Genomic DNA, 60,948 nt, shown 5'->3' on the forward strand with positions numbered 1-60,948 from the left:
CACTTTGTAGCCTGGTGCCAGCTTTGATGTAGGAGCAAGTTCTGGAGGTATCCACCCCCAGAGGTGTTTGGAATTTCCTGCCTCCTTGCCCTAACCCAATGTTATCATATGGGAGAGACCTTGCAGTAATGAAAAACAAATGTAAGAGTTGTTTACTACCAGGACATGTAAAAGTTAAAAGTATAAGTCCAACTTTTTATTACAGTGAACCCGCCCTATGGGCTGTTCAGGGTCTACTCTAGGGGTGACTTGAATGTATTAAGAAGGAAGGTTTAGGCCTGGCAAAAGGTTTACATTGCCAGGTCAAAATGGCAGTTTAAAACTGCACACATAGGCTGCAGTGGCAGGCCTGAGACATGTCTAAAAAGGCTAAGTGGGTCGCACAATCAGTGCTGCAGGCCCATAAGTACCATGTAATTTACAGGCCCTTGGAACATATAGCACCTCTTTACTAGAGCTTTATAAGTAAATTAAACATGCAAATTGAGTCTAAAGCACTGTCACCATGTTTAAAGGAGAGAGCACACGTATTTTTGCACTGTTTAGCAGTGGTATAGTGTACAGAGTCCTAAGGCCAACAAAAACAAGTTCAGCAAAAGGTTAGGAGCAAGGAGAACTGTTTGAGGGGAAGACTCAAAGATCTAACAAGACCCAAGAGGCTACCAGCCTCCTTGTTGATCACTGTTGCATACCCTGTGGAAGAAGAACGTTAGGTACTGTTATATTTCATATTGGTACCCTAATATACGTCCAGGGAACATCGTTCACTTTCCCTACATCATCTTCCCGTCAATTCATACAAATGAGTCTTATACGGACATAACTCCAAGTAAGGACAGAATACCTTATAGGGACATAACAACTTATAAGGACTGCAGCACTTTACGGACTAAACCTTTTATCTAGTTCCATGCCGAGGGTGGGGTTTTCCCAATCGATATTGCTAAGACATCATCCTTAGCACGTATGAATAATTTATGAGTACACTCTCCAGGAGGTATAATTCACCTCTCCCATCGACGCACAATGTTTAATCCCCAACGTAATCCTCATACTGAACAATGGGTAACACACGCGCATGGACTGTATAAATATAGCACCTCTTGCTATCATTAGTCATGAGGGAACCGAGACTTCAAGGCCAACACACTGACCAGGGATGCTGCGGCTCCGACATGCAATCGCTCCAGCTGACAGTGGTCTGACTATCCCTTGCCGGTGTCCAACTCAAGTCCAGGACGAAGTCCCACACTCTCACTATTCAGGTAATGGGGTTCGACTAAATCCTAGCAGGATTCTTGGCTCTTAGGCTTAGGCTCTTTCTCACCTACTCACATGTTAGGTAGACTTAGGTACGTCTAGACAGGCATCTTAGGAGTATGCACTATATTTTATAAATGCATTTTATATTCATGTATCTGTTCACGACTATTGCAATATGGTAGAACAATAATATTCCTTTTTAATCACTGTACTGCTGATTCTATATCTCTGCTACTGTGTCACAGTTGTAGCAACACATTTGTTTTACATGAGAAGAATAACGATACAATAAATTCTTATTGTAAACACGCCAGACTGTTTCTTCTTCGTTTCTCTCTGAGAGCAAAACAAGCAAGCACGAGTGACAAGGTGAAAAGTAGTATATTGTTTCCACGAGTCTGAGGAATCAGGGTTTGTTGTGTTCTGAGGTTGCAAAAAACTAATCTCTCTGATAATAGGAGAGTCTTTTGGCACTGTGAGCTAGCTAATGCAAAACATAGACTAACATATTGGGGGGTGTAAAGAGTCAGTCTGCTACCAGACCCACAGTATATGTTATCCGTAAACAGTGCAGGTCCTGCATGAAGGGTACTATAGGAACTACACTACAGTACAGACTATGCTAAGGCAATCTTCGATCTGATTCAACAACTAATTCTCAGGGAAGAAGAAGCTTTCGTCCCTTGGCCTGCCTTCCCAAAACCCATATAAAGATTGTCACAATAACAAAAACCTTGCGTTCTTCCTAAATATATGGAAGGAGCTCTGACCACATAAAGAAATGAAAGATTCCTTCTGGAGAAGAAGAATGTTCAGAATACCATGGTACCATAATCTCCTGAGCCCTGTGGAGCACAAAAGAAACATAAGGCAAGAAATTAACATCAAGATAGAGTATCACCCCACCTCTGCAAAGGGAATAAAAGGTGTTCTAGAAAGAAGAGCTCCCAACCTTCTAGCTACAGTTATTTCCAACAAGAAAGCAGTTTTCATATTAAGGAACATTGGGCCTTAGGTACTGACATATAATTTTGCCATTCGTTATTTGGGAGAAATACCGAATTGTAAATATAGAATCGCAAAATCATATGTATTATTAGTAGGTTTTCTCTATTTCCAATTTTTTTAGGATTCACAATTATAAATAATGATTCTATAATGGAGATTTATTAATATTCGGAAATAGAGAATCACTAATTGGGAATGTCGCACAGACAGCATTTGATGACCTCATGACCAGGAAGTGAAGTTCCTAGACCTGATTGCTTTCAACACACATCTCAGTAGAGCAGAAGAAGATAGTTGGTAGTTTAAAATATCCGGCTTGTCCAACCAAAAGATGATTGAGGGCGTGAAAGACAGCACAAGTTTTGTGATGTGTACCTCAAGAATGCCGTGGAAGAATGTGTTTCAAGCAATGATTAACGTTTTGGAAAAAGTTTATAAATTGTACCTGGGTTGACCCAAAAAAATGGTTTGACACAGAGGAGCGAATCAATGCTGACTGAATGCTCATGAGATCCATTAGCCCCAGTATAACTTACAGTCTCGTACCAAATAAAAACTGGCACAAATTTTTGAGGCGGGTCATACTGGAGGTGACTCTTTATCTGTGCCCTCTGTGAAACAGATTAACAAAATGATCAAAAGCACCTTTGCACCAAAGGCTCTGTCTGGAGTTCTTGCCATCAATACTTCTGATGTCACTCCTTCGAAGACAGGTTAGTGCAAACCTTTTTATTATATTTAATGTCCATATAAATATGTATTACAATGATTTAATTATTATTATTTTTAAATATAAAACTTTTTAAAAATATTTAATGCAAATCATTTTCAAAATCAAACTATTTATAAAAACTAAAAATTCCATACTTCATTAAAAGTTACAATATTTTAAATAGAGTCATTTCTTAATTTGATTCATAAAAGACTGCTAAGTTTTTCTCTTTACATATTAAGTAAAAAGGAAGTTGAAAATAATGACTTAAATGTGGACTGGAATTTATAATGTAAACAGCAAAGCATTATGAGACATACAGTTTTAAAATACATTTGAAAAGAAATTGGGGGAAATAAATACATTCCTAAAAATTAATTTAATAATAAGTCAATTTAATATCAACATAACTGTGGACCAAGATTGCTGCCCACAGAAAGGTGATGTAGAGTGAATATTGCTGATTTTGAAATGGAAGAATCATCTCATGTTAAACCTTTACCATCAAGTTTAGAGTAATAAAACCTCCTGACTTCAGTATTGAAATTTGTTGATCTACCTATACTGTCAGACGCACAGTGCACACTACACACACTGCTCAAACTACTTTAAGCAGGTGCATTATGCAAGGTACATTAGTTCAAATACGTAGAGCTAACATAAGGCCTAAATTTAATATATCCAGAAATGCATAGGCTGAATAACAATCTCTTGACAAATTCAAAACATGTAAACTCTATGTTGCATTTACAGAAACAAAAGCTAAGGGCAATAATATTTGGTGCAAACAACTGAGTTTCAGATTTTCCACATATTTTTTGATTCCGCAATGTGTAATAGTTTAATAAAGACTGTAATCACACTAGGTGGATTAATACTTTAGGATAGAGTTTGCCTTCAATGTTGTCATAGACAATTAAGCAATAGATTGCAATGATTTGGGAGGTCTGTAGACCACTTTCGGACTGCAAGGAGTCTCCCTTCCCTCGCAGATCTGTAAACCTGCAAATTTAACTTGTCCGTTTTAGCTGGGACATTGCTAAAGGCTTAGACAAATTGACAAATATGTTGTAAGAAATGGAAACAACCCATTCTAAATGGGCTGAGGAAGTTTCTGTGGAAAGGGGTGAAAAGTTTTCAAGCCACAGCAATTGCTCTGTGCAAGATCTGAGTGGTTTAAAGCACAGGACATGGGAAATGTCCTACATCTCGAGAAAGAGTGTAATGAAAGAAAGAAAAAGAGGAAGATAGTAATAGTATGGTTTTTTCTGTGTCCTTGTTATGAAAGACATTTTCAAAAACAGGTTTACTTCTATTTTGCATGTTTATAGTTGATATACAAATATATTGTAGAAAATATTGCTTCACAATTTCTTGTATGGTCTGTGAATGAACAGAAAAATATTTTGTTATGTATACCACATTGCTTTTGATCACATGAAAGCATTAAGAATGAAAACACGTACTTCAAAAGTAGTTAGTGATTTGTGTTCAAAGTGTCCATCCTTCCGTTGCTTTTTTTGCATCTTGATCTGGGTTTGGTTGACGAGTGGGTGGTATATCTTCATAATCACTATTGTCATTCATCGGTTCTACTGGAAGACCCTTTCTGGTTGCTATATTATGCAACATAGCACAAATAATATTATATATAATGCTCCATCTCATTTATGCATGCATCAGAATAGTACGTTTAACCAGAGACCTTGTTTACCCGTGTGCTATAATGTAAAAATAAGTGTTTAAACTCCACACAGCTGTGATTATTTTCTTTATTTATCCAACTGCCTGAGCAAGCAGCAGTATGGCTGCCTGTGCTTGAACTTTCAGGGGCCCATTCTTGACATTGTAATGCTGTTAAAGAGTCTTAGAGAACTAGATAACTTACAGTGTTTGTTGTTCTCTGGCAGTCTTTAGAATATAGTTCTGTCTTTGAGAGCAGTATGGGATGCCCAGGGCTACACTAGTCAACATGTTTTTTGGGTCTGACTTGACATTTCAACTTTTGCCCTACCTTATGTGATCAATACAAAATCGCTTTCGGAGTACTACAGAGAGAGGGGCTTGGGTTCCACCCACACATTCGTTTCCCTTAGTATAAGATTCCATTGGGTTGAATTTTGTGCTTTGACTAAAAAGACTTCTTATATTGCACTTTTTGTCTTGTAGTAAAGCTTATATTCGATACAGCAGGAATGAGTTGGTTATAGGCATGATCTGTTTGTAAAGAAGATGCTACGATAAAGGCATTAGGCCTGGCGTATTTTTTGAGAAAAGCATTTGGCAACCCCTTCGCCGCGGGGGCCGCGGGGTTAATTCTCATCACAGCCCGCCCACTGATTAATTCTCCCACACAGGCGGGAAATTAATCGCGTGTGAGTGAGGCGCGGCAGTTATGAAGAGCCCAGCTCGTCATGAGCACAGCTCCACTGTGCCGTCATGAGCATGAAAGGGGCTAAAGTAAATAGGCATTTAAGCGTGGATTGTTATTACTCTATATTACATTCCCCAAATAGGTATTTTGTAACATAGAATCTCTCATATTACCCTACTAGGCAATGGCTTTGGTGTTGGTTACCCCTTGTGACAAACCTTGGGTACAGAAGGTTTGCTCTCTGTGAATCCTTATCCTGTTCAGAGGGGTTGTATATTGTTTAGCAAGCTGTATTTTTCTACATATTTTTAATTTTATAATTGTATGCTCCATAGTTGCCAGTTTATGTGCACTTGAATAGGCTGGTGTAAGGAAAGGTTTAAAGCCAGTGGTAAAGGGTATAGGCCTTATTGCCTCATTGGGAAAAGTCATGCCAAATTTCATATGCTTGATCTTTTTATTATAAATGTTATAACAAAGCCAGTAAGCCTGATCTACGTATTGTGAAAAGCATGTGTTAAAGATGATAGGTGTTTAAGGGTTGTTTGTTATTACACCGTGCTAAAGTCTGTAGGTAGTTATTTAGTTACATGGAATCTTGCAGATTATCGTAGTAGGTAATGCTTTTTGTTGGTGACCCACCAAACAAACTATGGGGATAGATGGTTTACACTATGGTAATCCTTATTAGGTTATATAAGTAGATATTTTATCCAGTTTTGACAACTTCATAATTTTATTTTGGTATACCTGATAGTTGCGTTGTGAGGAGGCCTTGACCAACACGATAGGTCTGAGTTGTTCACAGGGACAAGCCAATGATAAAGATTATTGTTGTGTACAATGGAAAGTTATGATTAAGGCAGTAGGCCTGACTTATTGATTGTGAAAAGCAAACATTAAAGTCAAAAGGCATTTAAGGATAGAGTGTTATTACTCAGTATTAAAACCTACAGAAAGGTATTTTGTTTCATGGAATCTCATAAACTACCATAGTAGGGAAGGGGTTTGGTGCTGGGTACCCTCTCTGCCAAACCATGGGTATAGAATCCGTGTTAGGCTTGCTTAGTAAGAGAGATAGTATTTTTGCTTTACCTTTTGGGAAAGCTTAAGATCAGTACAAGAGGCTTCAGCTGGTTATGGTGAAAAGCCACTGATTTCAACTAGAGACTTGACTGGTTTACTAACAACAAAACTTTCTGATGCCCTAATTCTAAAGTGTTTATTATGAAAAATGATTATAAAAAACAGGAGGTCTAACATATTGATTGTGAAAAGCACATAGCTATAGGCTTGATCTGTTTATTGTGAAAAAATATGATAAAGGTTCTTGGTGTATTTATTGTGAAAAGCATATATTAAACTAAATAGGCATTTAAGGGTGGATTGTTATTTCTCTGTCTTAAAGCCTACAGATAGGTATTTTGCTACATAAAATGCAACGGATTGGATACCTTTGTAAGAAAGGATTTGGTTTCAATTACCACCTTTGACAACCATAGAGGGAGAAGATGAACACTGCAATAAGTCATGTTAGATTCTCTTTTTAGCTGTCTGCCAGGCTCTTGCAATACAAAATAAGTAAATAATCCATCCATCCACCCATCCATATATATATATAAATATATATACATACATCTACATAGAGCGCCTTTGGGTCAGTTCTGTTCTGCAGTTGGTCTGTCTGAGTGCCATTTACACTCTGCTTTCATCCATGACATTATAGTGCTAGGCTAATGGTTCACTCTACGTCAGACATTGGCTCTCTTGCCTGTGAATGACAGCATTTTCTGTTTACCTGTGTATATGCCCATTAAACTGAGTGCACTTCAATGTTAGAGCTGGCTGGCCAGTCCTTTATTTTTTATTTTTATTTTTTTCTAGTTTGTTTCTTTGTTTCTCTTCTTTTTATTTTAATGTCTCAATGTTTCTTAAGAGGATACTACAGCTCTCCAGGCAGTACAAGTGGGTTGCTTGTTTGCCATTCATTTCAGCTGCAGTGCTCAGCATCGCTCATGGTCAATTCCTATTAACTATGAGCCCAATATGGAATGCAGATGTCCATAGCGCATTAATGTTTTACAATTTCAAGATGGTCAAAATTTGGGTCTAAATGTGGCAGCCGTGAGAGACTTTTATAGGAACTCTAGATATTTACAATACCTCTACAAGACGGACACCCATTGCTAAATTAATACAGTGAAAACACTACAAAAGGAGTCCACATCTGTGAATAGAACAAGATCAAAATGACAAAAATCCAACACACACAAATCAAAATATCACTTTTTAAAGATTAAGCAAGTTTACTCCTTAGGAATCAATGGATGCACTAATTTTAGCACAAAACGGCCCATTATGATTTCGGAAGGACCTCCACCTCTAGCCATGCGGAGGCGGTCCTTCCGCCTCGGGACCTCGATTTTCCCACCGCTGAATTAAGATGGCGGTGGGAATACAATTCAGTCCGCGGCGGATGCAAAGACAGTCCACCACTGAACCACCACAGGCACTCGTTGCGATTGCCTGGCGGACGGACAATAGGGGCCAAAATGGTGGTGGTGCCTTATCGTACACCAAATTAGGATGAAGGCTGACACCGGCATTTCCATGGCGGCAATGCCACCATGGAAAGGCTGGTGGAGAATGCCTCTGGGGGCCGGTTGCGGGCTCCCCTTGTGGTGGGGGTGGAGTCTGTGCACTCATTTCACCGCATCAAGTGCTGCTTGCCACGTTGTGCAGTGAAACGCACAACATGCCTTTTTAGCTTTGCGTCTGGTGCTGCTGTGAGCAGCATCCACCGCAATGTTAAAAACAAAAATGAGACCGCCATGGTGGCGGTTGCATCCTAATTCATGGTGCGGGACTGCCGCATGTATGGCGGATGGTCCCTGTTTACAACAGGATGGCAGAAAGACTCCAGTCCGTCCGCCATCCTAATGAGCCCCAAAATACCTTAGATTTGTCAAAAATTAAAGACGGTGCTATGTACAGGGGAGGTGAGACATCGGAAAAGCAGAGTAATGCGTCGGTTCCTAACTACACAGGGGAGTTGATGCATTGATTTCCTAATGGCAGGGGAGGTGATGCTAAGGTTCCTTACTACTAGGCAGGGGAGGTGATACGAGGGTTCCTTACTGACAGGGGAGGTAATGCAGCGGTCACCACTAGGTAGCTATAGCTAGGACCTAGTTTCCGTAGAAAAAGCATTTTTTGACTTGGCCATAACTTTGGTGTCTTTTGACCAATCTGCATGAAATGTAGCCAAAAAAGTGTCACAGTGGGTACTATTGATTGGGAAATTTTAGGCGTGATCCGTGCAGTGGAGACCGAAAATGTGGGGTGCGTAAATAAGGTTGTGTTTGTAATGTTAATTCCCATAGGATCCTTTAGCCACCTCTACAGCCCGAACCGCTGAACTGACTTACATCAAATTTGGTAAGGGGGTATATGTCGATTCAAGGAAATGCCTATTGATTGTTTGGTGTAAATATGTTGGTTAGTTTTTGAGAAATCTGGCCGTGGATATTTCACAGTGGTTTTGCGATAAATTGCGAATGCACGCACCAACGGGAATGCTCTGATTGGATGGACGCAACGTGAACAAAAAGTTGCGGCCACCATTTTATCTATCAGAAACTGTTCCCGGGGCTAAAAATCTATGTGAAAGGCCACATAAGGGGTAAGGGTGGAGATATTCTGAACCCATGGTTGATAAATGAAGGTATTAGTGACACATGTAATGTGTCCAAAATGTATTATTTTATTAGTGGTGATATTCACGTCAACAACGTGACCACTAATGCGACCCCCTGGGTTTACCATCGCAAGGACGTCATGACTACCGACTTTGTCACTGATATTGGTGGAAATATAGAACAAAAGTATCAGTGAATCATTATTACGTATTGTTATAGAGATGCTGAGATTTTGATAAATGTTTCTATTGAGGTATTTATATAATGAGATATCTACAGGGATGGTTAGAAGTAATTGCATAGGTATAATTTTAGAATGTGGTGTAGCTATTGAATTCCTGCTTTTGGATTTCGCTTTTGTGATGTAACCTCTGGGATCGCGATGAGCGATGTCATAGCAATCTCTGGCTTCACCGCAAAAATGGAAAATAGGTTTTAGAGAGGGTTGTCCTAGAAATACATTCTAAAAATGTGAGTTTGAAATGTACAGTAATAAACCTCTAGTGTGCAGAATACTGTAATGTATGTACATATATGCATTTTTACTTTACAGGAAAGGTGTGATATCGCGGTTAATAATGTCATTGCGACGTCCCAAATACCTGCGAAAACGGAAAGCAGGTCTCAAAGATGCTTTTTATAGAAACTTAGTACAAAAATATCAGGTTAAACTTGCATTGAAAGAAGTATATATATCGTAATGTGTGTAGGGCAATGTTCAAAATAGATTTTTTTACATATTTTTTTTAATGTGTTTCGGGCCACTGAATGTCTGCGTTTGGTTTGTGTTTTTGCAACGTGTCCGCAGAGATCGCGACACCATCGTGAAGATCCCGAAAAACTAAAAAAAAAGAAAACACTTAAGAAAAAAACTTCACAATATTTCGGGTACTAGGGTGGCTCTGACAAGATCAGTTGTGTCGGTCGTGTGCAAATGGCTGCAGCACATATGACCAGATACAGAGTTTCAGGTTACTTAGAAACACCCTGTTGCCTTCATCTGTAAAGTGTACTCCATCATTTCTATAAATTCCATGCATGTCAAAATGCAGATTGTTGTTATAGATACAGCCCATGCATATAGAATGCAGAACCAGTTTTATTAACAAGTTTCCTGGCTTTGTCAATCTGTGGACAGAATTGATTTGACCACTTTTATTTCTGTCTTTGGCATACATTAGAGTACACCAAGACAGTGTAAGGGAAAAGCGACATTAGTTTTGCAAGGGTTTCTTTCATTAGGATTTTCAGCCCTATCCCTGTCAATGTGCCTAGGTCATTGCCACCACAGTGCACAATCATGAGGTGAGGAGCTTGGGAATCCACAATGGATTTAACCAAAGCCAGCAACTGATGAAACTTTAGCTCTTTGAGGGCAAACCACATAATCTGTACATTTAGCAAACACAAGTCCCTTTCAATACCTCTCTTTGTTGCAGACTCTTTAGCTCAATAGATGCAGCTGTGTCCAACAATCCATACTGTTAGCATTTCGAAGTGCAGGAGCAATAGTAGTCAGGAGAAGTTTGGAGCTCAATGAGGTAGTTTTCCAAAGGAAAAGCAGTTAGAATTGAGTTTTTTTTTTAAAAACAATATATATATCTATCTATATATATATATATATATATATATATATATATATAGATAGATATATATATTAATCCTGGTTCCAGAAGGAAAATAAAAACGCACTCACTCGTTTTGAATTGAAATTATAGCGGCTTTAATGCAACCTTAGCCCCAACGCGTTTCGCCTCACATGAAGCTTGCTCACGGGATATTGAGTAATTTTCTAAGTCCTTCTTTTATCACCATAACACAGGTGGTTTCCTGTGTTACCTCCAAGTGCATGTTGGTTAATGTAGTTTTTACTACACTTTAGAAGAGGCCAAAGGGGACAATCCAGATCAAATGGGAGACACGTGGTCAAGGAATCGTCTGAGACAACCACGGAAATGAACCAAACGGATGAAACCCTACCAGAATTAAATATCATCAATCTTTCTAAAAACAACTATCATACAATGAAACAACGATTCTAACCAGAGGCCTGAATTTCTGCCCAACAACACACATAAACACCACGGAGGCAAGAATAGACATTTACAAGTATACTAGAAAACTTAAATTGGCCAAAATCCACGCGGAGAAAACACGAAGAGAAGCAAAACCAACATGTACTAACATCCAGGATCAACTACAAGTAGAAGATTTAGGAGGAATAAGCACCTTGATGACAATGGGTACAATGACTACAACACAAGAGACAGAAGCGTTATCTGCACTGGAAGAAACATAAACGAGTCAGTGAGCCAGTGAGAGTGGCTTGAGACAAAAATCAAGATTCAATCCACAACTCCCCCTGGCAATAAAATCGACCTCTTTCAAGAACAAGTTGTGGAAGAATTATACAAAATGAAACCAAATAAAAGTAAAAGGAACTTGACAAAACAACAAGAAGAGACCCTGAAGAAACTACAAGAGGACAAGACGATAGAAATTAAACCTGCCGATAAAGGCGGAAACATCGTCATCATGGATAAGCTGGACTATGTCATCGAGGCCAAACGCCAACTGATGGACAAGGAATGTTACACTGAACTGGAAAAAGACCCTACGAATGAACTACAATCAATCATCCAGAAAAAACTCCAAAAGTGGTATATGGAAAATCTTATAGATGACCAAGAACTCAAATACCTGGATAACAAAAATCCCATGCTACCAACTTTCTACCACCTGCCAAAGGTGCACAAAAACCAACAAAAGCCACCTGGCAGGCCCATAGTTTCTGTGAAAAATTCTCTACTGGAGCCTTTATCAAACTATATTGATAAATTTTTGGCCCCGCTAGTCAAGGAACTCCCGTCCTACTTAAAGGACACAACTGATCTGTTGAGAAAACTTGAAACAGTCACATGGTCGACGAATTACAAACTCATCACGATGGACGTCGTGTCACTGTATACAAGCATAGAACAACAAGTGGGCACACAAGCTTGTAAATACTATCTGGCCAAACGCAATATACAGTACAGAAACCACAATGTGATGTTAAATGACATGATTTCCCTATGCTTGAATCACAATATCTTCTTATTTGACAAAAAGATCTACAGGCAAATAAAGGGCTGTGCCATGGGCTTCTCTTTTTCGCCGAACTATGCGAATTTAACCATGGGCTGGTTCGAGCATCATTTGGCGTGGCACACCACCAACTACCAATGGCGAGAGAAAATTGTTCTATGGCTGAGATTCATAGATGACCTGCTACTGATCTGGAATGGCACGACTGAAGAATTCACCCAGTACTTTGAGAAACTCAACAACACCACCACAAATCTAAAATTCACGTGGGAAATAAGCTCAGAGAGAGTAACCTTTTTGGATACAGAGATCTACATTGCTAATGGAACCCTACAAACCACATTACATCAGAAAAAAACGGCTACAAATGCCATCCTTCATGGTGATAGCTCCCATAACAAAATCTCAAATGGAGCATCCCATATGGGGAATTTCTCCGCTTAAGACGAAATTGTTCGGCAAATGAAGATTTCCAAATCCACAGCAGAAATGCAAGTAGGAGGTTCCTGGCAAGAGGCTACCCACGCAAGGTGATTGAACAAAGTCTAAACAGAGTCACAGCACAGGATCGAAAGGATATCCTCCATAAACAAAAAGAACTTCAAGATGACAAAGATGCAATCAGATTGATTACGACTCACAGTGCGGAAAATAACAAACTCTCGAAAATTATTCAAAAGCACTGGTCTATCTTGAAATCAGATCCAACACTATCACAAATTATAGGTGACCATCCCTAGATAACATACAGGAGAGCAAGAAATCTAGGGGACCAATTGGTAAATAGCCACTACATAGAAACACCGAAAAATAACTGGCTACACCGAGAAGGATTCTTTCCATGCAGACACTGCAAAGTATGCAAAATTGCGGTAACAACAAAAGAAATTGAAATCAAAAAAGGTACAAAGTGGACAATACATGAGCACCTAACCTGCAAAAGTACACATGTGGTGTACTTAATTGAGTACCCATGCCACAAAAAATACATTGGCAGTACAACCTTTGAAGCAAAGAAGAGAATCCTTGAGCACACAAGAGCAGTAACCAACAAAGATCGCTCCTATGCAGTGGCCAAACATATGGAACAATTCCATGAGAGCAATTGGGAACTACTCAAATTCTGCGCTCTAGAACAGGTACCTCTCACAGAAAGGGGAGGAGATCGTCTCAAATGTCTCAGAAGAAAAGAATCGAAACACATTATCAACTTCAGGACCCTGGAACCAAGAGGGCTGAACTTGACGAAAGAACTTTATGTACATCTTTAAGAAGACAAATGAGCATACAACAGGAATGTTGGAAGAACTCGAATCTTTGCAAACCATTTGCCCACCAGAGGGGATTGCAAACAACAGTTAATTTGCGAACTGCGTCGACTCATACTTAGAGTCGGACTGAATGAACACCTCTCACCAGAGAGATTCTAACAATTGTACTCACCAAAGAGAATATGAAATGACTGCAATTCAAAACAGTGCACTCTCTTTCTTTTGTTTTTTTAATATTCACACACATTTCGAACAGGTTGGTGAATAAAGTGTAGTAAAAACTACATTAACCAACATGCACTTGGAGGTAACACAGGAAACCACCTGTGTTATGGTGACAAAAGAAGGACTTAGAAAATTACTCAACATCCCGTGAGCAAGCTTCGTGTGAGGCGAAACGCGTTGGGGCTAAGGTTGCATTAAAGCCGCTATAATTTAAATTCAAAACGAGTGAGTGCGTTTTTATTTTCCTTCTGGAACCAGGATTAATACAAAAACGGAAGACCCAGCCGTAAAAAATGCACCACGCTACAACTAGAGCACCGGTACCACAACAGGGTCACAACTGCCAAGGAGATATATATATATATATATATATATATATATATATATATATATATATATATATATATATATATATATATATATATATATATATTTAAACACAATCTGACTTTCCTTCGTCAGAAAAACGGCAAGCACGCTGGAAATCCGGTATTAAGAGAATTTTATTCTGCAAACCCCCCTCACCCCAGACAGACGCGTTTCGCTACGAAAAGCTTCGTCAGTTAAATATATATATATATATATATATATATATATATATATATATATATATATATATATATATATAAATGTAGCTCCTCCTCGACTTTCTCAGCGTCTCAAGCCGCAGCCGCGCACGCCAGCAAACGAGGGAGACGGACCACCAAGAATCAGCATAAGTTGTTTTTATTTCAACCTTACAGAGACCAGCTCCGCGTTTCAGGCAAGTTTGCCCTTGATCACGCTTCATATTTCATTAGCTGCTGTCAACATAAGAGTGAACAAAATTAGGTAGTGTATTGGATGGCTCCGACAGAAGTCTTATTATTGGCTGTTGTTTAAAAAAAGAAATGTAATAAAAACATGGAAATGCTTTTGAATCTGTGGAGTAAATCACACCTGCTGTATCTTATTTATCTTATTTGAAAGCAGAATGTTTCACTGGAATGTGCTGTGAACGTTTGACCTACTGGTTCCATTGTGCTGCTACACTCAGCTAAGACTGCATTGGGGGGAAGGGTGTTAAAGAGACAGAACTTTTTTTTAAGTTGAGGAGTGATAACACAATGTAAGTAATGGCAAGTTTTAATTCTCAACTCAGGGCAATGTAATAAACTGTTATGTAGTATTTAAATTTCAGAAAAATTAAGCTAGATATTGGTTTGAACTCCCGTTTTGTTTGCAATTACCCCACAATGATCACAAATACATAGCAAAAATGCAGCAACAGGAACCTCATTTCGAAAGAAGGGCAAAGGGTTAACAGATGTTAACCATTCATAAGTGGAGATGCAGTAGTCTAAAATGAAGACATGATTTCATTTGCTGCCTTTCTCATGATGACAGAGTGGAAAGTTGAAGAGGCTGCCATTTTAGGCTTACTTTGTATGAGAGTGGTGTACCATTCTTGTGTTTAGTTTTTAAAAATCTTAACAGTGTCCAAATTATGCAGAAAGAGCTAAAACACTTGATAATTTAAAAAAAGAGATTACAAAATGTAACACAGTGTTCTGTAAAAAAACAGAGTATATTTGTATATGCTGTTGATGCATTTACTAGAAGACTTAAACACAGACTGTTGACTTACATTTAAAAATTGAAAAAGTAAATTATAGCAGGCAAAAGTTACCTATGTATATTTTTGTAGAGGGGTGGTTTGACTTGTCTATACAGCAAGATATATGTAAGTAGTGTTACAAAAAATTGTTAGATAATAAGATAAACAACACATAGATATTAGATATCCATTTTGTAAGATAATAAAATGTCTGCTAATGCAGAAAAACTATGAAGGGCAAAAAATAAAAAATCTACATTTATTATTCTTTCCAGCATTGCGAAGGGCCATTATGGACTACTCTCCATCACAAACTACAACTCCACAATCCATGCAGTATGATGCCATCGGAGAAAACTGTGGAGTCGAATCTTGTAGTTGAGATTGGAGTTTTGAATGGACTCTCTGCTTTGGTGTTGTTGTGCTGCTATTGAAGTTGAGGGTCCTTCAGCTTTACATTGCCTTCTTGCTGCTCACTATGAACTCCTCTTATGAAATGTGCAAAAAATATAAAAGGGAGAAAATACCATGTATGATTTTTGGCAGCATTGTGAATAGCTGTAACACACTGCACACTAACTTTTATAACAACACTACAGTCCATGCTATACGTGGCCATTCTTGAAAACTGTGGAGCTATATCTGTTCTAGTAGTCTGTACCTCTCAAGGGACTTTCTGGCCGGATATTGTTGCTGCTGCCACTGATGTAGATGGTCCTCCAGCTTCCCTCTTCTGGATCACCAATTGGAGACATTTTCAGTGATATTTCTTAAGATAATATGAGGCGGACGTCGTCCCACATGAATATTTTTGGTTCGTCCCTCTAGAGAGGGTCCAGTCACACATTATGTACTGCACTAGTTTTGCAGCAGTTTTTTAATCCCCATGAGTTTGAGTAACAATGGATAGTTTGATGTTTGTTTGAAAGTTATGTTGTGTTCATGAGTTCAGATGTTGAAAGTTATTTTTTGAAACTGTTGTTTTTTTACAAATATGTTGTTTAAATAAAGTTAAACCAATGTTACTAAACAGCTAGACTGAAACTTTGTGTAAAATATGTCTAAATATCTGTTTTACACTTTTTCATTTGTATTTGTGCCTACTGATGTCAATGCGACCTCCGATGTTGCTGTGAAGAAGGAAAATGCATTTTTGATTTAGTAAATTCGACAAAATAATACAATGGGGAAAGTTACAGTGGTGTCTTACTAAACAGCTACATTGAAACTTCATGTCAAATATGTCTATATATGTGTTTTACACTTTGTCAAAAACACCCGCTATTCCTTGTCTGTCCTTTGCAATAGCACTCATAGAATCCTACCTGTGCAATCATAAAGGACGTCCTTTCTGCATCACTCTGCAAACTTGCCTCCTAGCAAAGTGCTAGTTGGGGGATGAAGTCCTCTTGGCTATTGAGGATATTTGGGGGCCAAGTATCCCTCTTGTTACCTCCAGCAAGTTCCACACAGTCAGTTTGCTTAGAGGTGTTCTGAGGCCACACCCCCTTTCTGCACCACTCTGCAAACATGTCACCAGGCACACTAGTGTTTGGAGAATAAAGTTTTCTTGGATGCTAAAGGACCTTGGGGACCAAGAAGCCCTGTTGGTACTTTCTATAAGTCCTACTCAGCAAGATTTCTGACAGCTGGTCAAAGGCCCCGTCCCGTTTCCACACCATTCTACATAGATCATTGCTGCTTAAATAACCATGGAAATTCGCTGAAAGAATCAAGGGTTACAGGCAAGTTATTGTTATGAATTAGAATTTAAAAAACTTCAGACATTCACTGGAAAAAACAAAAGTTACAGGGACATTGTAGTTAGGCTGATATTCAGACCCTCCAGGATTTCGCGATTTCGCGGTTTGCTACGAAATCGGCACTTTTGTAAAAATGCCACGATTTTTACAAAAGTGCCCGCGAAATCGGCACTTTTGTAAAAATGCCGTGATTTTTACAAAAGTACCAGCGAAATCCAGATGTCCATTGCTGCATCCGTGCTGCCTGTTTCACACTAATTTCATTTTGAATGTACACAGAACAAATATGTATTTTTTTGAAACACACAAGCACAGCTAATATAGCAAACATTTTACAAATACGGCGATTGTTTTTTAATCAATGAACATTAAAATATGGGCAATATTAATCAAATGTCATAAATTCTGAGACAGAAGCACGTGTTTCTCAGCTGGAATGCTTTATGCCTATTCACGATGAAGGCAGATAAGACGATCTAAACACCTGTGACACCCAGAGCGCCACTTCCTCGACCTAGAAGGGATACCGGTGGCCTGTAAAATTAATTTTCCCATGATTCTACAGTCTCAGGCAACCGGAGGAAGACTTGAAGGAACCCTTTCCAACTGATCACTAACAGGAAATAACGACTTTCGTGCTAAAGTGCTCTCTGTAAATTGGTTTAGATCGTACGTGTACCATCGACCTAAACAGATCTTACAAGTTCAGGCTGAAGCCTGCAGAGTTATCCCTAGAGTCCGCAGACCTAACTGGCGCAGAGCTTGCCAGCAGAACTAACCTTCGAGTCACATAGACAATAAAGGCTGCAGCATTAAACGCCAGAGCTATCTCTTGGGTTACAAGAGAACTGGTGGAAAAGTGTGGTATATTCCCAATAACGCCCATTCAAAGGCAATTCTATCTACATATATGTAGTGAAAAATCGTGCTTATGAAAATGCCTTCAGATTAATTGGACTTTTTTCTCCATGTGGAAAACATCCTTCTGTGAGGAAAAAAACCCTTGTTGCGCTGTTATATATTATGAGTATTAGCAGGGCTTTAAGTGGGATGAAAATACGGGGTTCTCTCAAAGGGGCGTGGCCGATGTAATTAAGGGCATGGCTTTAAAACACTTACGCTAAAAATCTGTGCTTAGCATAGTGTGTCGCCCGAATTGTATTTTGCTGTTTCTGTCATTGCAACCAGATATGTGATACAACAAGTAACATCATACCTACAACAAGTCAGGACTATTGGCTTTGTCAATGGTTATTAGTTGCATAAGATAAATAATTTGCAACTATGGCTTGTTACATATAATATTTAAAAAGCTTCCGCTTAAAGCCCTGGTGACGCCACAATGTTGCTGCTCTTGCGTTTCAAGAAGAGAAGGGAAATCCAGAAAGAAAATGACTCTTTAAAGGATATCCCTCCCCCACAACGCTCACCTGGCATGACCTCAGTAACTTCTCTACTAGTCAGACCCTCCAGGATTTTACGATTTCACGGTTTGCCGCGAAATCAGCGATTTTTACAAAAGTGCCCACTAAGATATTTGTGTTTCTTGTAGGAAAAACTGCCAAATAAAATGCCTCAAAATTGCCGCTAAATTTCCATTTTTGTGCCGCTAAAGTTGCTAATCCATGCCGCTATATCCTCGGGGGTCTGGATATTGCCCTCATACAAAACCATAGAAATTCAGCAGTTATAGTTAGCTGAGCTAACTATATCTTGTGCATGTGCAATGCACTGCTTATGACCTCACATATTACATCACTCATGACATGGTCAGTGACATCACTGATGACATCTCAAATGACATCTCAAATGACATCACTGATGTCATCATCCAGTAACTGTGTTTCTAAAAGGTTTATGAGTGTTAAATATATATACCAAGGTGTATTGATGAATCAGTGGGTGTTTGAGTGCCTGTACTGATGATTGAGTAGGTGCGTGACTGTATTAGCGAGAGATTAGGAATGTCAGTGAATGTATGGGTCACTGACTAGGTTGTCTGAATGTCTGTATCAGTATGTCAGTTGGTGTCAAAGTAGCTGTATGAATTGGTGAGTGTGTACATGTGTTGGCGTATGGTGATTTATCAGTTGTCAGGGTATCTGTATGGGTATATGTGTGTCTGTGTGGGTGGGTGGGTGGAAGGGTGTGTGACAGCCTGCATGGATGAGTGACTGTGTGAGTCAGTGGGTGTATGTGTTAGTGAGTATAAGAGAAGGGTTGTATAAGTGGCAGAATGTGTCTATGGCTGTGTCGGTGAGTGAATGGATGTTTCAATGTTATATGGGTGAGTAATTGGATATGTGAAAGGCAGTATAGGCAAGTGTTGGAGTATATCAGTGACTGTATGTGTGAGTGAGAGACTGTGATAGTGGTGGTATGGGTTAGTGAGCGTGTGTTTGAGAGTCTGTATGGGTCAGTGATTATATATTAGCATCTGTATGAATAAGTGAGTGTGTGACTACTTGTCCCCATGAGATCCTTTAAAGTATAGAATTCTTTAGTGACGGAGCTAATATGGGGGACAGGGCGTAGACGTATTAGTCTGGCAAAATTGCAACTTCACACGAAGCAAGGAGGGATGGGGGTGCCTGACCTGCATGCGTATTGTTATGCTAGCCAACTGCAGTGGCTGGCGTACTGGCTTGCGGGACGTAATCGGCATGAACTAGATATGACGTCACAAGATAGGAATAAAGGGATCATCCACAGACTCTTACTACCACACGCCCCCTTACCGACGTCGACACCCCACTTATTGAAATTAGCTATTGCTTACTGGCGGAGGGCGGTGCGGTACACTGGACAGATGCCACCATATGCCCCCACTATTCCTCTGCTAAGTATCCCCACACGTGCGGGTCTAACCTCTAACCGTGCCCTTCAGGCGTGGACTGAGGCTGGCGTTACTACAGTAGGGGACTTTTTTACAGTAGGTGTGCTGATGTCGCATGAGACGTTTGTACGCATACATGGGGCCCCCGATACGCTGTTCCTATTACAATCACATATTTCCAGATATATCCACATCACATGGTCGCCCGAAGACACAGAACCACCCGCAAACACACTGCTTACCATGCAATATCTAATGGGCAATGGGGCTCGACTGACAAAATGGCTAACCCACGGGATTCGAGGGAGAGAGCGATCTCATTACGGCCGCTACGCGGCAAGTGGGAAAAGGACGTAGGCTGTGCATTTACAGACAAGGAATGGGATACTATATTGGGGTTTCCCAAAAAGGTCTCTCGTAATCCCAAATTTAAATGTATCCAATTGATGTTATTACACAGGGCGTATTTAACTCCACACAGACTAAGCGCTGTGTTCCTGGGGGCAAGTGATGAATGCCCGCACTGCCACGCATCTAACGCGGGGTTAATACACATGGTATAGGCTTGCCCTAGGCTGGGACATTATTGGGCGACAGTATGAAAAATATTGTCGGCGGTGGCTCTGGTACGTCAGAACGACACATTGCAATACTGTATACTAGGCCTAGGTCCCCGCGACAAGAAGGGCAGTTCGACCTCACGATTTGCTAACCTTGCACTCCTTTTAGCTAAGAGAGCCATAACCACACGATGGAAGGCTGCTAGAGCCCCGTCCTTACAGGAATGGCACGCAGAAATGTTAAGGTGGGGTAAAGCGGAGGGGGCGGAACTGAATAGGGAGGAATATAGAGGCCTACGGAAAACACAAATCTCGCTGAGCTGGTACACAATGCTGGAAGACTACACTGCTATTGATATTCTGTCCTATTAGGGTCTGTTAGGCTTAACATATGTGGATCAGGTCTGACGATGCAGGACGCCTGGACACCCATGTTGTCTGTGTGCTGGGGTGGGTAAATTGTTAGCACAGTGCAGTTCACCTGCGACAGACTTGGAACTAAGAAACGCACACCTGTGGATATGGCTGATATGTGAGTGCTCCTGTGGAGTTTTTTGAGGGCCGAGCATGTGGGGAGGGCAGGGAAGCGGGGTAACTATGTTTTGTTAAGCTGTTTTCTAATTGCGTTGAATCCTGACAGCTTTACCAAATTGTTGTCTGTTTTACTAAACTTATGTTATAGGCAAGACTGCTAAGAATGTTTGATATTGACATGGCACCCGAAATTAATTTTTTATGCCACTTGTTAACTATGTGTGGCCACGCCGGGACACTTATGGATGCTAGACACTGTTGTAGTACCTTAGCCTATGATGGTTCTAATCGTGTAATACTATACTGCGTGATTGTATGTCTTGGAAATACCCATCGATGTTTGGCTCCTTGTGCTGTAAAATCAATAAAAACACATTTAAAAAATAAAAATAAGTGAGTGTGTGTGTGTATAACTTTATAGGCGAGTAAATGGCTGTCTGGTTGATCTATAGGTGAGTAAGTAGGTGTGTGAGTAGATCTATGAGTGACTGATAGTGTATGAGTGGATATATCAGTGGCTATATTAGTGAGTGAGTGGGTGTATGGGTGGCTGTATGGGTGACTGAGTGGATGTGTGTGCAGACCTATGAATCAGTGAGTGGGTATGTACGTACTGGTATGGGTGTGTCAATGGTTTCCAGAATGGTAGTTTGGAAGATGGACGGGGTGTATGACTGGTTACATGGGGGAGTGAGTGGCTGCATCAGAGATTCTGTGGATGATGTCATGAGTGATGTCATTTGAGATGTCATCAGTGATGTCACTGACCATGGCATGAGTGATGTAATATGTGAGATCATAAGCAGTCCATTGTGGGGGCTAGGGTTATAGTTAGCTGAGCTAACTAGAACTGCTGAATGTCTATGGTTTTGTACAAGTGAAATATCAGCCTAACTTGAACGTCCCTGTAACATTTGGTTTTGTTTCAGTGAATATATTACCTACGGGCAGTAGGCCAAGCGGTCACCAGTGGGTAGTTAAAGTTAGGACAATGTTTCCATAGGAAGAGGGCTTTTTGACTTGCTTATATCGTTGGCGCCGTTAACGAATCTTCATGAAATTTCCCAAAAAAAGTGCCACAGTGAATGTTGTTGTACATGGTAAATTCCGGGGCAATTCGTCAAGTGGGAGCAGAGAAAAAGGGAGGGGGGTCGTCAAAAAAAGTACATTTCCCATGTTAATTCCCATAGGAACTTTAGCCGAAGCAGCAGCCCGAAGCACTGGACGGAATTACACCAAATTTGGCAGAAAGGAAGATTTGGTTATGCAGATCATGCTTTCAGTTATTTGGTGTAAATATATTCAGTAATGGTTAAGAAATTTAAGAAAACAAAGTAAGTGATATCTGTGGCCGTGAAGACTTAGCGAATAATGACAAGGTTATGCAGGGAAATGTAGTGCTGTGATTGGCTGCCAATACTTCACCCAGAAAGTGTTGGCAGCCATATTGGTACTCGGCTTCAGCTGAGTCCCAAAAAACAAATGTAAAACAAAATACCTTAACCCCCTAACCTTCATCATGGGGTCCCAGAGGGACCCAGGTAGGGCACAAAAGCATTTCTTTTTTTTTTGTCATGAAATCCGCAATTAGTGCTAAACATGTTTATTCTTTACCAAAGCAAATGAAAAAGCTATGCTAGCGCTGTGAAGGTTGGGTTTCCCATTTCTCGACTCGTGATAACTTTATTATTGTGTTACTGTGTTGGGCGGGGTATGAACAAATGGAGGAACGAGGGCTTTTAAGAAACAGGTCCAGCATACATGCCCTGAAACATGTAGATCAAAAGTAGTATGCAGTTCCTAAGGAGGATGGGAGAAGGTGGGGGAGAGAGGGGAAGGTTGGTGATCCAAGTAAAAGAAGGACTAGAGGCGCTCCCACGCCCCGAGAGGTATCATGCTTCATCATAGGGCAGCATCTCGTTGGGCTGGCGCTGCAATGGCCATTGGGCCCCACAGGGGGGCTCCTTGCCGGAGGTCTTCAGTATTGAAAGCCAGGAAGCCCTATGTGTGGATGTGGAGGGGCAAAGGGTGGTGAGTAGAGTGGGGATATAGCCACTCAGTGGCAGAGACACTCTCTACTTTCACTTCGAGTGTGTAGTGCGCGGTCTGCTACCACCGTAAAAGTGAGCTGGGGTGGTATTTCAGTACAGAGCGCTATCTGCCGGCCATGGAGGGTGCTGCAGCTGTCACCCCTGACATTCCACAGCCCTGGCTGCAGAGTTAGTTATTCACTAGCTGTGACCTCGAGGCTGCAGACCCGGGATCCCCGGTTTGTTTACTCGCCAACATGTTCTCCTGCTCGCCACAGGTGTGCGAGGTAGGCTGACGCGTCGCTTCCTATCAGAAACCTAGGCCTGTGGCCAGAGAAATACTAGATGCAGAAGGCCAACGGTGGACTCCAGGCGCCGCACCAACCCCTAGTTATTTCTGTAGGTATCTAAAAGTACTTATATGCTGTTGGTGTGCAAACGCAACTCCTGCACCCTCCGTTGCGAGGTACAACCCATGGTCCCAGGAGATACCCGGCACCTCGTCGAGACGCTTGACTGACAGCACCACAACGTGGCCCTTATCAAGGTGGCACACGCTTCTGAAACATTATTCTGCTCGGCGATGCTCAAGGCACGACCGGTCCAGGCGATTACCGCTCAACTTTACTGACTGCCGTGACGAAGTTCTAAGAACGAAACGCGTTGGCTGTTGCTTTTACATTTATACTTTGGATTTATATAATTAAAGACTTTTGCAACGAAGGAACTGATTGAGCTTCTTTATTAATGCTTGGACATCCTGGTAGTGCACGGCTCCATTATCGTCAGTGCCTGTGGCCAGAGGCAATCTGCTTCCCAGATTATTTCTATTTAATGCACAATGCATCATAAAACAAATAAATCCCTAATCCTGACAGGAACAAAATAGTACAGCTCATAGCGCGAGCTGCTCCAATTTATGGTTAAATTAGAAAAAAAAAAGGTTTCCAACAATGCGCTAGTTTAGGAAGGGCAGGAAATGAATGATCAGCGAACCGAGGGCCGTCAGAGGTTCTCAAGCAGTGCACACTGTGCACTTTTTTTGCTTTCGATTCTTGCACAAGTGCCACCATTGCCTACGTAATGTTTGTTTTTGTGTTTGAGTGTCCTCCATTTATTGACGCTTTTGTAACCTGCACACACGTCACTTTTTTCTCCTGTAATGCACCGTTTGCTACCTCTTGTATTTTGTTGGCTCACGATTGTCACTTTTGCCTCATGTAATGTAACGTTTGCTTTTGTAATTTGCTCACTTGTAATGTTCTCATGTATCAGTTCTGTTCCTATTGTGAAAATGTTGGAGGGTGATTTTTACCTGCATAAGCTATCCTAGGTCACATCTATCACCTGCACAACATGACCCCAGTGTAGGCCCTGCTACTTAGCAGTTACAGGCCTCAGCTACATTGCCCTGAGCACTGCCATTTTCTCTTAGCTTAAGCAGAAGCAGAAAGCAGGTCTGACCCAAACTTCACCCAGCTGCTCTTGTCTGCAAGGACCCGCACCCCTACCAGGCCCCCACCTCATTGTACATTTCCCACAAGCTGTAGAAGTCAAGTTCCTCAATAAATCTTGCAACACACCCCACGTCCCCCACCTAAGCCATGAATAGAATAAGGGAAGCTCGCGCCACAACTACGTCAAGCAAGATATCCGATAAACTGAGGATAATTGTGGCGAAATATTATCGCAAACTGCCTGATTGACACATGAATAGAGCCCCTCGAAGCAATACTTGCACGATTCTGTCGTCCATTGATAGTTTAATAATAAACTTCCAGTCAAGTGGCAGGTCTCAGTCTAGACTGGAATATGTACAATTACAGGAAAAAGGCCTACCAAACCTTACGGGTGGGAAAGGGTACAAGGCAGGCCAGTAAATGACAATGGAGGGGTATGGACTACGTGGTGGCGTGACATTACGTAATTATAGTCTCATGTGTTTTGGACAGTATAAGAAGGAGCCCCGCAAAAACATCAGCGGGCAACTTCTCGTCTGTTTGTAGGTATTCAGACTGAGAGTTGTCTCCAAGGGCCCTTGATCAAATGTTCATATTTTATGTATGTAAATATTTTTGTATTATGTTTTAACTACTTTTTAGACAAATCATTTTATATCTGCAAATGTGCTTTTTAACTTGTTCTCTACATTTAAGCATTCATATTGTGGTCTTAGGAAATCTCACTGTTATAGCATTGTGAGCGTACCTAATGATAAATAACATGTACTCTGCATTCTAATGTATCTTACAGGATTACACTTATAAGCAAATGTGAGTATTCATCTATGTAACGAGCACAACCGTTTTTATTCAATCTGCCTCAAAACTCACAAGTGTACCTTAAAGCAACTTTTCTCTCTCTTAGCAAATTTAAACCTTTACTCAGTATATTCAAATATTCAAACTGTGATTGTTCCTAGAAGCTGTGTCTTCAAATAAATTGTACAACTCTCAAGCTTCAGTCTCCAACAGCTCATATATATGTTTATTTCCTGTTTTTAGAGCAAGCATTCCAGGAGCACCGGTTACAAATTAAGCCGTCCTATTCCCCTTAGTTCCTTTTCACAGTCTCTCCAGCGCGGCTTCTGAGCTGCTGCTCCAGACCCCTGGCCCCGCCTGCCCCTAATTAATCATCCCCTCCGACATTTTGGTGACCTCGACGTGATAATAAGGAGTTAAACTGACAGGATGCAGCTGGGTCCTAAGGAGGAAGTACTAAACTGCTAGACGATCCTGCGCAACCGTCCTGCCGAACCATTGTGAGGAGACCTCAGCGCTGACGGGTAAGCATACATATTATTGTGTCTGCCCGCCGCTGCGCTGTCTCTCTCTTTTGGGTGCGGCCGAATGGTATTCAGTGTTGTAGTGCAGCAGTGCTTCTGCCAATGGTCCAGGCTTCCTGTCTGTTAGCCTTGTTATATGATTCCACGCAGAGGAAGGGATTGTGTGCCATGTGGAGACTGAACTTGACGGTTAGGTGATTAGTGAAAATTCATGAATTTCCTCTTTGCTTTGTGAATAGCCGCATGTTATTGCTAAGCCTCGTGTAAATACAAAGTAGGATTGTGTTTGTCATCCTTATTTTTAGCTTTTTTATTCAGCATCTATTTAGCGGTTAAAGGGAGCCCCTGTTGCATATAGAATACAGGGAAGGAGAGCCGCACGTGGCAGGTCTCTCAGCTTATGGTGAAGCCTCCTCTCTGGGGGAGGGCCTTTGATACACCTACAATAGGGTATCAAGGAAGAGAGGGTGAAGTATACATCCTTCTGCGCTTAAAGGGAACCTCTGAAGTTACAGGGAAGGAGAGCCGCACGTGGCAGGTCTCTCAGCTTATGGTGGAGCCTCCTCTCACAGGGGGAGGGCCTTTGATACACCTACATTAGGGTGTCAAGGAAGAGTGAAGGTGAATTATACATCTTACTGCTTAAAGGGAACCTCTGAAGTTACAGGGAAGGAAGAGTTGCGTCTGGCATCTTTTCGATATATTCGTGCAAGTGATCCTCTGTTAGGAGCGACAGAGACGAGGAAATCTCTCATGTCAGTAGTCCATGAGAAAGAAGGAATTTCAGCAGGTCCGATTAGCTACCGTGACCTTTGATCTTTCCTTAGCTTAGCGGTGATATCCCCTGCTGTATGTCCAGGGAAGAGTTCTGTGCGGGACTAGCAAGCTTATTTACTCATATTGTAGGCATTATATTTTTGCCAAGCTAAACGTGGTTTGTTAATTATTGTTGGTGCACCCCATATGTATAAGAATGCTCTAGCACACTCTAGTGGCCATAGAGCGTGATTTTTGTAATATAATTGTTGAAATGTTTACATTTTACTTATGCTCTTATTAAATATCTGTTCAAACACAGACCTGCATGTTAGCACCTAGTGTTTAATGGTGAATGTATTTAGGTTCATAAAACAAGAACACTTGTGTGATCCTTACTGTTTTGATGGTCTCTTTTGTTAGGAGTCACTGGCTGGCACAGAGGCTGACCATAGCAAAAGTATACTATTGATATATATATATGCTAATATATTTTGTGGCCATCATTTGAAAACCGGGTTATGTTTTAGCGAGATCCAATAACTAGGGAGATTGTAAATGTATTTTTGTGTATCCCATGTATGTTGATCTGCCACTGACTAACTGAAGAAAGTTTATAAGCTACAGCATTTCGAGCGCCACGGCTGTCACACAGACATATTGTTTTCTTTTCTTCTTGCTGCTGCTCCCCTGTGTGTACATCTGGCATTCAGGATTTCCCCTTCCCTCCACGAAGCACTGCAGGCTTTGCGAGGGAAGTCTTAGGGAAGTGCTCTGCGTTATTTTTACTACAGATCGTTTAGACTAAATAAGAATGTTTTCTTTTTTAACTGCATTCCACGCTAATGAATAGGTTACATGAGTATAGGAGGTAATCAGTCATCACAGAAGCATCGTGCTTGTGGTAAACTGCCCCAACCCCGAAAACAACTGACAGGAGGTCAGCCAGTTTATAGTACATATATGCACATATAAACAAAAGATAAAACTACAGATGAGCCAGAATAGGCAGAACAAGACTGAGGTGGTCCTGCATATAGTGGACAATAAGATAGTGGCAATACAAGACACTAACGCCCGAACTCTTACTAAACTTGACAAACGCCAGATCCCCTTGGTAGCTAAAGCGTGGACACTGCTGGGACTCCCACTCACGCAAGGCACAGAGATAAAAATATCTACACTACATCTGACGCAACTGTGCCTCCCAGTGCAGACTCACACACCCCTCATTGACAATAGTCAACTCATACGTGAAGTATCACAGAGTTCCACTTCATTGGCAGAGACACCACGCAAGCCCTTGCAAGCGTCACGAGTGTCCCTGCCAGTGCCACATACTATTGAAGAATCCTCAATAGAAGTAAGTCATTCAGTGGAGAGTTTAGTGAGTTGCAGAACTATTGACCTCACCGTCCCGCCCTTAGTGACCTCATCGTCCCTGAGCACAAGTTGCCAGGAAAGACAGGGAAACCCACACGTTTCTCGTACCTCATCAGACTGCGAATTCCAAACATTGCTCCTACAGGGACTGTCCATTCCTGACTTGCCCCTGGCCTGTGAGCAACACGCCCAAGAGCTGCACGTGGAGCTGGGGCAACAGCCTTCACCCAGCATTACTGAGCACCTGCAGAGATACCCCTTCACAACACATTGCCCCCTACTGTGGGCATATTTACAAAACCGCATGGTGAGCAGTGAGCACAGTTGTCAGGCTTCACCGCCACCACTTACCCGCCCCCCAAGATAACTCCTGGATATGAACAGACAGCCCGTGCAAAACAATACATTTGAAGTCACAATCCATTTAGAGAACGGGAGCGTTACTACCATTACTGAGGATCCTTCAGTATCCTCAGCCCAAGTTCCACCACTGGTGGGTACAGTTATATTAGCACTAATATCTACTCTGGGAATAGACACAACAGATTTACAGAAGGTGACTCTGACTTTAGCCCCCAGTGGAGGTACACCTTTTTTCCCTTTACACACCCTACGCTAAGTAACAATGGCAACGCCCCTGGAACACGTGATAAATAACTTTACAGAGCAAGGAAAGCGCATCAGGAAACACTGTAATGAATTGCATGAACTCACACGAAATGCGCCATATTCTTGGCCCAGAGAAGGGACTTTTGATAAAATAGCGTTAGAACATGCGAGAACTTTCTTGGAAGGTAAATACTCTGGTAATAAACTCAAAAAGCGCAAGGACACCCTCGCCATGTGGGCTGTCTTTAAGGAAAATGACACAAGTGCCCAAACACCTGAAGCACCCACAGCCCAAGCGCCCACAGCTCAAACACCCGAAACGCCTACAGCTCCCCCACCAGCCTACTCTGAATCTCGAATTTATCCCGAACTGGTTCTTAAAACAGACCTAGAACAAACAACAAATGATAGGGCAGCCGTAGGCCATGAAGATATCTCTGTCCCAGACCGTGATATCCTCTCCCCAGACATTGCAAACAGTACACAAGACAATAGACCAGACAGTGCACAAACTCACCAACTCCTGAGAGCCCAAAGCCCAGTGGTCCAGGGTTCCACATCTGGAATACCAGGTCAGATTGACGCGCTATTTACAATAAAGATGACTCCTGCGCCTAGTGCCCCAGGCCCCCAGTCAGAAGAGGATCGTGAGAATGACAGGGTCTCAGGCGGTTCACAGCACAGCTCTCACGTGCCTCTCCCCAGGCCTCACGGCCCAGCACCAATACCTGTCACTAGGGAACTCAACACCTCTGGAGCTGGGGCCAGACAATATGGCCCGTTTCTGTCCCCCATCCGGCAACAATTCGATGCACAACAACACTATGAGGAGTGGCGACCCCTTAACCCTGGTCCCAACAGAGAGGAGGAACACCAGATACAGTTCTATGAAGAAAACAGGGAGGGCGAACAACGCCTCTCTGAAGCAATCACTAATAGAGACATCATTAGGTGGAGGACAGAACAAGACTTATACCACAGAACAGGCAGAGCAGTTGAGGGTGTGCCACTTGCACACTGCTCAAGAAACACCACTGACAATACAGTAACTGATCAGCGGCGGCCATTGCAGAAAGGTAGAGGAGAGGACAGAATGACTGAACTAATGGGTGAGGTAGGCCAGTTTAGGGAAAAGCAACAACAACAACTGACACTCAATGAAGTAGCAGGTGGTACAAACGAGGTAAGGTCACACAAGGGAGGGATCTTAGCAATAAGGCCACAGCAGGGGCCATGGATACAATTAGATTGTGAAGCCCAACCACAGAGCGACACAGCAGCTAATCAAACACAAGCCCCTCCACAATTCCCTAACTACAACCCCCAGAGATCGCTGCCACAGACACCGGTACGCCAGGCATCACCACCAGTAGCCACACCACGTAGAATAGTAGCACCAGGGATAGAAAGAGACAATTTAGAACTGGCCGAAGTACTTGAGCGAGCGGAAAGGAGGTACAGGCAGAGAAGGACAGAAGTAGAACATCTCGCAGTTCTAGGTAACCATGGGAGACCTGACGACAACCCAGAGGAATATGACGTAATAGGTAAAGCACGCCTGCGCACCACCAGATCTGGAGCACTGTACAACATGGCCATTAGTAGGCCAGGACAGCTGTCATCCAAAGATCTGACGCCATATGAGATAGTGGTGCTAGGAGAAGGGAGTAACTATTATGCTGACAAATTCTCAGATGACTTGGCAGAATGGACAGAAAATAAAGCCCCCCAAATGATGGTGTGGCCTCGAGAAGGGTCTTTCCACCCTGAGGACATGGCAACAGCTGAAGACTGTATCTTGAGGGGGGAGGGGGATGAAGACTGGGATTACAACTACATGCGCAGAGGCTTGAGAATATGGCAGAAATATGCACGCAGGTATGACAGCACAAGGCCCACAGGGGTGCTGCGCCAGCTGCCACTGCTATATAAAAATATCAAGGACCGTCCCATCTACACCCCTTGGTCCCTTATGGACAAGGATAATTTAAAGAAGCAACTTCCGCCCCTCACAGAGGGTGCTGGGAAGTGGATACAAGCCTTTGAGAAAAACACTGCAGGGGTGCCATTGGCTGCTGGAGATGTGAAAAGTCTGCTCGTTTCCCTGATAGGAGAAGATGCAGAGGAAATGTTCACACGTATTGACCACAGGCTTTCCATCACAAACTTAGAATTGGATGGTAACCCCTTTAATACAATAAGGTCTGCCCTGTGGAGAGAGCTGCGTAGAAAATTTCCTGATGTCCCAGACATCGGGTCCCTAATGTCCCAGACAATGCAAAGCAATGAAGATCCTGCACAGTACATTACTAGAATGAAGGAAAAATGGCAACAGGAATTAGGAGAGAAATGGGATGTGACAGGAGGTAACTGTAGGTTCTTCTACCATACAATTAAAAAGGGACTGCCAACTGCTGTGCAAGATAAATTAGATGGAATAGTAGCAATGGAATGCAAACCATGGGCAGAAATACAACACCATATCATTCACTACTGTAACAAGCATTTGCAATGCAATAGGTCTCGGATTTATGAGAGTTTGAGCTATTGACATTGCATACGACAATGCCTTTTATTTTTGTTTTCGTTTTTAAAACATAAATAGAAGGCATTGTGATTTACAATGCCAATAGCTTAAACTTGTGTAAATTCAAGACCTATTGCATTCTGTAACTTAAATCGAGTAGGAGACTCGGGATTCCATACAAGAGCATTTAACCACAGGTACACAGCTGTTGAAAGTATTACACCCCACATTGTCCTCTAGTAAGTAATATGCAGAGGAATTTAAAATTCCTCTATCTTTTAGGACAACTCCTGTGTGGTAGATGTTGGGTGTAAATTCGGACATCCATATACTGGTCTTGTTTACCAGGAATGCAGCCTTATCCGAGTACAAATATTAACTCACTCTATCAGCAGCTGAAGGCCCACAGACAGCAGGAGAGCTGGTACCCTGAGTGTCAGCACGGGGGTCGCATCAGTCCCAGGACCGAGTACAAATATTAACTCACTCTATCAGCAGCTGAAGGCCCACAGACAGCAGGAGAGCTGGTACCCTGAGTGTCAGCACGGGGGTCGCATCAGTCCCAGGACCGAGTACAAATATTAACTCACTCTATCAGCAGCTGAAGGCCCACAGACAGCAGGAGAGCTGGTACCCTGAGTGTCAGCACGGGGGTCGCATCAGTCCCAGGACACGGGGAGCCCCTTGTATCTACCGCCCTCGTTCTTTGCATCCTGTTTGCTGTGTTACAAACACTCCGATGATGCATATGACTAAAACATATTTTACTCAGTTCTCGCACACATCTGCATTTGTTGTTATCATTATTTTTAAATCTCAATGAATAAATACATTTTGGAAACAATTTCCCCCTCTAACCTAATGTCCTTCCAAAGCCTGCCTTCGATTTTTTTTTTACCCATTACAATAGTATTTTTTTCAAGACATCTCTAGACATAAATAACCCAAAACATAACTCAAGATGAGGCTGCAACGACAAACACTCCTTCTCTGTCAGGGAGGGTCGTCGGGCCTCCGTGGTGCCGAAAGACACTTTATAATGGAATTCTTGCTATAAGTTCTTTAATAAAATGTATGTTGGGATTGTTCATGTGCTGCTGTGAAACGGGCGAGTGAGAGAAGCAGCGAAAGAGCCTTAGATGCCGAACACGGCTCGGAGGCCGGATATTTACATTTAAACCAAAGATATTTACTTTGCAAAGACGAGTGTATGAAGGGGGGAGACAGTCAAACCCGGCCCGTGCCCGGCCCGAGGGGGGGCGATGGGCCCCTCGCCAGGCTCCCCCCGTCTGAAGACGCATCCTCCGAGGGCACTTGACCCCTGCCTTGTAATCTGTGGGCACACTGTGACCCCTCTGAACTGTGCTCGGTCTTTGCTTAAAAAAGATCTTCACATTTGAGGCCAGAGTGAGACCCAAATCCAGTGCAACAATCCCCCCATCCGGCAGCTGCAGGTGGTCCCTGGCGGACTCCAGCCGCCGGTCCCCGGGCAGAAGCTGGTGGTAAATGGTCTGGACGTGTGCCCACTTCCTCCAGAGCCAGCAGGCCACGTCGGGGTCGGAGAACCGCCGGAGCACCTTCAGCAGGCAGTTGGCCAGAGCGGAGGGCTTGCAGATCAGCCTGCAGCCGCAGGGGAAGCGCAGGGAGCGCTGCCATCTGGGTCAAGGGAACGCCTGAGGGGCGGGCACTGTAAAAACTGCGACCTGAACTGCACACGGACGCACGGCTAGGCGGGTGAGGCAACCACTTTCACACGGGGAGGGGGGGGGCGGAACGGACTCACGGGGAGGGGGGGGCGGAACGGACACACGGGGAGGGGGGAGGGAACGGCAACACTCACCTCGACTTCCTCCAGCGGCGGTCGGCCGCGTAATAGGAAAAACTAACAAAATAAAAAATAAACGAAACTCCGCCCACCGCCGCGATGACGACATCGCAGAGGCGGAGAGGGAAAAAATCACGGGAACGCCCCCGAATCTGGTCCGGCCTTTGACGGACAGATCCGGCTTCCAATGGCTAGCCTCCATTTATGGAGCTAGCCAATGGGAGGAGGGGGCGAGGAGGGGGCGGGATACCCGACCCAACAGAGAAACATAAGGATTTTGCAAGCGCATGCGTACTTCGTACGCATTGCCAGCAAAACCTAAAAAATGAGCGATTTCACTAATAGGTGGCGCAAATTACCATGAAGTTGAACTTCATGGTAATTTGCAAAAACTTTGAAAAATGCACTAAAGTTCCATTTTACACACACATGCCCTTGGGGCATGTGTGTGTGCAAGATGTACTCATATGCAGATTTCAGGGGTGCAACAGGGTGTTCTTTTGACACTCTGGCACCCTTGAAATTGCATTCTCAATTTGCGATTATCTAATTGAGAATCGCAATGTCTTCCCATTCGTTCCTATGGGCCTCTAGGTCCATAGGAATGAATGGGGAGGTATTCCTTAATTGCAACTCGCAATTTGCGACTCGCAATTAAGGAATGTATAGAAATCGCAATTTTTTAAGCGATTTCTACATGCATAGGCTTTAGCGATTCCTTAATTGCGATTCCTTAAAACTAGCAATTAAGAAATCGCAAAAGCCAACATTGATGCATGTGCCTGTATATGTTTTACAAACTAAGCACTGGCTTAGTGAATATTTGTGTTAAATGTCAGAGAATATTCATCTAGTGCCATGTTGCAAAACTTGCACCAACATTTATTAGCATTTTGAGCAGGGTATAAAGTCTAGAATAAATAGCCCAAGTGATGTGTATCCAGGGGCGTAACACAGGCCCACGCATCCCCCGCAGTGCGGGGGGGCCCTCAAGCTCAAGGGGGCCCTCTCAGCACTGCACTTCGGCCTGAGAGCTCCTAATAGAGTCCGGAGGGGGCCCCTCCACGTAGCTGGCAGGGGGGCCCCCTTCAATTATCGTTACGCCACTGTGTGTATCAGATGGTGCTCCCATTTTTCATAATTATATAGAAATTTGTATATAGGGCACTCTAGAAACAGAATTGTTTCTCATCTTTATTGAACCACGCAATAGTACTTATTTAACCAACCTCAAAAAAGAGAAAGACCAAGTCATGTATGAGAATTGTATTTTCCTCTTCGCTTGAGGGGCCCTTTAAACTTTTGGTAAGGCACACCTTGGAACCACATAGATGCCAACTGTACAACATTTTGGTTAAGGCAAGTTTTTATATTTAAATTATTTAAATGTAGGTGAGGCTTTAACTTTCTATTGCATAGAAAATGGCAACATGTACACTTCATGATTGTAACAAAAGCAAAGGTGTATATTTTTTAGTAACAAAAAAGCTGGGAGAACGACAGTCGGACTCTGCCATAGCAGGTCTGTTGACATTTATGGAAGGAGGCTGACAGACTACTGCGACATGCCCCGCCCTTCATGACCCAACCTTCCAATGGTAGGGACAACAGCATTTTTTAAAGCCAGGAAACAATCTCAAGTTTTTCAACTTATATATCGTATTTGATATTTATGTTTATGGGTAACTCCTTTGGTTTAACCCTAGAGCTTAATAAAAAAGTCCCAGTCAGATGTGAGTACTGTCAGATAAAAGTGGTTTGTCAGGCAAGTCCATTGTACCTGTCACACGATAACCAATCCACGTGCGTCGATATGCGCATTTTAAAGATTTTTATTTCTGTACTTTGCATTAGTGTTAATGATATCATGGAAAATGTCATCAAAAAAGTAGTTTTTGCATGAAATGTGTAACAGTTAAGGGAAAACACTGAGCGCATTTTGAAAGGCTGGTTGGAAATGATAAAAGGAGCATTTCTTTACCAACTGCAAATGTGCTGCCCACGCCGAACGTCACCTTCAACAACATGCTGTACTCGTGTTTCTTTTAAAAACACGTTGGAATCATGGTAGTGTTTCGTTGCTTTGCTCTAGTAATTGCTAAAAGTGATTGCGGCCTGCGAAGCAAGCAATATTTTGTGGTCACCCGGGGAGCGTGTTTAGTGAGGAGAGGCGAGCGTGTCGCGCGCTGGCCTGGCCCCGGCTTCTGTTCTGAGAGAAGTGGCTGTATTGTATTTCTTGACCTTTGTGGTTCCACTTGTCTGGCGTGGTTAGCGTATGCCACAGGCAATACAATTAGTGAAAGGAATCCGCAGGCCCGCACATGCACCTGCTTTACGGGGAGGGGCTGTGGCGGGGGCCGCGATCTAATCTCCTCAGACAGAGATTGTTTCCTAACGTTATTTCGGATAAATAAAGTGCAACAATTGTTCCAGAGAAATTACACATGTGAAACGAGAACTCGCTAAAAGTATGTAAGGGGTGCCAAAGTAAACAGTACACGTTGAGGCTTGCCTAGGCCGACTTTGCCCCTGTCAAGATGTCTGTCACAGAGACAGAGTTAAACACGAGCAATAAATAGAACAAGCACGAGCACGGAATCGAAACCGGCCGACGCGGGAATAGAAACCAGTGGTGCGCGCGCACCAGAGGAGCGGGGGCAAGGGAGCGCGATGACAAGCCGAGACGAGGTAGGAGATTTGTGTGTGTAAGGGGGGGTTCTGTGTGTGTATGCGCGGCGGGGGGGGCCTGTATGTGTGTATGCGCGGCGGGGGGGCTGTATGTGTGTGTGTGTGTGTGTGTGTGTGTGTGTGCGTGTGAGTCTGCTTCCAAGGAGCCATGGGAGACAGGAGGCGCGCGACCTGGTCCCAGTTCCAAGGTTGCGCGTGCACCGCAATTGTCTGTCTCCCTTGACTCCTTGAAACCGAGAATGATTACAATAGAGTCTCGGAACGACAGATTGCTTCGCAATCTGTTCGCAGTTCCGAGACCTAAAAAGGAGCAAGAGCAGGAGAAGAAGAGGCAGGTGGCCATTGAAAATGCTGCAGCTAAATTAGTGCAACAGAAATTAAAGAAAAGGGAGGCTGTGGACACAATAATGGTAGCCACACCAGTGGGTCAAATGACTACTGTCACCCAAATTCCACAGACTACCCAGAGTGCAGTACAAGGAAACACGCAGGCAGCAGCACAGCAGACACAGGCACAACACCCCAAAAGCAATGAGAGGCAACAGCAGTATTATGATAACAGACAAACAAGGTCATCAAATACTGGAATGCGAGGAAGAGGTAGAGGGATGGGCAACTATAGACCCACACAGCAGCCAGGACCTCCACTGTGTTATTACTGTCAGCGACCAGGACACATGATAAGGGAATGCCGCACTAAAATGTATGCTGAAGAAATAGCAAGCAGAGGGCAACCACAGCAAGTTCAGGTACCAGTGCAATACGTTCAGCAGCAGACACAGCCACTGCAGCCCAATGTAGTGTACACCTACCCATCTGCAGGACAGCAACAGCCAATGTTGCAGCAAGTACAAGTACAGACACCAGTCCAACAGACACAGCCACAACTGGTTCAACAACAGGTGCCCATGTACCAAATGGTGCCACAGACACAGGTTCTTGTACCTCAGGGAACCACAGTACTGCAGCCCGCCAATCCGGTTCTGCAGGGTACCATTCAGCAACATCAGGCTGGAAGATATACCAGCTAGGAAAGCCCACAGAAGACCCTAGTGTGTCCCTTGTTATCGTGCCTCACAGACATCAGAAAGGACCCAGTTGTGTATGTCACGATCAACAACAAAACGTATAGTTTTTTGATTGACACAGGTGCAACATTTTCCTGTATAACAGAGGGAGCACTGCCTATTTCCAATCAAAGCGTAGACACACAGGGTTTCTCTGGGGCAATTACAAGGGTCCCTTTCACCAAGCCGGTACCAATGAAAATAGGAGGCAAAAGCATTCAGCAGCGACTGCTTTATTCAACACAGTCCCCCGTGAATTTATTGGGCCGCGATCTTATGGCCAAATTAAACATGACAATTCAATTTGATGAAAAAGGCACAATGACTTGCTCCATTCCTGGCACGTCACTGACAAGAATGATGGCTGTCACCGTGGACTCTTCTATGAGAGACCAAATAAGAGCTCGCCCAGTGGATGAACTAGCATTCTCCACAGTTGTGCAAATGGTCATTGCCAATTCACCAGAAATGGCAGGGCGCACTGTACAGCTACCCAAAGAATTTCTTTTCCGTCCTCAGTCACAGAATATGCCAACACCAGACAAAAATATGATCCTAGGAATACAATGTTTTAGCATAACACCGACATATGGAGTCTTTATAGCAGGAGATGACTTTGGCCACTCATGGGCCTGTGTCATTTTTATTGAGCCTAGACATCAGGTGAGAAACATTACAGATCAAGAACTATTCGGTGATAGTGAAGACATTGTATATCAGAATCCAGTCCCCGTGTCAGTGACAGTTGAAATCAGAACACCAACACAACCCACAGTAATTGATACTGCACGTGACTCAGACCTAGCTCAGGTGCCCGACATCCTTTGGACTACAGGTCCCAATGATGTGGGGCTCATTCAATCGGCAGAACCATTCAAAGTGACACTGAAACCTGGCGCCATTCTTCCCAGAATGCGCCAATACCCTTTGTCCAAAGAAGCTGAAGAAGGAATAGCCCCTACGATTCAGGCATTACTGGATCAAGGTGTGATATATCCTTGTATCTCACCTTGCAACACCTGTCTGTTTCCTGTGAGAAAACAACAAACAAATCAATGGAGGCTGGTTCATGATCTTCGCTCGATTAACAGCATAGTGATACCAGAGTTTCCCATCGTCCCTGACCCTTCAGTGATCCTTACAAACATCCCACAAAATGCAAAATACTTTTCCGTCATTGACCTGAAAAATGCTTTTTTCAGTGTCCCACTGCATCCTGAAAGCCAGTTTCTGTTCGCATTTGTATTCAGAAATAGGCAATTTTGCTACAAAAGGCTCCCTCAGGGCTATTGTGAGTCTCCCAGTGTGTTTAACAGAGTTGTCAAGGATGACTTGTCAAATTTCCAATGTGACAGCACTTTGCTGCAATATGTCGATGACATACTCCTCTGCAGTGCAACCGAGCAAGAGTGCAGAAAAGATACAATTGCTCTGCTTACAACACTAGCACATAGAGGATACAAAGTAGACAAGCAAAAACTACAATACTGTCAGGAAGAAGTACAATATTTAGGTCAACTGATCTCAGCCTCAGGAAGAAGAGTTACGCCAGGAAGAGTAGAAGCAATAAGGAATACTCCGGAACCACAGACAGTTAAAGACATGCAAAAGTTCCTAGGACTAGTGAACTATGTCAGGCAGTGGGTCTTTGATTATTCTACTATAACAGCACCACTCCTGAAAGCTGTCAAAACAGCTAAGGACAGGCATAACAAGATTGACTGGACACCTGAAATGACATCAGCCTTTGTAAAATTAAAAGATGAGATTACAAATGCACCAGTGTTGGGATCTCCAGATTATACAAAGGAATTCTATCTGTTCACGCACTGTAATGGACAGGTCATGACAGCAGTCCTCACCCAGAAATACCCCTTGGGTCCCAAACCAATTGCATACTTCAGTGGCATGTTGGACTCAGTGATGAAAGGCCACTATCCTTGTGAACAGGCTCTTTTCACAGCAGCATTTGCCGTTGAGAAAAGCACCCCCATAGTCATGGGCTCCCCTCTGACGTTGTACACTGAGCATGCTGTTTTTGCAATAATACAGAAAGCTAAAACAACTCTTACCACACAAAGAGTGTCAGGATATGAAGTCATACTGTCATTACCATCGTTGAAGGTTGTAAAATGCCACACTGTAAACCCAGCCACGTTCTTTGCCCATCCAATTGCGACAGCTGATGATGACACCCATGATTGTGCCACATACTGCCCAGATGAGTCAGGTACAGCAAAGGAGGACCCATTACCAGACAGTATAATTTACTTTGTTGATGGTTCCTCCACTATTGATCAAGAGACAGGGATAAGACACACTGGAGCAGCTGTAGTCAGAGCGCAACAGAATAACTCCTCAGATTCTCTGGACATTGTACAGCAGATTACATTGCCACCCCATTACTCAGCCCAGGCAGCAGAGTTGGTTGCATTAATAGCAGCGCTGAAGCATGGAGCTGATGAGAGGATTACTGTGTATTCTGATTCAGCATATGTCACCACAACAACGCATTCCAGCATATTGAGATGGAAAAGGCGCGGGTTTCTTAAAACGGATGGCACGCCTGTAATGCATAAACAGTTACTTGAAGAACTAATTGATTCTCTGACACTGCCAGCAGAGGTAGCAGTAGTGAAATGTGCAGCGCACACGAACGGCCAAGATTTTGTTTCCAGAGGAAATGCAATGGCTGATTGGGCTGCTAAAGCAGCAGCCAAAGGCCAGAGTTGTACACAGTCACTATCCCCGACACAGACTGACTGCACCCCCATTTTGCTTGCCAAAGATGCACACCCAATAGCGCAGGAAGATACACAAGAAGCAGCTGAGGACACAAGTGAGTCACCACTCCCAGATACACCTGATTCAACACTTCCATATACAATTGATGACACACAGCAATTTGACATCATTGCACAGTTGCACCTCAGAGAGATACAAGAAAGTGCCCAAGCTGAAGAAAAAGAGTTGTGGAAGAAGAGGGGAGTACAACAGGATGCCTCAGATTTCATTTACAGACAGACAATGACAGGGAAGCCTGTCATGCCACAGGCTCTTTTGCAAGTAGCACTTACCCAGCTGCACCTTCCTACACATGTCCCTCGTGATATCATGTCCTCTAACCTGCAGGCAGAATGGTTCATCCCCAATGCACATGAACAGATACAACTCTTTGTTCATCAGTGCCTTATCTGTCAGCAGTATTCACCCAACCCAGCTATGAAAACAGTTGCTTCAACAATACCAAGGCCTAAGGGTCCCTTTAGGGAACTCCACATTGACTATGTGGACATGCTTGACAGATGTCACAACTACCGATACCTCATCGTGGTAGTATGTCCCTTCTCACGATGGATTGAGGCTGGACCATGTGTCCATTGTGACGCTAAGGCCGCAGCTACCTTCCTACTTCGTGAGGTCATATGTCGCTGGGGATTGCCAGAATCCATCCGCAGTGACAATGGCGGACATTTTTCAAACTCCATCTTTGAGATAATAGCCACCATGTTAGGAATAAAACATAAACTTACTTCAGCCTATCACCCACAAAGCAATGGTATCTGTGAGCGCCTCAACGGATTGCTCAAAGCCAAGATCAGCAAGATAAGCGCCACAATTGGGAAAAAATGGCTCTATTGCCTCCCAATTGCTTTGTTTGCACTCAGGAACAGCCCCAGCTCTGATCATCACCTCACACCTCACCAGCTTGTCACTGGCAGATCAATGAATACAGTTGTTCCTTCCACCAGACCTAAAGTAGACAATGAAACGTCTTCTGAGATTGTGAAAGCTGAATTATTTGATTACTTGTGTGCCCTAACCCGTGCTGCTAGATTTCTTTCTATTCAGACATCCAAGACCAAGAAAAAGGACAGCACCAGCAAGGACGGCACAATTTCCAATGAACTTTTGCCCATCCGCCCTGGAACGCAAATCTTCATAAAGAAGCAAGTGCGGAAGTGGAGAGACCCTAAGTACGAGGGACCTTACCTGGTCATTGACTCTTCACCCACTGCGGTCCGAATTGCCGAACGTAAAGCATGGGTTCATCTGAACCATGTGAGGATCCACCCGGCACCATCAGAGACTTGAACATTTATCGAAAGGAGGGCATTCCATTTCCCATGACAATCCAGGATAAAGACTATGGAGAACGTATGAGAGCCTACGGGATAAGAAACAGCAACAGACCAACATCTCCCTCCAGGATCTCTATTAAAAAGATATGTATTATTGTATTGTTATTCTTTGTTATGTTTGTTGCTTCAATGGCTATATTTCATTGGCTTGCTTTACAAGCAGAGAGAGAAAAGGCTATATCAAGCAAAATTAGGCCTACCATCTTAGTAGAAAACAACATGCCAGAAACGAGTCCTGGTAACATACTAGATGAGGAATGCACCAGCAATGGCTGCACCACCCCTGTACCCGCGACACCTTCCACACCCTCTGTAGACCACACCGAGTGGGACAGGGTACTTGATATCACTGTGAATGCCCCTGGGAAAGGTGTCTCTAGACGTTTCCGTCAGCATAAAAGGAGTGTCAGGTATAAGATGGGTCACAATAAAACACCAAGGAGATACACCCCTCGCACACAACGTAAGGAGAAAGACACAGAACAAGTCTCAAACTGGGTCAGTGATCTCCAGGACACAGTTGTGTATACATTCGAACAACACTCTATGCCTGATTTTTCCTCCCAGCGCCCTGGCGTGTCAGTACAGAATGATGGTACCCATAACGCATTGTTAGATAATATGTGGTACAGAGACATGAGGGAGGTGGGGAGGAAAGCCACGAATGATTCCTGCTTTGTGTGCTCATACATTCCACATGCTGTAGGTGCAGACAAATTGCTCATTCCCAAAGAGATTCCACCGTCCACTGCCAAATGTCTCCTACACCTGTTCCTTTGTCGCATACATGGTCAGATACAGCTCCAGTCAGCACAAATTAATACGGCATATGTAAACGCCTCAGAGTGGGATAACAAGTATGTTACATTCACTGTCGTTTCTGATCTAGTAGAATTTGAAAGGAGAATGGAAGTTTACCATGAAATGGGAGTACCTGCTAATACGATGCAGGTCTGGGAGTATCAGTTTAAAAAGCTAGGATACTTCACCTTCCCAACACCCCCATCGAAATGCCACACGCCCGAATATCAACAGACTAACCATACCCATGACACATGCCCTTGTCAGTGGAGACCCGTTCTGCGCCTGTGGGCCAATATATATTTTAATAACAGATGGAATGGGCCACATGAATTAATATGCAAGGCAGCCTCCTTAGGTAGCCCGGTTGTAGGTCAGGAACATAAGCATTATACCAATGTGACTATTGGGAGGGAATGTGCAGAGATATGGGCACAAGAAACTAGAAGATACACTCTCAATGAAGGTACAAAGTACAAACCTAAAAGAGCATACAAACTTAAGTCTCCTCTCCTTTGCTTCCTAGGTACCGGAACAGTGCCTGTGGGCCGAAACACAAACTGCAGTCACACAGTGTTTAATTTTGACCTCCAGCACGGTACTTCTAGTCTCATGGACATCTATTGGGCATGCGGCGAGCACATCTATCTGCAGCTGCCCCCCCACTGGCAAGGACTATGTTCCATTGTAACAATGCATGAACTACATCTTGTTGTCCCTGCAGCGAACATTTCCCGCATCCACACACACCCAATGGCAGATGATGTTACCCTGCTTCATCGTGGGAAAAGAGAAATAATGAAATACTTCTCTGATGGCCCTTTTCACAAAATACCTCAGGATTACAGACTCTTCAACGATGCAGAACTTTTCTTTGGGGGAGTTATCCCCATGTTCCAGACTAAAGCCAATGCTCGCTGGCTGCAAGTGACCAGATATGAACTAATGCAACTCATCAATAACACCCGGGATGGGTTCAACGCCGTGAAAGAAGAACTTCGACCCCTACGACTTATGGTTCTAGAGCACAGATATGTTCTAGACCAGTTAACAGCGATGAATGGTGGTGTGTGTGCAAAAGTGGGAAAATCCTGCTGTACTTTCATTTTAGCGAACGATGCTGACAACGGAACACTCACGAAGGCCATCGAGGATTTGGACAACCTGGGGAAAGAGATGCATGAGGAAGGAGGTGCTGACGCAGATCTTGTAAATGGCTGGTTCGATTTGAACTGGATGCCTTCATGGCTGTCTGCAGTGCTTAAATTTTTAATGCCAATTTTCTGTGTGCTGTTGTTGTTGTGTTTTGGAACACAGATGCTGATATACTGTGTAAAGAGATTTAGTTCTCAAATGATAGGGATGAATTATGTAGGCTCAGGGTCATATACTGGAATACGTAGGGATAAGGGAGATAATGGAGAGACGACAATGATGAGTATAGTGGAATTGACCATTCCTGACTCCCGCCCATTGCCAGACATTCCTGTGAATAGTCAGTATCAGGCCCAGGTGCATAGAGTCCCACCACATTCATCACAGGGAGACTTGATGCGTCCCTATGAGACAATGTGTGATAATTTAGGGAAAACAGATGCAGATTCAGGAAAAGTGCAGGACAAAGATTCAGAGGAACAGCCTCTTTGTGACTCGCCCTGGCCACTTCCCCCGTCTCCAGCCAAGTATGCAGTTCGAATGGTGTTTAAAGATGTCTGATAGGTTCAAATTTGAACCTGAGGGGGGAATGTTGGAGGGTGATTTTTACCTGCATAAGCTATCCTAGGTCACATCTATCACCTGCACAACATGACCCCAGTGTAGGCCCTGCTACTTAGCAGTTACAGGCCTCAGCTACATTGCCCTGAGCACTGCCATTTTCTCTTAGCTTAAGCAGAAGCAGAAAGCAGGTCTGACCCAAACTTCACCCAGCTGCTCTTGTCTGCAAGGACCCGCACCCCTACCAGGCCCCCACCTCATTGTACATTTCCCACAAGCTGTAGAAGTCAAGTTCCTCAATAAATCTTGCAACACACCCCACGTCCCCCACCTAAGCCATGAATAGAATAAGGGAAGCTCGCGCCACAACTACGTCAAGCAAGATATCCGATAAACTGAGGATAATTGTGGCGAAATATTATCGCAAACTGCCTGATTGACACATGAATAGAGCCCCTCGAAGCAATACTTGCACGATTCTGTCGTCCATTGATAGTTTAATAATAAACTTCCAGTCAAGTGGCAGGTCTCAGTCTAGACTGGAATATGTACAATTACAGGAAAAAGGCCTACCAAACCTTACGGGTGGGAAAGGGTACAAGGCAGGCCAGTAAATGACAATGGAGGGGTATGGACTACGTGGTGGCGTGACATTACGTAATTATAGTCTCATGTGTTTTGGACAGTATAAGAAGGAGCCCCGCAAAAACATCAGCGGGCAACTTCTCGTCTGTTTGTAGGTATTCAGACTGAGAGTTGTCTCCAAGGGCCCTTGATCAAATGTTCATATTTTATGTATGTAAATATTTTTGTATTATGTTTTAACTACTTTTTAGACAAATCATTTTATATCTGCAAATGTGCTTTTTAACTTGTTCTCTACATTTAAGCATTCATATTGTGGTCTTAGGAAATCTCACTGTTATAGCATTGTGAGCGTACCTAATGATAAATAACATGTACTCTGCATTCTAATGTATCTTACAGGATTACACTTATAAGCAAATGTGAGTATTCATCTATGTAACGAGCACAACCGTTTTTATTCAATCTGCCTCAAAACTCACAAGTGTACCTTAAAGCAACTTTTCTCTCTCTTAGCAAATTTAAACCTTTACTCAGTATATTCAAATATTCAAACTGTGATTGTTCCTAGAAGCTGTGTCTTCAAATAAATTGTACAACTCTCAAGCTTCAGTCTCCAACAGCTCATATATATGTTTATTTCCTGTTTTTAGAGCAAGCATTCCAGGAGCACCGGTTACAAATTAAGCCGTCCTATTCCCCTTAGTTCCTTTTCACAGTCTCTCCAGCGCGGCTTCTGAGCTGCTGCTCCAGACCCCTGGCCCCGCCTGCCCCTAATTAATCATCCCCTCCGACAAAGCGCTCCGACACCTTTGGGTAAACTCCGCGCTATATAAAAATGCATAAATAAATAAATAAAATAAACACACCCTGGGAAGCAGAGGCACTGTATGTGGCCAGTCACATACAATTGTTCCTGCCCTACCTACTACAGCTGTGTGATCCCGCACAGAACAACGACAATTATCCCGATGGCGGGTCAATGTCACAGATAGCAGGGCAGTGAGATGCATTTGTAGCAATCGCCTGTCTTGGCCCCCTTTTCTTTAAAGTGAAGTTCAGGTGTGGGGGAGGTACCCAGATACTAATTAAAAATATAATATAACGACGCCGGAGGGTTTCAAAAGTGAAGAAAAAAAGCAGAGGCCTCCCGAAGTGCGAGCATACAGTGCCAGGTCCCCCAAAATTAAGGCAGCTCAGCAAATCCTGGCAGAACAGGTCACACATTTTAAACAATACTGCAAAAATAATAGAACTGTTAAGTGTTTCTTCAAGTGACCATTGAACGGCTATTTTATTTTGAAAAATGAATGCAGGTTTGGTGTTCATGTTTTCATCTACTCAAAATTATAATTTTACTGGCACTTACATATACATATTCCTACAAGCAACACACAAATCTATAATAATGTTGTATTGTTTATAGGTGCGTATACATTAACTTCTGTCCTTTGCTTGGAACAGAATAGCATTTTTAAAATCTTTTACACATCTTTATACAAATAAATATTTTAAACAACCTCAAAATTGTTGAGAAATCCCAATTTGTAGATATTTTAATGCATATCCATTGAGTACATATACACTGAGACACACACACACCCACTCAGAAACTCAATCAGGTGTGCACACACACACTCACTGCCCCCCTCTGGGACTCACACACCCACCCTCAACCCCGCTTAGATACTCACACACCCACTAACACACCCACTGAAAGACTAATGCAAACCCTCACAGACCCACTCAGACACTCATGCACCCACTCACAGACACACTTAGACACTCATGCACCCATTTACAGACCCACTCAGAGACTCATGCACCCACTCACACACCCACTCAGACACTCACACACCCATTCATAGACCCACTCAGACACTCTCACACCCAGACCCATTTAAAGACTCACACACCCACTCACAAACCAACTCAGACTCAAACACCCACTCATGGATCAACTTAGACATTCACACACCCACTCAGTCTCATGTACCCACTCAGACACTCACACACCCACCACTGCTGTGTTAAAAAAAACATAGAAATTCACTGAAAAAACAAAGGTTATAGGGATGTTACAGTTATCGTCTGAATTTACATGCACACAACCATTGAAATTCTACTGTGTGAGTTATTTCAAGTAACTATAACTCGTGCCCTAAGGTACCTATAACTCGTGCAATGCTGATTACCCCACATATTATATCATTGATGACATCTTCTATAGATATTATTACTGGAACATTTACAATAAAACTATTGATGAGAAAACTGTGCATGGTGGAGTCTGACCCTGTGCCTCATGGGAACAGTCCAGCCCGAACTGCCAAGCCATGCCTTCCCTGGACCGGAAACAAGCTTCCGAGGACCGGTTTCTGGCATTCCAGCCGTCTTCAGCCCGGCTTGCTTGAATCCAGTGGCAAAGTGAGCAAGGGACTCACGTCTGAGCATACCCTGCCACACTTATGGCGGCCAAAGCGGTACAAAAGGGGGTGGTGATGGACGGAGCATCTGAACCAATCAAACACTCACACTCAGTCAAAAATTCTGGGTTTGATCCATCACCGTTCTTTAGCCCACTCTGCCACCCCAGTTCAGACATGGCTATATGCAAATCAGTCTGACCCTGTGCCTCATGGGAACAGTCCAGCCCGAACTGCCAAGCCATGCCTTCCCTGGACCGGAAACAAGCTTCCGAGGACCGGTTTCTGGCATTACAGCCGTCTTCAGCCCGGCTTGCTTGAATCCAGTGGCAAAGTGAGCAAGTGACTCACGTCTGAACATACCCTGCCACACTTATGGCGGCCAAAAGCGGTACAAAAGGGGGTGGTGATGGACGGAGCATCTGAACCAATCAAACACTCACACCCAGTCAAAAGAATTGGGTTTGATCCATCACCGTTCTTTAGCCCACTCTGCCACCCCAGTTCAGACATGGCTATAGGCAAATCAGTCTGACCCTGTGCCTCATGGGAACAGTCCAGCCCGAACTGCCAAGCCATGCCTTCCCTGGACCGGAAACAAGCTTCCGAGGACCGGTTTCTGGCAGCACACACAGAAACAGCAAAAACTAAGAGAAATAAAGCATTTCTCCTTTTCTTGCCTGTTTAAGAACAGGGTTTTCCTGGTCTTAGTTTTGCCGTTGCCTCCTACTTACGCTGCTCTTGTAAATAGGGGGCAGCGTCTAAATCAATGGGTGCTGTGGTGGACGCCCACCACAACACCCATTGCCCGCCCCTTTCATGCTAAGTATAGCATGAAATTGGGCATTATTTACAAGGCCACGTGAAGCCATGTTAAGTGGTTTAACGCTGCCTTGCAAATAAGGCAAAGCTTCTATAGCCATCACAACGTCACTAGAAGTGACGTTGTGGTGGCCATAGGAGCTTGTAAATATGATCCTAGATTTTGTTATTCTCGTCAGAAGGATGAGGTTGGCATGCTTTGAAAGCAATAACAAAACATATCAATAAAATAAGCAAGAATACAAAATAGGAGGACAATCAATTGCAATCTATGGTCGAAAAACTTCATTATTATGCCTTGTAATGTTGTTTCCCATTTTAGCAACATATTATTATGGTTTGAAACCTTTTGAGAACCTATATTGTAAACGAATTTACAGTTGTATTATATTAAGCAATAATTAAATGTGTTGGCTTTCCCTTGCGAAATATGTTTTTGAATTGGCTACAGACAGCTGTATGGCAGAGCTCATCAACACACACACAAAAGGTGGAGCGTGGGCTTTGGGTCGACCCCCTTCAGTCATTGCCTTGTTTGGGTCTGCCTCATTCAGCCTTTGCTTACTCAAGGCGTCTTTGCCATTTTGCATCAGTCAACAGTAGCTCTGCGGTAAATTGGAAAGGGAGTGGCGATTACAAAGAGAGCTGCCTCTACAATATGAAGTAAAACTAGATGGCGATTGAACAGCCTGGAATTTCATTCTCTATTCAATTGATATCCCAAACAAATGGTGGTGCTGTGGATAAAAGCTGTATTACCTGTTTCTTTTGTCCTGTCCACTCACATTGATGATAAATGGCAATTGAAAGTAAACAAAGTGATCCGTAGTGTGAGTTAACGCCAGGTACAGACCTGCCAACTCTCACATAGGGTGACCAACCGTCCGTAAATTTCACTGACTGTCCGTAATATGGACCTCAAATCCATTGTCCGTGAGGACCCCTTTTACGGACGTGTTATGTCCGTAATTATGGCCATTACAGGGAGCCGCATTCCTCCACTGCGAGAAGCCTCAGCCCCCTGATGGGGCCGCCTCACACTCCTCCTAGAGTACAAGAGCAGCCCCACCTGCCCATTGTCATTCTGTATGCCATCTAATTGCCACATACAGAATGACAATGTGGTAGTCAGGGCTGTTAAAGCATGTGGTGGGCTCATCCTGCTTCAGTGTACAGCAGGGCATTCTGTTAGATGGATAAAAGGTAAAACGCCCATGTTGCAACGCGTGAAAACATTTTATATAAAGAAGCATGTGAAACAAGTTAAAAAGAAGGGGCTAGAGTTCTTTCACTGTCTCATCGTTTTAGAACTGAAGCATTTTCAATATTATATTCAACAAAGCCCTAGTTGCTGCTTTACAACCATTTACATAGCCATTAGTCCGGGCTTGTTGTTGGTGTAATGATACTTGCGGTATTACATATCTGGATGCAATGACAGAAACAACATAATACCAGTCGGGCAGAACACTATGCAAAGCACAAATTTTTTGCCTAGGTGTTTTAAGCCATGCCCTTAATTACATCGAACACCCCCTTTGAAGAGACCCCTCCGTTTTTTACCCCACTTAAAGCCCTGGAAACAACACCATGTCACAGTCACCTCCCGTACTGGCACTGTGCATCATGCATGACTGATGACTGCTATGGTTTCAGATTCCCTATGTGCAGAGGCATAGTGAACCCTCCCCCACGCCACCTCACCCCTTGCTTTAGGAACTACAGCGAGTTGAAGTTCTTGATGGGCCTCTTCTGTCTGCAACTCTGCAGACAAAGGCTCAGCTCTTAATGCGAAAAGGTGAGTGAGTAAATAAGTGACAGAATGTGTGAATGGCTTTATGGGTTAGTAAAACGATGAATGGATGGTTGAAAGGGTAAATGGATAGATATTGAAAGAAAGGATAGATGAGTGAGTGAGTGAGTGAGTGGAAGGATGATGAGAGAAAAGGTAAATAGATGGATGTAAGGTGGATGGGTAAATGGATGGGTAAAAGGGTGGATGGGTGAGTGGATGGTTGAGTGAAAGGGTACATGATGGGCGAGTGAATGGGTGGATGGATGAGTGAAAGGATGGATGAGTAATAGGGTCAATGGATTCATGAATGGATGAGTAGATGGGTGGAAAGATGGATGGATAAGTGAAAGGGGGTGGAGAGAGAAAGGGAGGATGAGTGACTGAAAGGGAGAATAGGTGGAAGGAAATGTGACTGGGTGGATGGATGAGTGAGTGAAAGGATGGCTGGATGGGTAAAAGGGTAAATGGCTGGATGGATGAGTGAATAGATGGATAGGTGGAAGAGTGGATGGATGAGTGTACGGATAGATGGGGTGAAAGGGTGGATGGATGAATAGTGGATGGATGAGTGAAAGGGTGGATGGAGGGATTGATGAGTGAAATGATGAATGGAAGGATACATGGTGGATAGGTTTGCAAATGGTTGAATATGTTTGGATGTAGATGGGCACTCAGATGGAAGGACATAATGAATGATAAAAGACTGAATGATAGATAAAAGAATGATTACACCTTGTAGCACCCATTATCTTAAGTAACATTTCCTATACATTGACCTTCACGTTTATATGAGTCAATGTTTCTACATAATGTGTGTGGGATGTAACGCACTTCGACACCTTCCCTACATACTTGGGATGAGTAACACTATAAAAGAAATAAATACACATGAGGGACGGTGTATGTGAAGATGAGGGCCACCATTGGAGGGTGGTAGCAAGGCCGGACTGGGCATAGAGTATTTCCCTTTGAGTCTGGAAAGGGGTGGCGGCTTTGTTACTAGGGACTGACACTGCAAAGTTCCTTGTATATCCCGTAGTTTTCAACCAACAATAAAAGCAGCCTCACTTATATTCAGATGTGGTTCACCATTGTCTAGTGACTAATGTACCAGCTGGAGTGAGATGCGAGTTTTGAATTGTCTAAGGTAGCAAGCTGCGGGCATACTGAAAAACTGTGAAGTGCACAATTGTCTCAACCTATTATAAACGTATTTTGACTTGCACTTAAGTGGTTGTCTATTTACTTACTTATATACTATTGCGCGACCTCCTCTGACATGTCTGTAAAACGTACCTTTCGTTCCGAAGTTTTTACCTGAATTTTTACCTCCCGTCCTGAATTTTTGTCCTGAATTTTGACCTGTGTCCAGAATTTTTACACTCACCGTCCTGAATTGGCACCCATGCCAGTTGGTCACCCTACGTGCACGCACGGTGCCACCGTTTGACACACGATATGGGCTCCCTTCACACAGTCAGACGGTGGCAGAGAAAACGAGCTGAAAACCACTGTAAACAGAGGATTTCAGCTCGTTTTCGGATGCTTTGAAGTGCCGACGTACATTAAGGGATGTGAAAACACCCCAGGACATTGGGGAAAGCCTCAGCAAGCATTTCCTAGTTTTTTGGGGAAGCAGAGGCTGAGGTCTGGAGGAGGAGGAAAGAATCTCTTAGGTACTTCTCGGCACGAAGCCTCGCCCCCTCTCCACACGGTGAAATCTTTGTTTAAGTTGGCAAGTAAGCAGGTAGTGTGGGCTTTTAAAGGTACCCAGGCATGGACGTGTTCCTGACACTACATGTTAAAGGAGCTTCATAGAAATAAAATGAAGTTCCATGCGGCGATGACTACATAAAATCTCTACATGGATAACATGACAAAATAACTATGCCTCGACAGCAGTATCTTGAATACAAATCCTATAACAATCACTTTTAAAATTCCAAAATATATTGGTGCTGTTTTTGGTTCCTATGTAAATATACATATTGTTTCAGCTTAATTACAATGCACTGTTGTTTCACACTGCATATCCATATATATCAGGTCCACTCGCATCTTACCGGTGTTTATATCTCTGTGGTCAAAAACCACTTCACACCAAACAAGTCTATTAACGCCAATTATTTAACCATTAAGCCTTTGCACGACAACTTCAGAAACCATTCGGTAATTCAATCACCGCCACGCGTCTTGTAATGCAAACGACCCAGAACGATTCATGAAGCGGTCAGCTGACAAGCACACCGGGAATCAATAGTTTGTAACAGGAAAGCACAGCTCTGGGAGCTGGTGCCCGGGTGACCTTGACTTCTAACACAGATATCCAGCACTCTAGAGTAAACATTTAGTACGTTTGCGTACGGAGGAGGGAGGGGAGCATCAAGTTATCTTTTTAAAAAAAACAAGGGGCCATTCAGCAGAGATCTCAAATTTCACAGGCCCGCGTATGAGTAGCCTATTTTCTTTGCATTCTGGGATTTATAGTCCTAATTTTAGGAGATCAAAAGCACTACAAATCACAGACTGCAAAGAGAGATACCTAGGATATACGATCCACTCGTGCTATGTGAAGCGCTCTGATACCCGATTCGGGTCTGGTTCGCGCTATATAAAACTGCAAAAAAAAAAAATGAAAACAAAATCTAAAAACTACAGGTGTAGATACGCTTAATTCGCTCGTGTAGACACGCAAATAATGTGCGTGTGTATATACACATAATTCTTTTCAAATGAGGTGGGAGCCCCTCTCCAGACCGAGGAGCTCGTCGCTGCGTGGGAGGCTGGGCGGGTCCAAGAGGGGGGGGGGGGGGGGGGGGGGTGCCGCTAGCGCTAGCGTCTGGCGGTAACGTGACCTTTCCGCCCGGTGATTAGCCGCGCCTGAGCTTTAGACCGCCACATCGGCGCGCTGATTGGCTCAGAGATAAGCGGGCGAATAAAAAGAGCGCGGCTAGCGGAGGACGCATCTCAGGTTGTTCAGAAGCTGCCAGAACACACCGCTCTTTGCACCCGAAACAATGACGTTCAACGGCCTTTGGAAGGTGGATAGGAGCGAGAACTACGACAAGTTCATGGAAATTATGGGTAAGCCTTGCCGTCTCTTACTGAACCAGCTGTTGCTTTCAGATAGGCGCTTCGACTCCTCGTTAGAGATAGTAAGCGCTATAAAAATGCAATTACAATACAACATTCGGGAAGGATGCATGCTGTCTTTCAACAGATGAAGCGCACAGCAGGGAAAGAGAGCATATTTAATGCAAAAAAGCACAAATATTTTGCTGGGGCCCCAAAATACGCGCGGATACATGTAGAAAAGTGCACAACTACATTACTCGCACGTGTTTTTGTTTTTTTTCTCCCCCGTTTGTTTTACCTTGATTTATGTTGTCTTTTTGTGTTTTGCCTATTAGTGTATTTTTGTTAAAATATAGCGCAGACTCGATCTAAAGGTATTGAAGCGCTTTACATAAGCGCCAGTTCACATGCATTGTTTATAAGAATAGTGAGATTAAGTGATTTTTGCCCAGGTTCACAGGCTTTTGAACCAACGCCAAGACTGGAACCTGCTTTCCCAGTTCCATAGTCGGCAAGCAGCAATACTACATCCTGGGTAGAGCGCGGGAAGGAGGGTGACAGAAGCCACACGAAAGCTCGGCTCGTTATGGGCTCGAGGTTCCAACAGCACCTCCATCTGAGCCAGGCTTCTGGCTCGAGCGTTCAGTGGCTCGCCCACCTCGAGTTGCCAAAGCACCGGACCCCAGGGGTGTGGCTCCCTCATCACCAAGGCACACTTTTGTCTGTCTCTTACAAACGCCCTTTGGGTAGGGGCCAGTAGGGCATTTCTCTTGCTCGTGTGAAGGCCCCTCACTCTTTCCCCTGATCTCTGATTTGGATGCCAGTGCGTGAATACCTTGTACACAGATATTTTGGATGCAAGTGTTAAAGAATAACTGCTGATCTATACCCCACCCTCTTTTTGTTATTTTTGAAAATGGAGCGAGGAGGGTGGGAGATCCTTAGTTTGCCAGCGCAAGTACAAAACTAGAGAACGTTTACAAACGTGGGCTAATAGCGTGCCATATTCATGAAAGTGAATTAAATAGGTTAACCTATTAACCAGGTCTAGTTTCTATAACGTTCTTTTAGGTAAGTGTAGCATAATCGTAAAAAGCACGCCGATTGCTGAAAATCACTTCTACACCCTGCAACAACTTCCTTCAAAAACCCTTTCCTTTATGGATACTTTAGCATCCTTCCTACTCAACCATTACTTGCACTGCATTTCCCATTTGTTAACAAAATCTCGCTGTTCTGGAAAAAGGCCTCCTTGAGGCAGCTTGGGATACAAGATTAGTTTTGCTAAGCAAAATTGTGGCGCACTAACCTCAGCCTGCAACCAGTCTGGGTTGTTTTTGTTTCTGTGTGGACTTACAGTTCGGCTGGCTTGCTCCTCGTGGAGACCAAGCCTAATTTGCATATAGTCCGTCCCTGTCTGGAGTGACACACCTGGGTATACTGCCAGCCCGCGTCACACAAACGTGCTCTTTTGCACATTGTGTTGCATAACTGCTAGTAATTCTTATTAGGGTGAAGCCACACACCTGTGCCTCGGCGTGATGCGTAACTCTGTATGAAGGTACGTGCATGATGCCTTTGGCTCAGCAAGTCGCCACGCGCACTGCTGAGCTCACGAGCCTGGAAAGGGAGGGTGACTCCAATATCTCCCCGTGAAAATGTTTGCACTATAAGCAGATTTCAAGTTTTGGTTAAGCCTCAGTGTCACTTCATGACATTACACACAGTTGAGGTGTTTATCTGTTTAATGTATGAAGAAGCAAAGTTCCACGACCACCAGAGGGCAGTTATTGCTGAAGCGAGTAGATTGCATGCGAATGACACGCATCTTTCAGCACCCAAAACCGCAGCCATTTATTTCACGCCTATCGAGGTTTTTTGTGTATGTGTGGCTGTGTATATATTACACATACATTTTGCTGGCAACGTTCCACTTAATAAACGCATGCACATTTACTGCTGTAGGAACAAATGCCTCACTGGGTGGGGAAAGGGTGCCCCCTATGTATTTAATGGGGTTCTAGAAGTAGGTGCTTATCCAAGGGAGTGAATGTTTCCTAGTAGGAAAAAACTCGCCCCTCATTTGTACTTTAAACATTACCTTTCAGGTTTTATTTATTTCCAGAATGGATAAATCCACCCAAGTCGCTGGTGTAAATCTCTCTTGTAAATGTACACTTTTTTTTGTGTGAATTGGGCCGGAGTTTTCCCTTTTTTGCAAGAACCACTTTAAACAGGGTTTCCTAATCACGTTGTTGCCCACCTAAGTAAGTTACACCCAGGTGAGCCCGAAGTGTCATCTGCGAACACTAATGAAAGATTGGGGCTCGTTGGAATTTTTACTCTACGGACATATACGTACATAAACGAAACTTGCAACAATGCACAATGTTGTATGCATGCTGAAACATTTTTTTAGTCGCAAGTCAAGATTTTGGTGGGAACATTGGTGCTGGCAGGGGATGGGTTTTGGTGGGAACATTGGTGCTGGCAGGGGATGGGTTTTGGTGGGAACATTGGTGCTGGCAGGGGATGGCCGTTGGGTATGTGGTGAAGTCCCTTAAAGTCCTAACATTTGGGTGTACAAACCACTTTCCAAAGGTTATTCACAACCTCATTGCTTATGAAAAGTAGTACTATAAAAGATTGGAGGAAGCACGTAAAATCCCTGGGCTGTGAGATATAGCCCTATCTCCAAAAACTTGTAAATAAGGGGGGTGTACCCAAAAATTACCTCCCCTGGGCAGGCGTAACAGTGGAGCAAGTTTTAAGCCTGTACACTTCTCCTTAGTATGTGCTGTACAGAACAGCATACATGCAAAGTGTGCCAAGGCAGTGTTTTTACAACTGGGGTACTCTTCCAATGCAAAACCTATGCCAGATTCTCACACACCCTTGAAATGGGATGCAATGGTGTGTGGCTCACTGGTTAGAGGAGGCAGACCTGGAAGCAGAGGTCAGCCCGGGACCAGGGTTCAATTCCTGGCTCGGCGGGGTCTTGAGTCCTAAAATGTCCATGGACTCGACAATTCTCGCTCCGGTGCCTACTCGATTCACGGGTTCACACTCTGCGACTCTGGGCAATAGCTTGCTTAATCTCCACAACGGCCCCTCGCGGCGGGATGCCTGGCTTTCACCTTGCGGATACCCTGCCGGGGTTATCTCACAGGGGAATACCAGGACGGGTTCCCTAAGCAAGCGCTTAGAAACCGCTTGGTGATTTGCGCTATATAAATTCCTGTACATTTACATTGGCACAAGGCAACCTAAAGTGTGCCAGTACCCTTTAGGCTTCCTTATCATACCTGACGCCCCCCCCCCCCCCCCAAAAAAAGAAATCAGTCGCCGTATCATATTTGGCCATTGTGTCCCTCAAAGGGGACACGCACCTACAGGTTAGGAAACGCCCCATCTCACGTAGCCACTACCCGCCACATTCAGTTGCACTGAAATCGTGGAGTTGAAGCTGGGACAGCCTTAAGTCCGCACTGGCCGAGCCAGGCACTCCTGAGTTGTCTCTCACCCTTCTACCTTGCCTTTGCCACTAGGTGTCAACATCGTGAAGAGGAAGCTGGCAGCCCACGACGGCCTGAAGATCAACATCCAGCAGGACGGAAACAGCTTTGTTGTCAAAGAGTCCAGTTCCTTCCGCTCCATCGATATCCCCTTCACCCTCGGGACGGAGTTCGAGTACAGCCTGGCGGACGGGACGGAACTAGTTGTAAGATATGCCTCCTTGTACCTGCAGATTGAAGGGAATTGCCCCTGAGGCGTTTATGCAATTGGTTACTAAAATACTTTGCTTATGTTGGCGCTGCTGGGAAATCTCTCAGGTTGGATGCTGTCATAGACCACAAGCCCAGTATCATAAAACAGCACAGTTCAAGCACGTTGGGTATATTTCTGGCAGCAGTGCCTTCTGTGCTTATTCCATGATGTGTTAGCATTTTCTTTGCAAGTTGTATTTGTATGTTCTGGGCAAAATAGACCAAATATTTGTCTGGAGGTTATTTGGCCAGAGTTTAAAAAATGGCATATTAGGTGATTCTAATTTCTAGTTTGGTAATGTTCTTTTTGTATCTCCAGTATATAAAGTCTTGTTGCTTCCACATTCTTAGTACCATGAAGGCTTACCCCCTCCCATTTCTTCAAAACAGACTGCCTCATTGACTTGGTTGTGTTGACCGTGATCGCTGGTGTTCTGTTTTGGCTTCTGTGTTGATGTGTTCTTTCACTACAGCATGTTCAGAATGCCCAGCCTGTATAGTCTTTAAATGTTTGCGTTCCTTTTTTTTCTAGTTTCCTTCTGACATTGACCTTTTACTGTCTGTTCACGTTCTATTATCGCACCCACGGGTGGTGGGCTTTAGCTATAAAATAAAAACCTATGGTTTTATACACATACTTGGGCACCACTACACTGTTCTTGTGCATCCTGCAACCATTTCAAAAATGTTAAATTCCACTTCATAAATTACAGAAATCGGGGGTTGGGACACGGCAACACTCGACAATTGCCCTGTCTACCTGCTGTTGCTTAATTTGTAACAAACACGTGCAGGGAAACCAACGTTTTTTCATAGTGGACCCAACATTAGGTATTCATTAACCCCAGCATCCATCAGTTCCAGACTGTCGGGTCTTCATCACACATTTTTTCTCCTTTTTTCCAATCCCCTACACATTCTCACACTATCTCTCTTGCAGGTTCTTTTTCTTCCCTGCTTTTCCCCTTTGTCTGTTTTCCTGTCTCTCACTTCCTTTCTCTCTTGCTCGAGTCGAAGCCTGCTGACTTCTGGCACAAGTTAAGCACTGCCACCTTCAAATAAAAATGCAAAGCTGAATGCACTTCAGGCCATTGCATCTTCACCATTACTTGGCGATAGGCATGAGACATACCAGAGCCGGTTAACCATGATGTGCTGATTGAAATAAAAATCAACCGAAAAGAGGATCTTTGAGAGTTCAGATTCATGAAACTGGCTTGGATTAGTGGATTACCCATCTCTGAAAATGATTTTGGGGTTATTGGGCCATGCCTTCCAACCGAGGACCTGGTTACAAAGATGGCACCAGAGCACATTTGGGTCTGTGCTTCTACCTTGTGACCAGAGCAAAAATAACATTTGTACTAAGTGACCAGTGAAAGTTTACCCACACCACTGCATCCGTGAAAAATTGTTTTGTTGTAGTATTGCACTTTCACTCTTGCAGTCTTATCATGACTGTTTGAGTAGCCGCTTGAGGCTTTAAAACCGTACCTTCCTACCCTACACCGATGCCTTCAGAGTCAAAATTGAAAAACAGAAAGGACTTTGGTCATATAATGCAGGAAGAGCACACACACTGCGCTGAGCTTATCTACCTCACCGATAAGATTACCAGGGGCTTGCAAAAACACATCACCTTCGTGATCCCAAGATACTGGAGGTTGTACAAAGTTCTCTGACAAGAGACAGACTCCTTTATTGCCTGCTTTTATCGTGTTTGTTTTTTTGAGTTAGCAGGCAACCAAAGGTCCTTGTCAAAAGATTAATTTGTCATTGGGTAAAAGGGACTCTGCTACCTCTGCTCGAAAATGAGTTCTTCTGTCACTTTTTGGATCAATATGATCCATTTCTGTGCTTCAGGCTGCCGACTTTGTCAGTGATATTTGAGTGCTTTCTGTAGACGTGCAATTCCCTCTCTAGTGGGTTACAAGGACATCATTGCCTTTAGAGCTTTTAATAAATATTAAAAAAAAACATCTGCAGTTTAAAAATGATTTAAACATACAATGAATCTGTGAGTATAAAGTGTAATACTTCCGTGCACTTTTGAAATGTAAAATAGTTCCTCAAGCATTCCATGGAAAGCCGGATAATCAACCAAACGGCGACTGCCATGAGGGGATGGAGGAATACTGCACGGCCATCTCATAAGCCCATCTGTATATTTAAAAAAAAAACAAAAAACTGGTAACAGTAGTTCATGCAAACAGCTGCACTGTGAAGGAAGACCTTAAAGGGCAATACTAGGGCCTAATGCGGTAGGGAAATAGAGTTACAGACTAATGTCACTTTCATGGATGGAAAATATGATTTCATTCAATAACTACATCAACAAATAGACTGCATATCCTCCTAACACCTGAGCTCCCATACCACAGATTCTGCTTCTCATTTTTGTTTTTTTGTTACATCTAAGCTAACACCACGTTGTTTGTTCGAATAACCAGAAAATCTCGACCCATGTTGTGCACACCATTCGACAAAACCATCCATTTCACAAATACAAAGCAGCATTTGGAGGGAGTATCATTAGCCTTCTCCCCCCAAACCCCCAACACTTGTGCTTGCTGGATCAAGAGTGGAAATAAAGTATGACTTGGATATGAAAATCTTCATGTTCTCCAAATTGCACAAGGAGCGTGCACCTTTGCTATTGCTGGCACAACTATTTGATCTTTTCTTTTGACAAACACACGAGCAATCGATGGGAGCGCAAGACTGTGCTGCCTTCTACCCTCCAAGAACATACATCCTGCCTGTGCTGTTTAAAGAGCAAAACAGAAACCCATTAGTAATCTATCCTTTTGATTCTCCAATTTAAAGTTCTTATTTTACCTTTCAGGGCGCCTGGACCATGGAGGGAGATAACCTGGTTGGGACCTTTAAGAGGAAAGATAATGGAAATGCACTCAAGACTCGGAGGGAAATAGTTGGTGATGAACTTGTTCAGGTGAGTTTTCATGCACGTCGGGCGTATACAGTGGGCCAGGCCCTGAATAGAACTGCGTCAAGCTTTTTGATATCCTTATTACTGGTAACATGGGAATTGTAGATTTAAAAACATTCAAGGTGCAAAAATAAAAAACCACAAGGTGATATTGAAAATAGAGTATCCAAGAATATCTAAATCCATTATTGACTTGCTTCATCAGGTATTTGCTTCCAAACATGCTTGGAATAGAGAGACTAGATTAAAAATACACCTTAAATCTAGTCCTGCAGAAAACTAGTTGGGTATTTTAAAAGGTCAGGATTTATGTTGCCATAAACTTTTGTACGGTCTTAAGTTTTCTGGTCTCAAATTCTTTTGGAGTTATTTTAGAACTATGACCATGTCCCTCCTCTCCCAACAAATCAATTTTGCTAAATTGAGACCGTGGTATTAACGCTTAGCATACTTTATTTTTTCTAACGGTGTGAAATGACGCAGAGGAGCAAGCTTGTGCTCCCCACTGGTAGGGGACCCATGTTCTATTGACCCATCCCGCATTGCCTATTTATTTTAGAGAAAGTAAACGGATGTCCGGATAATTTGTCAAACTCTGCAACCCTATCTTATTCATTTTTCCAGACATATCTTTATGAAGGAGTGGAAGCCAAGAGAATCTTCAAGAGATGTTAAAACAAACCATCGGCGACCCAGGACTGAGCACTAACAGGACAGCTATGGCCAATCGCCTCTGGGGGACGCAGCTCTCCATGAGTTACTGACCTGCCTGTCACCTTGTAAATATACCAGCATTCATGTCTGTACTGTAAAATATTGCCACACTCCAGGAAGAAAGGCAAAAGAAGCGCCATAAGAAAAATCCGATGTTGGCTAAAATAATATTGCGTTTTTTATTTAAAATAAAAAACGTTTTTCAATTTCTAGCTCTTTGTGTTTTTTCCATTAAACCGTGCATGGCTTCTAGTGTTGGGAGGTAATTACTGGCAACAAATGAGTTATATGACCTGGTGTCCCATGTCCAATCATAGTTCTCGTCTACACTAGCTGGGACTGTAAGTCAAACCAACAAGCATTAGCCAAAGCAACCAGCATTAGCCAAGTCAACAGGTCTGGCCTGCCTGCATTTGACTCATTCTGCTGAAATGAAAGTAAGAGATAAAGATACTTTGTGTGTATATAGAAGGCATCTGTAAAATTTAAAAATTAAATTGAGGCATCCCAGTAGGTTTGAGATTTTGGGGGAAAATAATGTGCAGAGGTTTACAGCTCACCACGTGGTATCGGCACTTAACTCTGCAACCATGTGAACAGTTTGCTATTGTGACAAATGTGGATATTGTATGAGTTGGTGGGTCTGCATAATGGTTGTTTGTGTAGTGCATAGACCTCTTTTGGGTTGCCTCAGAAATTGAGGTGGAAAAGAAGCGGTGTGTTATCTGAGGAATGGAGTGGGAGGTTCAGGCTACACGAGCACACACAACAATCGCCCATCTACACGCACCACAAGCTTGCACATAGACCCACCCTTCACAAGCCTAAACATACACATGCATGCACACACCAAACACGCCTTGAGATCCTCACGGGGGAGTAGCACGCTTTACAAATTATATGAATGATTGTTTTTTTTTTTTTTTAAGACTTACTGGCCACAACAGTGATCTCAGGTGGTGTGAGTAAGAGTGGCCAGTGCAGGTAAAAGCAGTGAGGCCAGGTTGGGGGGAGGGAGGTGGGATTTGACAGACCACCACAGAGGAAAAATATATTATCCCTCTTCTCTTGCAATCTCTGCCCCACGGCTCTTACCTGCACAGGCCGTGGCTGGTTGTGAAGGAAGCCTTGGTCGTTCCTGGAGGATTGAGCTGCCGCCTTCTCATTTGCTGCCCTTATGGCTCAGTCCATGAGAGGACGCGGCAGTCCAATACTTCCCACAGAATGGGATGAATGATCAGTGAGGCTTCTGATCCCACTCTGTGACAAGCACCGCTGACAGGCAGTTGATCTTGGGCACTTCAGGGCTTAAAACTGAAATGTTGAGTTTATTTGTGATGCTACCCTTTATTATGAGGGGGAGGTCCTCAAAGCGCTTTGCTTAGCTGAGGTCATGCCCACGGGGCTGTGAAATTATCAGTCCAGCAAAGTTCATCTCGGGCACCCAGGCACCTGCACATTTTAGCCCCTGGCTGCCTGACCTGAACATAGTGTATGTCAGTCTGACCTTTGCTCAGCCTGACACACACTTCTTGAGTGCACAAAAGTTGAGGTGGT

General features: G+C 43.4%; 2 protein-coding genes and 1 pseudogene across 2 annotated transcripts; all 3 read left to right on the forward strand.

Annotated features, from left to right (window-relative positions):
- The first annotated feature begins 24,260 nt into the window (after positions 1 to 24,260).
- LOC144818465 (syncytin-2-like) lies at positions 24,261 to 44,516 on the forward strand. Its single transcript, XM_078675931.1, has 2 exons — positions 24,261 to 25,743; positions 42,068 to 44,516. Exon 2 carries the CDS (start codon positions 42,154 to 42,156, stop codon positions 43,255 to 43,257), a length of 1,104 nt encoding a protein of 367 aa, XP_078532057.1. The 5' UTR covers positions 24,261 to 25,743; positions 42,068 to 42,153; the 3' UTR covers positions 43,258 to 44,516.
- On the forward strand, positions 38,389 to 39,401 carry LOC144820209 (uncharacterized; annotated as a pseudogene).
- Positions 44,517 to 51,815: 7,299 nt separating the features above from the next.
- FABP2 (fatty acid binding protein 2) lies at positions 51,816 to 59,603 on the forward strand. The gene is made up of 4 exons (XM_078675932.1): positions 51,816 to 51,969; positions 55,509 to 55,681; positions 58,573 to 58,680; positions 59,302 to 59,603. Exons 1-4 carry the CDS (start codon positions 51,903 to 51,905, stop codon positions 59,350 to 59,352), a joined length of 399 nt encoding a protein of 132 aa, XP_078532058.1. The 5' UTR covers positions 51,816 to 51,902; the 3' UTR covers positions 59,353 to 59,603.
- The last annotated feature ends 1,345 nt before the right edge of the window (positions 59,604 to 60,948 follow it).

This window comes from Lissotriton helveticus, chromosome 2_1, assembly GCF_964261635.1.
Source record: "Lissotriton helveticus chromosome 2_1, aLisHel1.1, whole genome shotgun sequence".
NCBI classification, from domain to species: domain Eukaryota; kingdom Metazoa; phylum Chordata; class Amphibia; order Caudata; family Salamandridae; genus Lissotriton; species Lissotriton helveticus.

Bases quoted from the DNA above. Each gene is read 5' to 3' on its own strand.
- LOC144818465 (XM_078675931.1), top strand. From the start codon at position 42,154: ATGGACATCTATTGGGCATGCGGCGAGCACATCTATCTGCAGCTGCCC.
- FABP2 (XM_078675932.1), top strand. From the start codon at position 51,903: ATGACGTTCAACGGCCTTTGGAAGGTGGATAGGAGCGAGAACTACGAC. The intron at 55,682-58,572 runs GTAAGATATGCC...TTTACCTTTCAG, and splicing joins CGGACGGGACGGAACTAGTT to GGCGCCTGGACCATGGAGGG. The intron at 58,681-59,301 runs GTGAGTTTTCAT...TCATTTTTCCAG, and splicing joins TTGGTGATGAACTTGTTCAG to ACATATCTTTATGAAGGAGT.